Source organism: Pelobates fuscus, chromosome 5 (genome assembly GCF_036172605.1).
Source record: "Pelobates fuscus isolate aPelFus1 chromosome 5, aPelFus1.pri, whole genome shotgun sequence".
Taxonomy (NCBI): domain Eukaryota; kingdom Metazoa; phylum Chordata; class Amphibia; order Anura; family Pelobatidae; genus Pelobates; species Pelobates fuscus.
Genome location: NC_086321.1, coordinates 244,137,102 through 244,198,049, shown reverse-complemented (window position 1 = coordinate 244,198,049; position 60,948 = coordinate 244,137,102). Strand labels below are relative to the sequence as shown.

The 60,948-nt window shown below is 42.8% G+C and overlaps 1 protein-coding gene across 1 annotated transcript; it reads right to left on the bottom strand.

Moving 5' to 3' along the window:
• Positions 1-488: 488 nt before the first annotated feature.
• On the bottom strand, positions 489-45,187 carry C9orf72 (C9orf72-SMCR8 complex subunit). Its single transcript, XM_063457229.1, has 10 exons — positions 45,017-45,187; positions 40,124-40,603; positions 39,115-39,210; positions 35,049-35,113; positions 29,017-29,089; positions 15,613-15,729; positions 8,879-9,114; positions 6,011-6,068; positions 1,655-1,764; positions 489-1,275 (listed from the first exon to the last, which is right to left on the bottom strand). The coding sequence occupies exons 2-10, from the start codon at positions 40,565-40,567 to the stop codon at positions 1,089-1,091; spliced, it is 1,386 nt and encodes a 461-aa protein (XP_063313299.1). The 5' UTR covers positions 40,568-40,603; positions 45,017-45,187; the 3' UTR covers positions 489-1,088.
• Between the last annotated feature and the right edge of the window lie 15,761 nt (positions 45,188-60,948).

Below are 60,948 nucleotides of genomic sequence, written 5' to 3'. Positions count from 1 at the left end.
GGATTGGCTGACACTGACAAGGAGGCAGATCAGGGGCAAAGCCAGCATGATTCAAACACAGCCCTAGCCAATCAGCATATCCTCGTAGAGATGAATTGAATCAATGAATCTCTATGAGGAAAGTTCAGTGTCTGCATGCAGAGAGAGGAGATACTGAATGTTTGCACTCATTTTAGGCAGCCATGACCCAGGAAGGATATATAACAACCATCTGAGGAGTGGCCAGTGAAGTTATCACTAGGCTGTAATGTAAACACTGCATTTTCTCTGAAAAGACAGTGTTTACAGCAAAAAGCCTGAAGGTAATGATTCTACTCACTAGAACAAATTCAATAAGCTGTAGTTGTTCTGGTGACTATAGTGTCCCTTTAAGGGACAGACACTCGTTTGAAGCTATGTCCTTAAGGGGTTAAACATCAGCTTGCTCTTTCCAAGCACAGCAATTATTCTAAATAAATGCATACTGTTCTGAGCTAGGGACACAAAAATTAGGCACAAAGATCTTTATTCCAAGAACACAGCAATCATAAAGGTACTTATGCAAGCTGGCACAAAAATGTTACACAATGTAAAGATTTGTCTTAACACATACCTCAATATATACATGGATGACAATACCTCAAAAAATAAAAATAAAAAAAAATTGCTTTGTACACATTTTGATCATTTTTATAAATAAAATTTAAGAAACATAATACATTTTACTTCCAGAAGCTATACAAACCAGATACATTGTGAATTATATTGTGTAATTTCACATTTTTGTAAATATCTCTGGTTAAGTCTTCTGCCTAGATTCTCATTGATCTGTGTTCAGCACAAAAACATAAAAGATCAGCACATTCATATATACTCAGTCTACTAATAATCAGAATGGTCAGATCATACAGCAGACATGACAACATGCAAAGTGATTCCACGGTTTCAATATTTTCTGTATGTTAGAACAAATGAGGCACCTTCATAATAGGATGGAAAAAACCCCAATACCAGTGACTGTCTCTGTCCATGTGAATCCTGGCACTTTATAGAATGTCGGATATGTCCATACAGAAGCAGTATAACTTTCAGCATAATTGTGGAAATTTTTAAAATGTCATTAACATGTCTCTCTCTTGCACACTGATGTGATAAGGCCTTCCAAACATGAAGGAGTGAAGCCCTGGCTTAATCTTTTCAGCTAAAGCCATGATAATGTTTAGATCGCCCTCTACTGTCAGATCCAGGTCTGTTTTTAAGCTACGTAGTGATTTAAAGATTTTCTTGCCTTTTTGTCTGAAAGACATACAAACACAAATAATTTTAATCTTTAAAATGATCATGGGAAAAAATTCAAATACTACTATGATCCTAACAAATATATTCTTCTTTTATATGGGGAAAACAAAATTGATCACAAAAAGAATCCATAAGAGTTCCTCCAGGCATTGAGCCCCTTTTCAAATAACTTTGAATTGCATCTGTTGTTGGAACTAGTTTATAGGAACTTTAGTTTATTAACAGATGCATCATATTTGCATATTAATATCTAATATTACACACAATCAAATTAAATACATAAAAAATTAAATGATGATCAAAATGGATTGTTCTTAGGATCTTTAGAGATATTTATATATATAGTGTTTTAATGATGTAAAATCTATGAACTTACGTGTCATCCTCTATGTATTTAATCAGGGTCAGGGCCTTTCTGTGAAGTATTAGCAGAAATTGTGCCAGGAATGTGCTTCTTAGGGATAAGTTAGGTTTCAACTGGAAGACCTAATGCATAAAAAAAGGTGAATTATGCAAAAATAAAAAGGATGCAATTTGTTTGTGTAGAAATAGATATGTATATAAAAAAAACACTAAATACACATTCACTGTGTAGATAAGTTTAAAGACACATAAGGAGACAGATGAACAAAACCAGCCAGAACCTAAATGCTCAGAAACTGTTTATGATTATTGTACAGCTCAGTAAAAATTTTGAAGGGCTGAGTTTTAATCAACACATCACTTATGTTCTATTTGAACAAGGTGCCTCTGTGCAATTTCCATGTGTAATTTCTTCCGACAGAACAGATATTAAAACTTGCTAGGCTGTATAATGCAGACTGATCATATACAAATACGACAGTCGAGAGTAGGAAATTTCATTCCATCTATATACACTGTGCAAGTGGACTGGCCATATACAAATATGTTTGCTTAAGGTAGGGAATTAGAGAATTTTCCTAATGTAATGATAAGTCAACATTTTATTAAACTCACAGGCAAATATTATGTATATCTCTTTCTCTTTATATTTTCCTCAACCATAATGGAAGACATGCAAGTAAATTAACTTATTAAGGAAAAAAATATTATTAACAACCCCTTAATGCAGAACTGTCAGTGCTCTGAAAGTGTCAGTTTCACTTTCCTAGACATCAGTAAATGTTACTGAGGTGCTTATTGGGGTGATTAGTGCAGCACATGTAAGCATAAAACACACTTCATTCTGCAGCACTTGTGTGTCTAGGTTAAAGGGACACTATAGTCACCAAAACAACTTTAGCTTAATGAAGTAGCCTTGGCGTATAGATCATGCTTCTGCAGTCTCACTGATCAATTCACTTTTGTTTCTGTTCATGCAGCCCTAACCACACCTCCCTTGGCTGTGACTGACACAGCCTGCATGAAAACAAAATAGTTTTGTTTTCAATTCGATAACTTACTTTAGATGTTTTTATCTCCTGCTCTGTAAATTGAACTTTAATTCCATACAGGAGGATCCTGCAGGGTCTAACAAGCTATTAACTGAGCGAGATACGAAATTTTTAATTGAACAGAATTTGCAATAAAGGAAGTGCAAACATTAGATGACTCTTTACAGGAAGTGTTTAGGAAGGCTATGTAAGTCACATGCAGGTAGGTGTGACTAGAGTTGCATAAACAAAGTGATTTAACTCTTAAATGGCAAAGAAATGTCTAGACAGCAGGAACATGATCTGCACACCGAAATTGCTTCATTAAGCTAAAGTTGTTTTGGTGACTCTAGTGTCCCTTTAACCCCTTAAGGACACATGACATGTGTGACATGTCATTATTCCCTTTTATTCCAGAAGTTTGGTCCTTAAGGGGTTAAAGGGACTCTATAGTCACCATAACAACTACAGCTTAATGCAGTTGTTCTGGTGAGTAAAGTCAGTCCCTGCAGGCATTTTGCTGTGAACACTGCCTTTTTAGAGAAAAAAAGGTCTGCATGGTGACGCTGAACTTTCCCAATAGAGATGCATTGAGTTATTGCATCTGTATGAGGAGATGCTGATTTGCCAGGGCAACACTTGGCTCTGCCCCCACCCCCTGGACAGACATCATCAGAATTGAAGGTGAGTAGATTAAAGGTGAGCTTTTACAATTTCTAAGGGGAGCAAGAGGGCCAACTGCATTTTTTTTTTTTTTTTAAATTTGTATTTTATTGAATTTTCATGAGTAAGACATAACTTTGTAGTATTGCATATGGGTAACATAATCATGAGTAAAACACAACTGTGCCATTATATATTAAGATAGTAGTGGTTGATTTGAAAGTCTCTGATCACCGCTGTCGTGGGGTCTTATGAGTAGGCAATGCCGTAACGCTGCTGTAGCTGTAACTGCTGTAGCTCAGCGCCAGGATGTAGCCCCCTCTGATGGTTTGGCCAGTCTCTGAACCCGTCTCTCTACTGCCTGCTTTTTACTGAGTGGCGGGCATTCCTGTCCTTGTTGTGGGCTTGCTTCAAGGAGTTTGTACAGCTCTTCGGGGTCGTCTGCCGAGGTCAGTGTATAAGTCATGTCGCCAGCTGTCACCTCCAGGGCTCCTTCCACCCCCCAGCGGTATTTTATCGAGCGGTCCCGTAGTTTCCTTGCCACAGGTGCCAATTTGCGTTTTTCTGCCAGCACTGGGAACGGGATGTCGTTATAGATTGCCACTGGGATTCCTTCGTGGGTTATGTTCCCCTGCGTTCTGGAGAACGTCATGATCGCGTTCTTGGCTGTTATATCTCGTGTCACCGCTATGACGTCTCTGGAGGTTCCCTCTGGCGCCGCCGGGGATTTTCTGACTCTAAATACCGAGGAGATCAGTGGTGGGTTGGACCCCCCCTTGATTTCCAGTGAGTCTATGAGGGTCTGTGTATAACGTAATAGGTGCTCCGTGTCTATGTTTTCTGGTATCCCCCTTAGGCGTATATTTCTGCGCCTATGGCGCGATTCTAGTGTTGTCACCGTGCGGTGTAACTGCTGCACCTGAGATGCTAAGCCCTCCATCTGTGCCTTGGTCTCCTGCATCTGGGTGGTTCTGGCTGCCTCTTTTGCCTCTATAGCCCGGACTTTATTTTGGACCTCTCCCACCTCTTTCTGGACCTTCTGTAAGTCCTCCCTCCATACCTTTCTGAGGTCTAGCAGAAGCCTCTTTATGTCTCCCTTTGTAGCAGGGGCTGAGTCTTCATCCGACTCAGGTGTGTCGGATTCTCCGCCTGACTGTGGCGTGGAGATTACATCCTCCTCGTTGGAATCCTCCGACGTCCCCTGTTCAGTGCCGGCTTCCGGCGCCATCTTGTATTGCAGCCGCTGCACGGGTCTTTCAAAGGAGATCCTTATATCTTGGGATCGGTGTGCCTCCGGGCGCTGAGCCTTCTTATTTTTTCGCCCCATCGTGTCTGCTGTTGAGGGGTGCAGTGTGGTTGCTGGCAAGTTGTATATTTCGGCCAAAGGGCTTCGTTTTTATTTCTCAAGCACGGAGCCTTGCTAGGAGACGTCCGTTCAGTCTCTCAGTTGGCCACGCCCCCCGCCAACTGCATTTTAAACACTACAGGGTCAGGAATACACTTTCTATTCCTGACCCTATAGTGTTCCTTTAACAAAACTATACACTCTTACATTCACACATGCTTGGACACAAACACATGTTTTCTACACACCTGCATCCCTAAATGTTCATACTCATTAACCCTCCACAGAAATGTACCCACTATTCAGACATACCAACTCTCCAAACAAATATAACTCTGTATTCACACATTTACCGACGCTCCATGCAGTGTACAAACCTTGAAAGAAAAATTTTGCTTGCATTCGTTTGTGGTGGTAAATACATTTTAGGCCTATTTAGTATGTTAAACTTGAAGCTTTAAGATCTGGCAAATATATATATTTTTTATTTTATGATCCCCGCTCCCAATTTTTCTTAAAAGGAAGACTTTTCTTTGCCTGTTTAGTGGAGGAAGAACTAGACCTGAGAATCGGTCTTCTCCTTTCCCACGTGTCCCACTCTGCAGTACCTTAAAGGAACACTATAGTGTCAGGAATACCAACGTGTATTCTTGACACTATTGGTCTATTTAGCTGTTTAGCCCCCCTGCTCCTGTTGAATAAATATATTTATTCATAATGTTACAGTGTTACTATTATTTAAGTATATGCATGAGACGGTTCATTTAAAAATATATAAAACAATTGGACTAACATATGTATTCTTACTTGATGTTTTACCAAATATCACATGAGTGGGCTTTCAAAGCACTCACTAGCAGTAACATTTGTTTATTAACTAGATAATTTGTTTTGCCTACTCCATGACACACGACAACCAGGCAAATATGGCAAAATACTTCTAAAATTCCACAAACGTATTCTAAACGATAAAATGATAGTATTGTGTTAACAGGTATATAGACTAGCAGTTATTTGATAAAGTTAGCATTCAAAGTGAATTTCAAATTCAAGGACAGTAGTTTAACCAGTAGCATAGCTAAGGCCTACTTCTCAGTCTCAGTGGAGAGTGTTACAGACTTTGCTGGCTTAAGCTGGAGTGATACCTGCAGCCATAGGTGAGGCAAGGTTCCATTATTACTGGTTGGAAATCTTTGGAAACATTCTCCAAGTCATCGTGCATGTTTTTTAGTTTGGCTATTTATACCTTGAATTTGAAATTTACTTTGCAATGGTGAATCAGCGTGTAGATAGAAATGTCACACATTGTATTAAGATACAATAAAAATACCTGCTCCAAAAAGGACTTTACAAATGTGTCTCTGTGAAGAATATCTTGAAAAATATTCCTGAAAGAAAGACAACAAAGGAAAATAATTTATCAACCGAAGTCACCATTAATATCAACAGGAATTTTTGTAGATAAATCATTTAGAATTTTTTTCTAATAGTATTGAATGAATCCTTTGGAAAGAATAAATTGAGGCCATTGTGTCTAAACTCGCACTAACACCACATATTTTTGCACGGGTCTGTTCATAGCAATCTGATCTATGTTATAGCTTTATAAATAAATATTCAACTTGGCTTGTAGTTGGAACACTTAATATTAATTAATAAGGAAATACTTTCTGGTGTCCCTGAAAAAGAGGTTCTGAGCAGTAGATTTTAAAAGTTTCCTACAAGTCTGGCTGCAATCTGCAACATGGTACAACAAGCATATAAAACTTGCAATACATTTGCCGTGGGGCCGCTTTGTGCGGTGGCTGTGACCAGCCGCAAGACAGGAAAGATATTAGTTAGTTTATCCTTACTGACGAAAGACATTACACACATGCGCATAGCGTTTGGCTCCTTTTTTCCGTTCGTCTGTGCGCATGCGTTGTATGTCTATCTGTAAATTGCAATTTTCTCACGTCTACGTCATATGTCTCTTCCCTGAGTCGCACAGCATACACATCACTGTGTTCCACGGATGGAACACACGCCGACATGTGGATTGAATTAATGAAGATTACTAACAGTATAAGAAGCTTGTCCATAGAAGAAGCACTCCAGATCCCTGAGGAAGTCCCCCCATTGGACAAAACGCGTTGGACTACATTACTTGGACATTTTATGGACTTTTATGTTATCTGTTGTTTTTATTGTCTCCTGCTGGCTGTGTGAGAACTACCACGCTTCATCTAGTTCCACAGTGTTTGGATACATGCCCATATGGTCTACCTGCTTGTAAGTGCAATCTAAATAAATTTTTCTAAGTTTTAACTATACTTCACCATGTATGGCTCTCTTTCCTTCACTTATTAAAGGAATCAATGAGGATTGGAATCCAATAGCTTTCCTTATCATTTTAACCCCTGGTGGGGTGAGAAGCTCTTTTACACCTATGTTTGTGAGTGCGATTCCTATATAACACATATTTTTACTTAACTGTAACTGTATTACGCTATGTAATGTTCATTACCGTTACAGATCTACATACATAATTTATTTCATTTATCCTGGTCCATCTTCCCAGGTTGTATTCAATTTATTATATACTGGGTGTTTTCCCACTTTTTCCTTGTTCCCATATGTATTAAGGTGTTTGTGAGATACACCTGGGTAACACCTAGTTTATCACGTACCACTTGAGAATTTTTCACTAGTGTGTACTAATTCACTTTTACAGTAGTGTGTGTATATATACTTCTTTTTAGTCACTAAATATATTTTCTGTCTGATTCTGGTCTTCCCTCCCATGGCTGCAAGAGAGCAGAGTGGCTGTCTGTCTGCAGAGCAGGCCAGCCACTCCTCCTTCCTTCGTGATCGCAGTGCCAAAGGAGCGTCTGGCCTGCTTGAGCAGAGAAGAGCTGCAACTGGAGGACGACTCATCTTAAGGTAGGGGGATAGGGACTTGGGGGACCATCCTATGTACTGTTTTAAATTGGGGAGGCAGTGTATTAATTTAGGGGAGGGAGGGGGCAGTATATTAATGTGGATGAGGGAGCACTGTATTAATATGGGGGAAAGGGGCAGTATATTATTTGGGGAAGGTATTATATTAAATTGGGGGAGAAAGGGGCAGTGTATTAGGGTGGTGGGAAGGGGAGGCAGTGTGTTAAATTGGGGGAGTGCAATGTATTAATTTTGGGAAGGGAGAGTATATTAGAGTGGTGGTAGGGGGCAGTGTATTAGAGTGCTGGGAGTGTGTTAAATTTGTGGGAGGGCAATGTATTAATTTAGGGGAAGGAGGGGGCAACAGCATACATTCTCCATTTCAGTCCCAAACTTTTTTTTAAAATTCTTTATTTATGTTGTGACAGACATCAAAACACATCAATTATACATTGGTTCGGTTTACGCAGAAACCAACATTAACAGGAGATAGTTAGAAGGTGCTCTTTCAATGTCGGGGCTTACGCAGAAGCCAACATTCGTGGGTTTGTTTTCTGCCCTTTGCTGAGGTCGGTTCTTGTGTAGCAACACAGATGTGTTCTCCGTCCGCCACTTTTAAACTATTGAGTATCAATCAATAACAATCGAGTACATGTTACAGGTCACATGAACAAGTTAAAAAAAGGAAAGAACAATAAACCACAAGGGGTACATGAGAAAAAAGAGGGATGTAGTCCCAAACTTTTCTTAATATGTCAAGGTAGTTGGACTGAAACATTGGTTATATGTAAATACACATCTCTACGAGCGTGAGGACATCCAGTGTCAGTTACGCAACTTTTTATATATAAACCTATGTTTCTATAAAAACTGAAGTTTTGTTTTTTTTGCGGCCCACATCAACTTAAACCTTGTTTATTTGGCCCGTGTTAGCCTTTGAGTTTGACATGCTTGTAGTAAATATATTGTACAGGCAAGATTTGATCCTTAGTTTTGTAGTGTAATCTATATTTTGAGTCCACTGTAATTCTCCAGAATAAAAAAAAAAAAAGAAAGAAAGAAAATGTACTAAAACGTATTCAAGTTGAGTCAAATTTTCCTTATTTTGCCACTTAGCTTTTTGCCAACACACATTTTTCCGTCTCATATTTCTGGATCAGTCTACAACTACATGAAGATATTACATAAACATTATTTAAAAAAAATATTACAAAATGTGGGCTAGGAAGATTGTGGACAATGTCACAACTATTACTAAGCTGGACTGGTCTCTACTTACAGGTTAAGTTTGAAGTTTTCATCTGTATGTATAATGGAATTGGTTGCCATGTCCTCATCTGAAGTTGTCTTCCACAAAGCAGCCAGCTCTGACCTCATATACCTTCGCTGGTTGTAAATGTGTTCATGGCATGGGGGCATCTGCTTTACTGTGTTTACATCTACATCTATGTGAGTGGCAGGGTAGGGTGCACACATTACTTGTCGGAATGGTAACACAAAGCTTCCAGTAGAATCCTGTGACAAAGCAAAACTTCTTTGGTCAGATTCTATATTAAGGGAAGAATATCTTCAGAAATCTGCCTGTGGACAAACTAAAAATTACTCTGGTCTGTGTCAGTTATTGTTGTGTACAGGCCGACAAAAGATCAGAGTGGATGCGGTCTGTCAACATCAACATGTGTTCTAAATTAATTCATTAGTTAAAGTTCAGATGCTACATGTTTTTTTATTTTATTTTTTTTAGAAATAACCTCTCATTCAATATATTATCAAGGTACTCTGCACTTATTTAAAAAAGCATCATCACTTTAAAGGACCACTCTAGGCACCCAGACCACTTCAGCTTAATGAAGTGGTCTGGGTGCCAGGTCCAGCTAGGGTTAACCCATTTTTTTAATAAACATTGCAGTTTCAGAGAAACTGCTATGTTTATAAATGGGTTAAGCCTTCCCCCAATCACAGTGAAATCACAGTGAGAGCACGCAAGCGTCCATAGGAAAGCATTGATAATGCTTTCCTATGCGACCGGCTGAATGCGCGCGCAGCTCTTGTCGCGCGTGCGCATTCAGCCGACGGGGCGGAACGGAGGAGGATCGGAGGCAGAGAGCTCCCCGCCCAGCGCTGGAAAAAGGTAAGTTTTACCCCTTTTCCCCTTTCCAGAGCCGGGCGGGAGGGGGACCCTGAGGGTGGTGGCACCCTCAGGGCACTATAGTGCCAGGAAAACAAGTATGTTTTCCTGGCACTATAGTGGTCCTTTAATCAAAACTGAATAAAGAATTGAAACGAAAACAAAATCACCTATGACGTGCGTTAATCTTTTTTTTAAAATTTAGTTAGTAGCCTCACAATCAAGTTTAGTCCTGTCAATGTCAGGGCACATGCTGCACTGGAAGAAGAGGAACAGAAACAATGTTTCAGGATATAACTATATATGGTGTTATGGATTTGTAAATGTAATTTTACCACATGACAGGAGGCTTTGTATTTTGCATCTCTCTTTTTACTAACTCAATACAGCAGTAAAGAAACACATAGAAAAAAGAACCAATCACAGGAGAGCAGGATGTACACAAGACAATGTGACCTTATTTCCTCTTTCTTTACTGCTCCATCAAGCAGACAGGTCAGAGTATTACTCTCCTCCATTACTTTATGTTTACAGTGACTCTTTGAGGTTGTTTCTGTATTATATTTGTATATACTTTGCTGTATGTTCTTGCTGTGCTTCTGTACTATGTGCAGCTGTGTTTTTTCTATGTTATTTCATAGATATTATGTAGATTTAATGTTATCCTTATTTCATAACCTTTAGTTGTGATTAATATCACTTGCAATTTATTAGTTTTATAGGCATTTCATCCTTTGTTTTGATAAGTATTATATGTACTTTATATGTATTTAAAAGATGTCATATGTATTTAATGACATGGATTTAATAGGTGTTAGGTGTAAATTTTTTTATTGACTTAATGGGTTTTATGTATAGTTATGGTAGATGTACTTTATACCATATGTATCATGACTTTTCTGGCGATTTTCCTAGCCTTTGATACCTGGAGCATCTGGGGACCCTCTTTCCCCGCTTTCCTCCTTCCCCCAGGGTCTCATGGGGATTCTGGCTGGCTGGGGCTTAACCCCTTCCCTCCTGCGGTTCCCGTCGGCTCCCACTGGCTCCCGGGCATTAACCCCTTCTTCCGGCCTATCCGTTCGACCCCTTCCTCCTACAACCCTCAGGGGGACGGGCGGACTCACTGCCCTCGCTCTCTCAGGCTGCCCCATACCGTGCACCCGGTAATGTGCTGGATACTTTCCAACATCCACTACCTTGGTGCAGGGCAGTCTGTGGGGCGACCGAGCATGACGCTGCGGCCATCTTTGATCACGCGTCTACCGAGACCCCAGGGACCTTGGCGGCCATCTTTAATCTTGCGTCTCGCGAGATTATGGGCAGCCGTTTTGCTACTCTCCCCCACCACGATTTCGGCGCTCGAAAGTAACATATACCTGGGCTGTCAGTTAGCCTTGCTGCTCTCGTGGCTCACGTTTCTCTAACACAGACGTTGGACCCCAGGGTCCCAAGTTCGAATCCAGGCAAAGGTAAGTATTCTAACTGGCCTATTATTTACAGATTTGAGTCAAACTCATGTATAGTGGTTTCAGGTACTTGAACCTTTAAGGGATAACCCCCCCCCCGCCCCTAAAAAAATAAAAAAATCCTTAAAGGGAAAGCACCCTCAAATTCCTTAAAGATACCATTCTTGGACCCTTAGAGGGAACTCCTTAAAAGGATACCACTCTGGAACTACTTAAAAGGGATACCAAATCCTTAAAGGGATATCACCCTTCAATTCCTTAAAGGGATAGCACCCTTGGACACGGAGTATCAAGATGGTACTGTATAAATACATATCAGTGATGGGAGATTTGAAGGGATATCACCTGGATCAGGGTTCAGGAATCTACAGCAAGACTCTATGTCTGGTATTGGATGCTCAAAGGGATGACCCCTATCACTTAAGACTACCTGTCAGAACACGACGGAGCTTAGAGCTAGTGTTATATCCTATTATCCCTCAGAGGTCAGTCACTTTTGTCTCATTACTGCCATATTAGGCACTAAAGGGCTTATTACCCTGTGCCTGCCTGGGGTTCTGCCCCCTATTACCTGCTTTTTGGAGGTCGCCCTGTGGCCACCTCTGTGATCCTGAGTGAGGCCCAACTATACAAATCCCAATATTGTGGTTTGCCCTGCTGGGACAATTTGACAACACTAAGTGACAGATACAGAATACCCTGCCGGGGTTATTACACCTTACTGTCATTTATACAGACCCTGCTGGGGTCCACTGGCATTATTTACACTACAACAGATACCCTGCTGTGGTACCCCATATCACACACCCTGCTGGGGTTGTTTTGGTACTTTGAGACAATAAATTGCACACAGTAAATTGCACACTACTACACCCTGCTGGGGTCTGCATGGTGCATTGCACACAATCCAGTCTGTTTTATTTTGCCGCGACCCACGCTGGACGGGTACATTCCTCGCGCACCTGAGGTGATTTCGGACTAGGTAGAAGCCAATCTATTCGGAAAAAAGGGGACAAAGTCGCAAGCTTCAGCGCAGAATATCCCCCATGGCGGTGCATTAATTATTGACAGAGCTGTAGGACACTGATGGCCAGCCCTGATGGGTTCATACCCTGTGCAACTAGGGTGAGCCCCCTACTGCACTGCTGCTTCTACTCCTACCCCTCTCAAGAGCGAGCTAGAGGATTGAAAATCCGAACTTCGGATCTGGGACCAGCACTTCCAGGTTCAGACCCAATGCTCTTGGGGTGAGACATGAACAGAGGCATGCGGTTACAACCGCTGAACAGGAGTTCCGACCCGCCTACTTAATGATATATATTCCCCTTGAGGTGAATTTAATAATGGAAGAGGTGACTGACACTCTCTATCAGGGCGATGGCCAGCACTTAAGGCTTCATACACTACGTGCGCTGCACGGTGCTGCTGAGCGGAGGCAATGCTATGGCAACCTCTATGTACTGGGTGAGCCCCAGTCTGTTTTATTTGGCCATGATTCGGAATAATGTCATGGTAGACTGATCTGTTTGCCCTGCATCCTGTGCCTGAATACTGGTTTGTGCCTTACACAGGGGTATCCCTTACTACGATAAACCTACTTGACAACGTTATGCACTCGTGGCTTTGCAGCCTCTTGCTTAATGTCCATATCCGCTGTCGGACAAACCCATGCCCTTCCATGCCGGTCAGAACGGCTCAGACGACTATAGTGACCAATGGAGGAGGTCTTTCAGGATTCACGACCTTACCATGGGCAATGCTGGACGCCGCCAAACATCGTCCAGGAACGGGCATACAACTTGGGTATATGGACTAAAAAAACTGTTTCTGCTCCTCGCAGGAAACCCCAGTGTTGGCCTCTCCCATAGGATGCCCATAGCAGCACTCCTCCGCACTGATGGATGGTTGGCGGTACTGGGCGCCAAGATAGTCGGAACCCCAGGCACAAAGTTCCGAAGGGAACTTATTAGACACACAATGGTCCCACGGCTTTCATAAGGGCCCAAACCCCTAGGAAGGAGGTGTTATGCGATTACCTTTACAAGGGATTCTTTAGAACCGGTTGGCAACAAAGCCAGTCGTCGACCACTTCGGGACATCTGACCCGAGATCTGCTACCGCTAGCTCTATTACCCATATAGAGCAAGAGTCAACCAATGGTGCTCCAGACAGCGGACAGAGAACACGGTACACACAAATACCATCAATATACCTCCTACTACATCCACAGGGGATTTCACCACATCTAGGTGAAAGGCACTCAATCCTGGGAAAGACCACTTTCGCGTAGTCAACCGACTTGCCTTTAGGACCTAAAGACACGTCAGGATGGTCTTGTTGCTTCCCGCTCGACCACCTTACCCAGTTTTCAGGGGACATCCTCTCCTTCCCGATCCAGTAGCTTGGAGCCTGGTGGGCCCTGATAAACTACCGAAAGAAGTAATGAATACAGGCGGGGAAGACGAGAAACTCTCTTCTGGGAGAACCTCATTCAGATCACTCCAGGGAACTGAAAACTCGTCAACACCCACGTTCATCCGAGAACCAGCTGGAACCTCTTGTAGAAGACTATTCGCTCAGAGGATTCGTAAACTATTCCACAACTTGGGAATATTCGTACAACTCTCCGCGGCACCACCGTGACCCTGTACGTTGTATACCTAGACTTCTTGGTCCTATACTTCACAATACATGGATTGATAAAGAAGTACTAGATCGGCTGCACCCTACTGCAGGTAACCACAGATTAGGCGGTCAGGTTTCACATCCACCGGGATGGACCAACTCACGTTTATCAGAGAACATGTAGGCTCCTTCGATCCCCGTCTTCTTCACAGAAGATCAACCTGTCTCCCGGGGGAGACACATCTCATAGGGGCCGACTGATTTGGATATTACCACTCGTCACAGTATAAGTCGAGGCACAATGGTGATCGCGCTCAGTCCGACCTGACCTCCCCGGAGGACTTATGCTTCTCATGCTTACAAGGTCTACAGTAATTCTCGAGCGGTTTCTTGGCAGGTCAGCGGACGATCGCAGGCTGCTGGGGACCTCTTGGGAATCTGGGAACCCAGGGATGTGACGACCCTACCCCTACATCTGGACATTCCCAGCATGTCTGGTTCGGTCCTGCACCTTGATCCCTTATGTGACGATGGAGACGGAACTGCAGCCCGTATCACTACCTGAGGATGCCCAAGGGACTAGGATCCTCTAGGATACCAACTACCCAATGTCATACATCTCCAGCTTATGAGTTGTGGAGGTCATTCTCCTTTCACTCTATGGGACTAAACATCCTGCTGACAAACGGTCAGACTTGGTCTTGTAAAATTTCCCATTAGATGGTGTATACGTGGGCGCTCAACGGGGAAGACCTCCCCACAACGCCGAATACTGGGTGTCTCGGCACACCGTAGGACTCTTATTTAGTTCTATACTCTTCTCAGCGTTAAAAATGCAAAATACAAAGCCTCCTGTCATGTGGTAAAATTGAAGATTATGCTAGCTTTAGTGTACTAATAATGATGAGTATTTCCCCCCCCTGAGGCGAGTATTTCCCCCCCCTGCTTCGCTGCCCACCCTTTCTATTCGTTTGCTTTGCAGATATCAGGTGCTAAGGTAGGTTTGCCTCTCACATTGGTGCTTATATGATATGTTCGTACTTCCATTAATATGGAATCCTCATTAGAGTTCTCATTACAATTACTCAGTTATCAGATTATAGTTACTATATTCTCCAATGGGATGTTAGGTGGTACTTTAATTGGAGTTACATGTTCGTGACCATGTCTAAACCTGTCACACATTCTCTTTTCAGTATGATTCGTCTTTGAAGATAATTGGCAGTTCACGTGAAACTATTGGAGATTTTATCCTTCAGATTTGTCTCAATCCTGAACTCTTTTTCGTTGTTCGAATAGAATTCTTTGGAAGTTTGCTCCTTCGCACATGGGAACTTGGAGTTATTATTCGTTTTATTGTTTACCATATATTTACTTCTGCTTGTTGTCGCTTTATGAAAGAGGAAATGATAAGGTCACATTGCCTTGTGTACATCCCACTCACCTGTGATTGGCTCTTTTTTCAATGTGTTTCTTTACTGCTGTATGGAGTTAGTAAAGAGAGATATGCAAAATACTCGCCTCCTGTCATTATTAAAATTAAGATTATTAGTACACTAAAGCTAGCATAATCTTCAATTTTATTTTTGTTTTATTCAATTTATTTTAAAAAATAACTAAAAATAAAATAAACAACCGTGCTTAATAAACTAATATAATATTAAAGTCTCCTCTGAAATATAAAGATTCTAGGTTACAAAAGTCAGATGCAAATGGAAAACAGTTTAAGTATTAACTTGTACAAATAGAAATATAGCAGACCAGTTAATAATATTTATCTATATACCCATCTACCTTTAGCAGCCCTTGTACAAACAATCCAGACTCGTACTTGAAAGAAGATTCTGATCTGCATAGTCTGGAGCATTTTCGTTCTGTCGTAGACAGGAAAAGGCACAGTGTCCTCACCATCTGCAGGTGAATAGATAAAAAGATAAAATGTTTTACCAATATCTATACATTAAAAGGTAATTCATGAAGTCACCCACCCCTGAACTATCCAAGGAAAGGAGACAATTTCCCTTGAAGGGAAAAACAACAACTCTAATATGTAGTGTGTATATATTATATATAAAATCAACTTCCGCAGTGCAAAATACAGCGAATAATATTAAAAAATAAAATATGTAAAAAATATGGAAGTCATGTCAAATCCAAATACAGAGAAGCATAGTTAGAGGACTTGAGTCTCAAGTGAAGATAGGAGAACTGTTGTTATAGTTCAAACCATGACACATAGTTCATGACACTTTAACCCCTTAAGGACCAAACTTCTGGAATAAAAGGGAATCATGACATGTCACACATGTCATGTGTCCTTAAGGGGGTATACTCCAATGGAATTTTTCGACAAATATTTTATTAGATAAAGCCTAAAGAAAACAAGCCTGCATTTATTGATGCATTATTTTTATTGGGGGTAGATCTAAAAATAGCAGCTGTCTGCAGAAAATGCGAGCCTTCCCCCTTTACTCAGCACAGATATTCTGTTGCTGTCTAATTCCAGACTTCCAAATGCAGCTGAATGAGAAGTCTTTGCAAGGCAGGTGCTCTGAGCAAATGCTGTCTCTTGAGTTTAGCTCCACTGAGCAAACTAAACCAGGAAGTAACAGGACCGGTTGTCTGCATTAGTGTTTATTTTGGCAGCAAATTTCAATTTAGTTGTAGTCATAGTCTTTTAACTAAAACGTAATTTAAGTTTTAGTGGTATTTTAGTCATCTGAATTGGTTTAGTTTTAGTCGACTAAATCTAAAAAAATGTTAGTCTACTAAAATCTTACTAAAATTGTTAGTCGACAAAATTAACACTGGTCTGCATGACAGGCAGAAGATGTAACCACGCAATTTTATAAACGTGCCAATTTCTATTGAAATCTTCACTGTTGGGAATTTAGAAAAAAATAAATGCATTGATAATGAAAAGGGGCTCAAAAGGGCAAACATAAAGCGTGTGGAGTGTTCCTTCAAAAGACAGTGATAATTTGAGAGCGCTGGTGGTACGTAGTTCTGGAGATATGTGGTAGTATTAAAGGGAATTAACTTTTTTACATTTTATTTATTTATTTTTACTGTGACTGAAAAGAAAATATTTCATGTCATATAACCAAGTTGTGTATTATTGTGAAATTAAGATATATAAGTCAGTTTGTTTTTTGTGCATTACTTGCCTTAAAAAAGACAAGAAACAGGTAGCAAGGAACAGACTGAGTAACTGGACCCAACCGGGACAGTCACAGTCTGGCCACGCTAACCTGTGTACCGCAAGGAGACTCCAGGGGTCTCCAGGGGCTTAACCCCTAAACTAAGTCGATGCAAACCAAGAAAAGAAAGATGCTAAAGGGTCTCAAACTAGAGCAAGTTGTGAGACCCCGTGCATCCCCTGGAATGGGATGACCCCGTGCATCCCCTGGAACATAACATAAAGGAATGGGACCTAAACATATCCACCAACCTAAAAATCGATGGTATAATATAGGTCCCTAACCCCCCTTCAGGTGTACAGGAGTCCTATAGAGAGTCTCTCTATAGGACTCCTGTACACCTGAAGGGGGGTTAGGGACCTATATAATACCATCGATTTTTAGGTCATCATTTAGTAGGTTAGGGACCTATATTATACCATCGATTTTTAGGTTGGTGGATATGTTTAGGTCCCATTCCTTTATATGCAATAGAGGACTGTATGGCTTTGGGGTTACTAGGGGTATGGATACTTTCATTTAGTAGTTTTCATTAAAGGAATTTTTATTTTTTGGATTTCTTGTATCCTATATATACCTCTGCACTTTGACTACAGTGCATGTGTTCCCTCCAGTTTTGCCACATAGTAGGGATTAGGTTTTTTGTATATACTTTGTTTAATTGTAGTATTTACTTTAGCCTCACCTTTTCTGTTTTGGGCCATTGAGCCAATCATCAGTTATATCTTAATTTTCCAGTTGGCTATACCGATATCCAGGGGATGCACGGGGTCTCACAACTTGCTCTAGTTTGAGACCCTTTAGCATCTTTCTTTTCTTGGTTTGCATTACTTGCCTTATCCTTGCTCCAGGGGCATTAATATTTAGAATTATATTGTCAGAAATACCACATATTCGCTAGGCCCATGCACAATTTGAACGTCTAAAACAGTCCCAGAGTTAATTTTTGAGATATGCATGATGTCCATATTTGTAAATGCATGTTAGCTGCACAGTTTTTGGTCGAATATGTGATGCTTCTGATCATAGGACTTACAGATGGCTCCTCTAAAGAGGAAAAATAAGCTATGTAATGAGATAGTCTAAAGCGGTAATTACTCATATGTATGCATTACAGAACAAGGTTAGAATACATGTAATAAATGTATTAAACAAAAATTCTAATGATCAAACTTTTACTTTGGATGAGAAGTGAATGTTATAATGGAGGGTCTTGGATCATATCAAAACAAAAGGCCAATTTCGGACATACTTAGGGATAGGATCAAATATGTAAGAGGATGAAAAGATAAATGTCAAGATCAGAAGTTAAATGCACTTCTTAAAGACATGGAGAAGAAACTACAAAGTAAAACAGCTGAACAAGATTGTGAGTGAGAAAGAAGAAACATGAAGCAACATGGACTGAAGACAACAGCAATATTACAAAAGCCCACTAAAGATTGTGTTATGGACAAGTTGGCAAAATGTACAATGTTGAAAGTAGAGGAGGTATAATCAGGTGATCTTCAAATCCTAATGCTTGCTCTTATGAGATTAATCCACTTACTTGGGAAATACGTCCTTCTTGGACTCTCTGCAAGTCAAGGCTAAATAGGGACCTGGGATGAGGCACCTGTGAAAGGGAGGGGTGCAAAACCAAAGAGTTGGCCTGGACTCCCAAATATATAAACTAGAAAATGGTCAGAGTTGTAGCAACTGACATTTAATGTGGATACGAGCAAGATAATGCACCTTGGACGTAAAAACCCAAGGGCAGAGTATAGAATATTTGATACACTACTAACCTCAACATCTGAGGAAAGGGATTTAGGAGTAATTATTTCAGATGACTTAAAGGTAGGAAGACAATGTAATAGAGCAGCTGGAAATGCTAGCAGAGTGCTTGGTTGTATAGGGAGAGGTATTAGCAGTAGAAAGAGAGAAGTGCTCATGCCATTGTACAGAACACTGGTGAGACCTCACTTGGAGTATTGTATGCAGTACTGGAGACCGTATCTTCCAAAGGATATTGATACTCTAGAACATGAATAGGCCACCTTCGGCACTCCAGATGTTGTGCACTACATCCCCCATAATGCTCTTACACCCATAATGCTGACAAAGCATCATGGGAGGTGTAGTCCAAAACATCTGGAATGCCAAAGGTTGCCTATGTCTGCTCAAGAAAGATTTCAGAGAAGGGCTACTAAGCTGGTTCATGGATTGCAGGATAAAACTTACCAGGGAAGGTTAAAGAATATTAACATGTGTAGCATGGAGGAAAGATGAGACAGGGGGGGAAATGATAGAAACATTTAAATACATGAAGGAAATCAACACAGTAAAGGAGGAGACTATATTTAAAAGAAGAAAAACTACCACAACAAGAGGACATAGTCTTAAATTAAGGGGGAAAGGTTTAATGATAATATCAGGAAGTATTACTTTACTGAGAGGGTAGTGGATGCATGGAATAGCCTTCCAGCTGAAATGGTAGAGGTTAACACAGTGAGGAAGTTTAAGCATGCATGGGATAGGCATAAGCCTAACCTAGACTTAAGATAAGGCCAGGGACTAATTAAAAGTATTTAGAAATATTGGGCAGACTAGATGGGCCGAATGGTTCTTATCTGCCGTCACATTCTATGTTTCTATGGCAGGGACCAGGTCATTGTATATTTTGGACAAGTCTTGTTATTTATTCTAAAAGGAACTCTATAGCACTAGGAGTACAAACTTGCATTCCTAACGCTATAGTGCCCCTGTCCCTACCAAATGTGTATGAGCAGCGCTTGTCACGCACACATTAAAGCTCCCCTATTCAATCAATGCTTTTCTATGAGGAATTTGAAGATGTTACACATCCTCATGCAAAGTGTGAGGATGTCCAACATCATTTAACAGTAAAACCAGGAAGTCAGCCACTAGAGGTGGCGTTTACTCTGCAATGTAATCACTGCAGTTTCTCATAAACTGCAATATTTTACATTGCAGTATTATACATACAGGGGAATTGCACCCAGGTCACTTCAATGAGATTATTTGGACGCCACAGTGTTCCTTTAACTATACCATTTATTTATTTTTAATACATGGGAATACAAGTTTTATGCTTTCCAATTTGAACTATATGTGCACAAAAGCAAAAAAATTGTAATAAAAAAAGTAAACATTTTTCTCGTGGTGTGATTCTAAAGACAACAATGAGTTCTGGGAAACAAACCATTAAGAGGGCAGACCTGGAATCACTGAACAATTTAAAGCAAAAAATCAAAGGGACTGCATGCATGGGAGTTACAAGGACTAGTTACAGTGGAACATTTTTCTGTGATCAATAAGTACACACAATCATACCATACTGCAGTAAAGTCTATTACACTGCCGGTTCATTGAACATGCATAGAATTTTGTGTGAAGCCATAGGAAGGTTAATAGATTTTTTTGATGGTGAAGTTTTCATATTTTAGGAAGCTACAAAAAAAAAAAAGTAAAACTCAAACAAAAACCAGCAACACAGACGAGCACTTGGATCGTCGTTTTCAAATAAAGCAGATCAGTTTATCAAACTTGTCAATTATGTCAAGTTTAACTCAAATGGCAATAACTAGATTCACTCTGTACTATTCAGTTCAACGGAGGAGTCCGACCATGGGCGTAGGAACCGGGGGGGGGGGGATGCATCCCCCCAGCAAATCATGCGGGGGGGACAGGTTATGGGGAAATCCCCCCCCCCCCCCAGCTCCGCCGGCCCCCCTCATGCTGCTGCCGCCCGAGCGCTCTGTAGAGAGCCTCAGGCGGCTGCTGCTTTGCCCGGGCTGGTGTGTCCATGAGGGCGCACCACCCGGGCGCAGCATGAGGAGAGGGGCTGACAGGAGGTAAGCGCTCAGCGCTCCCTCCTGTCACTCCCTCACTGTAGCGTGGCCGAGCCCTGTATGGTCCGCGGGTACAGGGAGCATCTGTCTGAGTGTCTGAGTGTGCACTTCCTTTTAGTCCGGACGGGTACTTCCTTTTAGTCCGGCCGGGTACAGAAAACAAAAGCTCCCTGTACCCGCGGACCATACAGGGCTCGGCCACGCTACAACAGGGGTAGGGGAGGGGGGAGGAAGAGAGTAGGGAGGGAGGGAGGGAGGGAGGGAAGGGGGGGGAGAAAAAAAAAGAGTGACAAGGGAGGGAGGGGGAAAAAGAGAGTGACAAGGGGGGACGGAGGGGGAGAAAGAGAGTGACAAGGGGGGGACGGAGGGGGAGAAAGAGAGTGACAAGGGGGGGGACGGAGGGGGAGAAAGAGAGTGACGAGGGAGGGACGGAGGGGGAAAAATAGAGTGACAAGGGAGGGAGGGAGAAAGGGGGAGAAAGAGAGTGACAAGGGAGGGAGGGAGGGGGAGAAAGAGAGTGACAAGGGAGGGGGGGAGAAAGAGAGTGACAAGGGAGGGAGGGGGAGAAAGAGAGTGGGGAGGGGGAGAAAGAGTGACAAGGGAGGGAGGGGGAGAAAGAGAGTGACAAGGGAGGGAGGGGGGGGAGAAAGAGAGTGACAAGGGAGGGGGAGAAAGAGAGTGACAAGGAGGGAGGGACGGAGGGGGGAAAATAGAGTGACAAGGGAGGGAGGGACGGAGGGGGAGAAAGAGAGTGACAAGGGAGGGAGGGAGGGAGAAAGAGAGTGACAAGGGAGGGGGGGAGAAAGAGAGTGACAAGGGAGGGAGGGGGAGAAAGAGAGTGGGGAGGGGGAGAAAGAGAGTGACAAGGGAGGGAGGGGGAGAAAGAGAGTGACAAGGGAGGGGGGGGAGAAAGAGAGTGACAAGGGAGGGGGAGAAAGAGAGTGACAAGGGAGGGAGAGGGAGAAAGAGTGACAAGGGAGGGAGGGGGAGAAAGAGAGTGACAGGGGGGACGGAGGGGGAGAAAGAGAGTGACAAGGGAGGGAGGGGGAGAAAGCGTGACAAGGGAGGGAGGGAGGGAGGGAAAGAGTGACAAGGGAGGGAGGGAGGGGGAGAAAGAGAGTGACAAGGGAGGGAGAGAGATTGACATCCATCACACACACACACACACACACACAATCATGCAACCCTTACACACACAGAAACACACAATGCATTCCTTACACACACTCAATGCACCCCGTGCGCGCGCACACACACACAAGGGAGGGAGAAAGAGAGTGACAAGGGAGGGAGGGAGGGGGAGAAAGAGAGTGACAAGGGAGGGAGGGAGGGGGAGAAAGAGAGTGACAAGGGAGGGAGGGGGAGAAAGAGAGTGACAAGGGAGGGAGGGGGAGAAAGAGAGTGACAAGGAAGGGAGGGGGAGAAAGAGAGTGACAAGGGAGGGGGAGAAAGAGAGTGACAAGGGAGGGGGAGAAAGAGAGTGACAAGGGAGGGGGGAGGGGGAGAAAGAGAGTGACAATGGAGGGAGGGAGGGGGAGAAAGAGAGTGACAAGGGAGGGAGGGGGAGAAAGAGTGACAAGGGAGGGAGGGGGAGAAAGAGAGTGACAAGGGAGGGGGAGAAAGAGAGTGACAAGGGAGGGGGGAGGGGGAGAAAGAGAGTGACAATGGAGGGAGGGAGGGGGAGAAAGAGTGACAAGGGAGGGAGGGGAAGAAAGAGAGTGACAAGGGAGGGAGGGGGAGAAAGAGAGTGACAAGGGAGGGAGGGGGAGAAAGAGAGTGACAAGGGAGGGACGGGGAGAAAGGGAGTGACAAGGGAGGGGGAGAAGAGAGTTACAGGGGGGGACGGAGGGGGAGAAAGAGAGTGACAAGGGAGGGAGGGGAAGAAAGAGAGTGACAAGGGAGGGGGAGAAAGAGAGTGACAAGGGAGGGACGGGGAGAAAGAGAGTGACAAGGGAGGGTGAGAAAGAGTTACAGGGGGAGACGGAGGGGGAGAAAGAGAGTGACAAGGGAGGGAGGGGGAGAAAGAAAGTGACAAGGGAGGGGGAGAAAGAGTGACAAGGGAGGGAGGGAGGGAGGGGGAGAAAGAGTGACAAGGGAGGGAGGCAGGGGGAGAAAGAGAGTGACAAGGGAGGGAGGGAGGGGAGAAAGAGAGTGACAAGGGAGGGAGGGAGGGGGAGAAAGAAAGTGACAAGGGAGGGAGGGAGGGGGAGAAAGAAAGTGACAAGGGAGGGAGGGAGGGGGAGAAAGAAAGTGACAAGGGAGGGAGGGAGGGGGAGAAAGAAAGTGACAAGGGAGGGAGGGAGGGGGAGAAAGAAAGTGACAAGGGAGGGAGGGGGAGAAACAAAGTGACAAGGGAGGGAGGGAGGGAGGGGGAGAAAGAAAGTGACAAGGGAGGGAGGGGGAGAAAGAGAGTGACAAGGGAGGGAGGGAGGGAGAGGGAGAAAGAGAGTGACAAGGGAGGGAAAGAGATTGACATCCATCACACACACACAATCACACAATCATGCAACCCTTACACACACAGAGACACACAATGCATTCCTTACACACACTCAATGCACCCCTTACAGACGCACACACTGCATCCCGTACATACACAGAAACACACCTTGCAGCCCTTACACATACAAACACAGATTCACACAATGCATTCCTTACACACATATCAGGACATCCCCTACACACTCCATCCCCTGTGAACAAACTCATTGGTGGAACATGAAGGTGGACCCTGGGACCCAGACCTGGAGCTGTGTAAAGGGCACCCAAAAAATGGAGCTACTTCCCGTTCTCCCAGAACATTGATTTTTGTGACCACAGTTACAAACAGCCTCCAGAGAGCCTGTTCTACACCAGACCAGTGGAGCCAGACTGCAGCTAGAGCCCATCAGCATATTATTCGTGGCACTAATCTCTAATTTACCTCACATTAAAGAAACACTATAGTCCCCAGAACCACTGCAGCTTAATGCAGTGGTTCTGGTGTCTATAGCCTGTCCCTGCAGGCCTTTTAATGTAAACACGGCACTCCAGCACTGGCGTTAGTTAACATGGCAGAAAAATAATTGGAAAGGGTTAGGGGGACTACTAATAAGGATAGGGGGAGAGGGGTAGGTCGAAAAATAATTGGAAGGGTTTAGGGGGGCTACTAATATGGATGGGAGGAGGGGGAGGTAGAAAAATTATTGGAAGGGGTTAGGGGAGTACTAATATAAATGGAAGGGGTAGGGTGGGTTCTAATATGCATGGAAGGGGTTAGGGGGGTACTAATATGCATGGAAGGGGTTAGGGGGGTACTAATATGCATGGAAGGGGTAGGGGGTTAATATGCGTGGAAGGGGTAGGTGGGGTTCTTTTGTGCATGGAAGGGGTAGGGGTGGTTCTAATATTCATGGGAAGGGTAGGGGTGGTTCTAATCAGGAGGATCCCGGCGCTGTATCCGGGTAAGTAAAACCCCTTCCCTTTAGTGACCCTTTAATGTTATTATTTAATCATTTATATAGCGACTGCAAATTCCGTAGCGCTATACAATGGGATAAACAACTCCTAGTTTACGGAATAAGAATATACCCGGCGAGTAAAAATGCTATTCCCCCCAGATTTTTTGGGGTTCCTCAGCCCATGAGTCTGACAAAAAATAAAAAACAAAACACTAGACATTTCAAAAATGTTTTGGCATCTTTGTGTGGCAGAACACAATGTTGTATGAAAAATAGGCAATGCAATGAGATCTCTGTTGACTAATTGAGACAGGATGTGGTGGGGAACACAACAGTGGAATGTTCTTCCAAAAGTCCTTTATAACTGGCAACAGTTTTTGTTGAACTGTATTAATTTATATATTTAGGAACTTTACCAGAAAGAGATTATACCAAATAGCTCATCATTCTGGTCTATGGGGTCTGATCTCATTCAATAAACCTTTTATTGGCAACAAAGTTATATTTTTATTTCAGGGTGGGGCTAATATACAGATAAGGAAGTGTTAGACAACTTCTGCCATCTATTTGCTGTGGACCAATACATGATGACAATGTAAGTCACTAGGACTGGGGTGTTAGATGTTATCTTTCTCTGTCAAAGCAGACTGCAACACTCTTCCTAAGACATGCTGCATTGCAACTTGTTGCAGTCCTCATTCTTTTGTTTTACCGATATTCACTACACTGCCTGAGCAACAATGTGAGGTGCTTGCAGCATAGTGTATACTGGTATTTTCTTTTTGATACTGCAGTAACCTTATCCTCATATTTTCCAGTACCTGTATATTATGGTAATATCAGTCCATGTTCTGTTATTACAAATCTTATTTTTGTCTTAAATGACATCTATCCTCATAAAAATCTTAATAAAAATTGTTTAACCCCTTAAGGACACATGACATGTGTGACATGTCATGATTCCCTTTTATTCCAGAAGTTTGGTCCTTAAGGGGTTAAACAAATACTAAGCATAATAGGTGCTTCACTGCAGGCAGCGGAAGTGTTATAGAGTTCCTGTTTACTGACACTTCATCTTCTGTAGACATTGAATGAAGAGTGTTGCACATATATCAGCTGAATTAACAGGATACCTGCAGTGTATGGTACTCTATATACTATGAACAGCTTTCATATTCAAGGTTTTCTTTTTTTTTCCCATTCAATTTTTCTGGCTTTCTTAAGAGGGTATTATGCACTACAACTCCCATCTTGTTGCATGAGTGGGCATGATAAATGTTGACTCTAGTATGGGGGATTCATCAACCCCCATCCAACTTGATTGCTTTGCACGGTACATAAATTACGTTTTTTTTTGTTTTAAGTGCACCACTCTCCAACAAACCAAAGGGGAAGATGGTTTTAGAACTTAACATACCTTGAATTATCTGCCTGCGTATCCCTGCAAAAAATATTTTGTTTTTCATTTTGATCAAAAATAACTCCGGCATGAGAATTCTTCAATTATTTTGCAGTAGTATTACTTTAAAGCAGAACTCTGGCGCCCCATTATTCGTTGGGTGTATTCATGCATTTACAGAGAAATGCTGTACGACTGTGTATGGGCCTTCCCTTAACAGTGCCATATTTGAACAGAGGTTAAATTACATACCATGCCCAGCTTGTGAGAAAACTAACATTTTTGTGACAGGTCTTTTTTTAAGGATGCCTCACTCCACTTTTAAATTACTTGTGTTTAAATTTCATTGAAATTCCAACAAAATAAAAAGATATCATAATATCATCACACAAAGTAGGTTGTACATAAGTACATAGTATCAAAGCATTTACGTATTTTCCTTTTTGCAAATTATGAAAAGACCCCACTTTAATAGAGTGGTTATGATATATACGGTAGGTCATGTCCCCTGTGTCTAAATGCTCAACTCTCTGCCATTTTAGGAGTTAAATCACTTTGTTTATGCAGCTATTGCCACACTTCCCCTGCATATGACCTACACATTTCCTGTAAAGTCTAAACATCCTTTATTGCACATTCTGTTTTATTTAGAATTTCGGATTACCAGTTCTGCAGGTGCCTATGGTGTGTAATTAAAGTTCAGATAACTGGGCAGGAGATAAAAATTCTAAAACTAAACACACACTGCTGTCACATCTGATTAATATATTTTTTCATGATGACTGTGCGAGTCACAGATAGGGGAGGTGTAGTTAGGGCTGCAAACCAAAGCCATTAATAGGTCTGAAAGTTTACACAGACCACCCAGAAACACTTCCACAGCCCCAGGCATAACTAGATTTATAGGCATGTATGACAATCTCTGGGACTTGGCACAACGGGTTTTTAATAACAACTGGACAGTTTTATAATATGATTCATGCCTTAAAAACACTATTAAAAGCCAACCATCAATGACCTATAGAAGAGCAAGAAACCTGGCGGGTCATCTAACCCATAGCCACTTGAAACCGGCACAAACAGCACCCACATGGCTTCAAGCCACAAAAGGTCTCTTCAAGTGTGGTCATTGTAAAGCCTGTGACTTTATTCTACCAACCAAAACATTTTTGAACAAGAGAACATCAAAGGAGATTACTATCAATGCCTTTGTCAACTGCAGCTCTACAAATGTTATCTACCTCATAACATGAGTGCGGTTTACAATATATTGGTAAAACCTACCAACAACTACGTCGCAGAGTGTTACAACATATCAATTCCATCACTAATTTACATGTTGACACCCCAGTGGCAAGACATGTAAGACAAAACCATGCATCTAAACCCAGTATACTTAAATTCCAAGTGATCCAACAGATAATTCAAAACCATCGGAAAGGAGATATAAATTTATCAATACTTAAGGCTGAATCACGTTGGATTTATCAATTTAAAACAATATACCCTAAAGGACTCAACAAGGAATTTAACTTTACTCAATTTATTTACTCATAAATAGATGTCCAATGAGCTACTCGAAACAAGAGGTATGGCCACTTGCTGTGGCTATAGCCCATGGCACTGGGCAACACACAAATACTCTTTCCCCTTCATAACACTTTTTTGGAAAATGACGTGTGCATCCAAACCCACCAATAAGAGATAGCAAGGTAACCGAGGTAATTATCTTATAAGGCTAATCCCAGATATATATACTTTTGAACAACATGCACATATAGAGTTATGGTGTTCAATATGACTAGAGATTACATTACTAAATATCTCTCAGAAGATGCTTTATCAATAAAATCTAAAACAAGCAATAATAACAAAATCTTCTAGCCAATGAAAAATATACATTTACACACAGTGGTTATGGTTTATAACATCACCTTAAACTTATTTAATTTCTACATTGGTTACCATCTACACAGTGGATTATATTGACTAAAATTGAGGTTTATCAACTTTAGCACTTATCATGCTATCCATTTATAATCATTTTCATTATTCCATCTGTAAATATGGCTTTAAATAAAATTTAGAATGTGACTACAGTCAAATGAAAAATCACCCCCTCACCAATATATCATGGGGGTCCTTTTGACTTTTCTCTCGTTTTTAAAACGGTTTCAAGTTACATACATTGATTACTAATGTGAAGCCTTATTATTGTTATTAGTTTTTCACTGGGAAACTTGAAAATTATGATCTAGATAAAATTTGATATTAACAACTACCATCAATTTATGATTGTTACTGTCTAACCTCATCTTTCTCCGGCTGGGTAAACCTCAATATGAGGACTTAAAAATCACTTGACAGGAATAATTACAGCTACTGTTGACTGTTAACATATTGAATGAACAGCTACAGTAGCAAATTCTTGCTACAAGAGGCTGTATATAAGTATGGGTGTATTCATGACTCTGAGACCGAATGTTAATTCTACTCGGCACTTATTGACATTTAACATACAGAAGGGACTTAACCTAACGTTATGTTTAACCTCGGCTGACCTACACATTTCCTGTAAAGAGAGATCTAAAGTTTAAGCATCCGTTATTCACATTCTGTTTTATTTAGAATTTCGTCTTACCAGCTCTGTCAACAGCCTGCAAGCTTCTGCAGGAGCCTCTGGTGTGTAATTAAAGTTCAGTTAACTGGGCAGAGATAAAAATTCTAAAACTAAACACACTCTGCTGTCACATCTGATTAATAGATTTTTTCATTATGACTGTGCGAGTCACAGATAGGTGAGGTGTAGTTAGGGCTGCAAAAACAGAAACAAAAAGGATATGACGCTTGAATAGCTGAGAATTGAGGCTGAGGGGCAAAACTGCTTCATTAAGCTAAAGTTGCTTTGGTGTTTATAGTATCCCTTTAACAAGTGCTCATCCAGAATACTATCTAGTCAAACCTCATCTGCAAACAGTATATCATGAGGAATTAGATATTCTTGTTGCGGTGACTAAGCAAAGAGATTACTGAGAAAGTATAAAAAATGTATGTGATCTTCAGCCTTATTTCTGATTTCTCACATCTAATATTCTTAGATTAGATTCCCAGATGGAAAAAAAAAAACTTTAAAATAATTTTTAACATGCATTTGATATCTGATTGAATCTTAACACATTTATATATATGTAAAATAAGCACATTTATAAATCAGTGATATCATAATCTAATATTTCAGAATACATTTAACTAAAAAGCAAAAGCCCATGGCTAAAACGAAATACAATCCTTTTCAGATTCTTTACCTTGTTAATTTTCTCAGCGCTGCTACCCATCACCACGGAGCATCCACAGGTCTGTAAGTGTGAGCTGATAGCACTGTGTAGAAAGGAAAATTAAATACTTTAGAGTAGCAACAAGCATGCTGCAAGATACACCTCTCCTGCATATCCCTGTGTGCGTAGCACTGACCTTCCTATAACAGGTTAAAAGTCCCCAACACTTTATTGTTTTCTTTATAGAATGTAAATAAAAAGTATCTATGCTCTTTCTCCATTCTCAGAACCTGTCCACAGGTGCTGCAATACATTATTATGTTTCTCTCTCCTGCTCCTACTGGTGCTGCTTTCACACCAAGCCTATCCTTCCTTCCTACCTATCCTTTCGACTGAATTAAAGATTGACAGACACCCAGAAGAGGGTGTTTCTGATAAGAGACATGCAGAGCACAGCCTCGTATCTCTGTTTGACTGAACTGACTGAGAGGTGGGGGGATAGGGCTGTTTGTTTTAGATTTTACAGAAATCTAAACACTTGCAAGCAACTTGACATTTTGGTTCTGGACTGCCATTGTGGGTGGGATCAGTCAGAAATGGAATGGAATAGGTTCACTCTTTGATTGCACAAGTGAGCAAATACTATGTTGAGACGAGCAGGGATTTACCGAAGGGAAGCTATTGAGTTTCTCTAAGCTTCTGTCTGTTCCAAGAGTTTTCAAATTCTCTGTTTTTCAAGCAGAAACACTGCACATTATAGACTTTACCTACATGGCCCTTGTGGCTGTTGTAACCCTTTAACTGAGGTGCAATATTAAAGGGAAACTCCAGTGCCAGGAAAACAATCCATTTTCCTGGCACTGCAGGTCCCCCTCTCCCTTCCCCATAGGATTGGCTGAGACTGACAAGGAAGCAGATCAGGGGCAGAGCCAGCATGATTCAAACACAGCCCTGGCCAATCAGCATCTTCTCATAGAGATGAATTGAATCAATGAATCTCTATGAGGAAAGTTCAGTGTCTGCATGCAGTGGAAGGAGATACTGAATCACAGGATGCTCGTGCACAGCAGATTTGAGTGAATGGAGGCATATTATGGTTCACTCTGAGTGACTGCAACTGGAGGTGTTCCTAGCTTTCAATGTAAACACTGTATTTTCTCAGAAAATACAGTGTTTACATAAGAAAGGCTGCAGGGAGCTATAGTTCTCACCTGAACAACCTCATTAAGCTGAAGTTATTCAGGTGACTATAGTGTCCCTTTAACTATCAAACACTTTTTGTGACTAAAAATTTTTTTTCTTACATACTGTGGGTGTGACAAAAACATAAATAAACAAGGCTAATTAACCTAGGTATTTGTATGAACCCTGATGGCATTACTCACATTTTACTAGAAATGGAAACAGAATGTAAAACAAATGTCTGCATTTGAGCATAATGCCCATAAATTACAGTTAAATGAAAATAAATAAAAATGTGCATATATATATATATAAAAGAAACCGAGAGGGCTGCACTCACCTAAACATGCATACATTATAGGGTGCTGCTGGGGCCAAAATATACAAAATACAGAATCCAGCGCACTCGCTTATTAACTAAACAGTGATTTAAAATCTCACAGTTTGTAATAGTTTTATTTAAAAACACCTCACCTAGGCAAAAAATGATGGGGGTTTAGTTACATTATATGATCATACATTGTTAGTTACATTATATGATCAGTCCCAGGCCAGCTCCTCGGTTTTGCAACCCTCCCTGTTACAGGTGCCTCATTCCAGGACCATATTTAGCTTTGACTTGCAGAGAGTCCCAGTAAGGAAGTATTTCCCAAGTAAGTGGATTAGTCTCATTAGAGCAAGCATTAGGCTGCTATTAGGATAGGACCTGCTGAATATGGGGTACTTTGACGTAGTTGGCAGGCTTATGCAATGTATGATCATACACTGTGTGCAGAATTATTAGGCAAATTAGTATTTTGACCACATCATCCTCTTTATGCATGTTGTCTTACTCCAAGCTGTATAGGCTCGAAAGCCTACTACCAATTAAGCATATTAGGTGATGTGCATCTCTGTAATGAGAAGGGGTGTGGTCTAATGACATCAACACCCTATATCAGGTGTGCATAATTATTAGGCAACTTCCTTTCCTTTGGCAAAATGGGTCAAAAGAAGGACTTGACAGGCTCAGAAAAGTCAAAAATAGTGAGATATCTTGCAGAGGGATGCAGCACTCTTAAAATTGCAAAGCTTCTGAAGCGTGATCATCGAACAACCAAGCGTTTCATTCAAAATAGTCAACAGGGTCGCAAGAAGCGTGTGGAGAAACCAAGGCGCAAAATAACTGCCCATGAACTGAGAAAAGTCAAGCGTGCAGCTGCCAAGATGCCACTTGCCACCAGTTTGGCCATATTTCAGAGCTGCAACATCACTGGAGTGCCCGAAAGCACAAGGTGTGCAATACTCAGAGACATGGCCAAGGTAAGAAAGGCTGAAAGACGACCACCACTGAACAAGACACACAAGCTGAAACGTCAAGACTGGGCCAAGAAATATCTCAAGACTGATATTTCTAAGGTTTTATGGACTGATGAAATGAGAGTGAGTCTTGATGGGCCAGATGGATGAATTGGTAAAGGGCAGAGAGCTCCAGTCCGACTCAGACGCCAGCAAGGTGGAGGTGGAGTACTGGTTTGGGCTGGTATCATCAAAGATGAGCTTGTGGGGCCTTTTCGGGTTGAGGATGGAGTCAAGCTCAACTCCCAGTTTCTGGAAGACACCTTCTTCAAGCAGTGGTACAGGAAGAAGTCTGCATCCTTCAAGAAAAACATGATTTTCATGCAGGACAATGCTCCATCACACGCGTCCAAGTACTCCACAGCGTGGCTGTCAAGAAAGGGTATAAAAGAAGAAAATCTAATGACATGGCCTCCTTGTTCACCTGATCTGAACCCCATTGAGAACCTGTGGTCCATCATCAAATGTGAGATTTACAAGGAGGGAAAACAGTACACCTCTCTGAACAGTGTCTGGGAGGCTGTGGTTGCTGCTGCACGCAATGTTGATGGTGAACAGATCAAAACACTGACATAATCCATGGATGGCAGGCTTCTGAGTGTCCTTGCAAAGAAAGGTGGCTATATTGGTCACTGATTTGTTTTTGTTATGTTTTTGAATGTCAGAAATGTATATTTGTGAATGTTGAGATGTTATATTGGTTTCACTGGTAAAAAGAAATAATTGAAATGGGTATATATTTGTTTTTTGTTAAGTTGCCTAATAATTATGCACAGTAATAGTCACCTGCACACACAGTTATCCCCCTAAAATAGCTATAACTAAAAACAAACTAAAAACTACTTCCAAAAATATTCAGCTTTGATATTAAAGAGTTTTTTGGGTTCATTGAGAACATGGTTGTTGTTCAATAATAAAATTAATCCTCAAAAATACAACTTGCCTAATAATTCTGCACTCCCTGTATAATGTAACTAAACCCCCATCATTTTTTGCCTAGGTGAGGTGTTTTTAAATAAAACTATTACAATCGCTAAGATTTGAAATCACTGTTTAGTTAATAAGTGAGTGCGCTGGATTCTGTATTTTGTATATTATATATAATACACACACACAAATTTAAAACAAAAGAAACAAAAAACAACTAAATATTTATTTCAGTCAACATTTCAGTTTGGAACAAATATACACCTATATATTTATTAATTCCAACTAGAATTGGAACATCTTCAGCTGCATTATAAACACTTTTCAGAGTGCGTGTTACTTTACAAGAGAATAAACTAAACTTTTTGGAGCCAGCTGTGCCCACCAACCCTAAAGTGCAACCATATAATTTTGATTGAACGTTCCAAGATTGTAGTTTTAGAAAATCAGTCATGCTGTGTGGAGCTTTCAAGGACCACTATTCATGCTGTGTAAGCCTCCTGATACACAGAGGGACATCAAAAAAGCTACAGCAGTGCAAAACATGCAGGAGAATTTCAGGATAAACAAGACAGACAGAAAATGATATGGGACATTCACAGGTTCATGGGGTCACTTCTACTTTTAGCGGCTTTTAAAAATCTATCATTAGGCATTGCTCAGTTCCTAAAATATGTGTTGCACAAGACTTCCAGGAACTATGAACTAAGGGCATAGGAAACAATAAGAAATACAAAGTAAACATTTATGAGAAGCAGGACATTTGGATCACTTGCAAATAAGAGTTTAGTTTGGACCTGGTAGAATAATAAATGCAATATTTGCAATGATATTCTCTAGAAGCAGATAGACTTTAGTAACTAGAGAATAAACTATGAAATCTACAATTATTTTTTTAAGGTATGTATCATAATTTGCGCTAGTTAAACTGTTACATATAGTAAAGCTCAGTTAGTGATCCTTAGTGATAATGTATCCCTTTGGTTTTGGCAGAACTATCCTTTACCTTGGGATCCACTAGACTTCTGATGACCATCTCTAAACTGCAGGCACAATTTGCAAACATTCAACATTTGATGACCATTCAGGAAAATGTCAAGCAGAGTGTGTGTGGGCATATTACTGTAATAAGTTTATGCTATGTGAATTGAAAATACCTGATCTACTGACAAATCACTACCTTCTGACACACTTTTTTTGTTTTGTCCTGTTCACCATTTTGTCTGTGTTTTCCTATATCCCCTGAAGAATTTACCATTAGCTAGTTTTCTTCTCATTTTTCATTCAACAACCTTTTTATTTACTTTTTTTATAACTGATCACGTTACATTTAATAACCCCTTTGTTTTTTGCAAACCTATTTACACCCACTGAACCACTTTTGAAACTTTAAGAGAACCTGTCACAACTTACCTGGCCCTCTACTCCTCTGCCGTGGTTGGTGTTACACTTCCTCTTCTCTAACACCTACCTCCGGCCTGCCTGTGCTCAGCATCGTCTTTTCACTGGTATGCACTGCATGGGGACATTTCCTCAAGCACAGCAATACCCCTTCAAGATGCTGACATGCTGTGGGTGGAATGGGTGGAAAACAGGACAGCCTGTGGGGGGGGGGTCTCTTCTGCTCTTTTTTATCAATCAATTCCTCAGCATACAGTCTATGCTAAAGAATTAATGACAGGTGGGAGAAATACGTACTTTTAAATATTTATTTTCCTTCCAGTCTAAATTTGCTAGAAAAACTGTTAGCACAATGTATAGATAGAATTTGATGATCCTTAAGAAGAGCAAAAATAGTTTTGGGCACGACAGGTACTCTTTAAGAAAACCACAAAACAAATTTACATTTGCTATGGTCTTTAGAGATGTTTACAAATTATACATAAAAAAACAACACAACATCATTGAACTATAACAAATGCTTAGTGTACATAGAAGATGACAGCCTTTCCTTTAAGTTCTCAAATAATTATATGAAACAACATTTCATTGAACTATAGCGATTATTCATGTACCCAATGATGACCCAGAGTCTCTTCTATTGAAATATGGCGTGCGGCCAAAAATCTAAAAAGTTAAGAAAATTAAATATTCTTAGTTATAGCTTGCCTAAAAAATATAACAAGGTGGTAGCTGTGCCTCATATTTTTCTCAGTTTCTGTATACTTGTGGGGATGGAGGGTCCCTCACCCATTTTTGGTTTTCTGCCCAGGGTGTACCACTTTTCTCTCAAAGCACTTCCCTATCTCCTTGTGAAATAACTTGCCTTGTCATTTATTTGGGACCAATATATAGAATTTCAAAGCAACTCGGGTCAAATTATCTCTACTAAAAAGGTATTATTTATTTATGTATGACAGTAATGAGAATGAAATCTATCAGGTATGTTTTCAAGACAAAAAAAATATATATAATTAGTTTTGTAGTTTACTCTAATGCTTTTTTTTCTCTAGAGAAAGCTATAGTATAGGTAAGTAAACACAACAGAGAAAATCACTTTGGGAAAACAGCAACATGACTGTCGAGGATATATATGCATGCATCTTAACAGGTTATCACAAGAATGAAATAACCAAAATACACAATAGCCACTTCAAAAAAACGGGGGAACTTACTTGCTGAGAAAGTCCTCATGGCAGCTGTCACCAATGTCATCATCATTAAGCACAGTGGACGTTATCTGTAGAATTCAATAGACAACATAGTGAGAATAGTCTCAGATCTGTAGGTCAGTTAACCCCTTAAGACCGCAGCCAAATGTACAAGTTGTGATCCCAAAAAAAACGTAAACAAAACCTGGCATTTGCGCTATATGTCTGTCCAACCGTAATTCACCTCTTTCAAATTAAATGCACCTACACTTATTATATATCATTTTATTCAGGGGAAACAGGGCTTTTGTTTAACAACAAATATTTAGGTATAGAACATAATTTAATATGAAAAAAATATTTTAAAAATGGGAGAAAATAAGATTTTTTTTTAATTTCTTTATTTCTACGTGACATTTTCACTGTGAATGTCAAAAAACTGTTTGCTTTTACTGCAATACAATACACATATTTCTATTCAGCGATGTCTCACGTGTAAAACAGTACCCCCTATGTACAGGTTTTATGGTGTTTTGGGAAGTTACAGGGTCAAATATAGCGTGTTACATATTTCAGTTTTTTCACATTGAAATTCGCCAGATTGGTTACGTTGCCTTTGAGACCATATGGTAGCCCAGGAATAAGAATTACCCCCATGATTTGCAAAAGTATACAACCCAAGGTATTGCAAATGGAGTATGTCCAGTCTTTTTTAGTAGCCACTTGGTCACAAACACTGGCCAAAGTTAGTGTTAAGATTTGAAAATGCAAAAAACTAATTTGAACGCAAATTTTGGTGTTTGTGACTAAGTGGCTCCTAAAAAAACTGAACATACCCTATTTGCAATACCCTGGGTTGTCTACTATTGCAAATGGTATGCCATCAGGGGGATAATTTAATTCCTGGGCTACCATACGGTCTCAAAGGCAACCTGGCGAATTTTAATGTGAAAAAACTGAAACGCAAACCTTATATTTGACTCTGTAACTTTTGAAAACACCATAAAACCTGTACATGAGGGGTACTGTTATACTCAGGAGACTTCCCTGAACACAAATATTAGTGTTTCAAAACAGTAAAACGTATCACAACAATTATATTGTCAGTGTAAGTGCCATTTGTGTGTGAAAAATGCAAAAAATGTCACTGACGATATCGTCGTTGTAATATATTTTACTGTTTTGAAACACTAATATTTGTATTCAGCGAAGTCTTCAGAGTAAAACAGTACCCCCCATGTACAGGTTTTATGGTGTCTTGGAAAGTTACAGGGTTAAATATAGTGCTAGCAAATTAAATTCCCTGGACTTTCGGCCTGGGCTGTCAGGCAGGTCCTGCAAATTGTAATTAATAAAATTACCTAATTATGTAAAATTATTACATAAATATATACGTAGAATTATTATATATATATATATATAAAAAAATTTTTTTTATTATTTTTATTTATATATAGGTATATATATATATAGTGATATATACGTATATACTTATGTATATAGATATATATATTATTTCGTTCTACATGTATTTTGATATCAATATATATATATTAATTTTAAAATACAGTTAGAACGAAATTACGCATGTTTATATATTTTTTATCTATTTTTTATTATTTTTTTAGTTTTATTTTTTAACGTATTTATATATTTATATATAAATATATATATATTTAATCAATATCATTGTACCTGTATTTTGATATTAATATATATATATATATAATTATGTATATATTAATATTAAAATACACGTAGACAGTGTATGTATATTTATGTGTATGTGTGTATATATATATATATATATATACTTAGATCATATATATAATAAGTATATATATGATCTAAGTATATATAATCTTATTTTTACACTGTTTTAACATTTTATTTTATTTTTTCGGACAGCAGGGGGAGTACCTGTCATTACAGGCACTCCCCCTGCTGGCATTGACATGGACGGCTATGCCGTCCATGTGATCGCGGGGTCCTCGCAAGGACCTCGCGATCACATGGCCCTGGGGGGGTCGAAGAGGACGGAGGGGGACTCCCTGGGCTCCCAGGTAAGTCCCCCATACCGCGATACATACCGGGTAAGTAGAAAAGATCGCAGGGCGTTCTATGCTGCCCTCCGGCGTTTAGAGCCACCAAAATGGGGACGGCATAGAACGCCCTGCGGTCTTAAGGGGTTAATTTCTCTAGTACGACATAGTAATCACAAACATGCTTTAATCATGTATTTTCATTTTTTTTGTGTATGTGTGCTAGCTCAATGCAGATTACTCCTTTAACAAAGCTAGAATGTGCAATTACATCCTAAAAGGTCTGGGCTTTAAAGAGACACCCTCCCGTCCACATTAAATATCAAAATTTAGTAGATATATCCCTTATGAAAATGTAATTATGCCTTGTATTTATTTATGTAAAAACAGCTTGCACAGGCTACAGATGTCTTGCCTGCAGTTCTTGTTCTTTCAACCCAGCCCAGACTTTCAGTGGTTGTCCCATCACAGATTTCCCAATGCAGCTCAATGAGAAGTCTTTGCACGGCAGGTCTTCTGGGCAATTGCTGCCACTTAAAGTGCCAGGAAAACCCCTTCAGTCACTTACCTGAATCCAGTGCCGGGTCAGGCTCTGCCCACACTCCTCCCCAACCGATGTCAGCAGGCAATGGTCGCGCTCGCATTAGGATTTCCCCATAGGAAAGCATTCATCAATGCTTTCCTATGGGAAAAGATAAGAAGCTGTAGGTCCTCATGCAGAGCAAAAGGTCTTTTTTTCGATTCTGGAAGCCATCTATTGGATGTCTGGTAGACAGCCACTGAGAGCAGACTTAGAGCTGTGATGTAAACATTGCAGTTCTCTGGAGCTGCAATGTTTTACATGGCAGAACGAAGTGCAAAAGGGACACCGCACCCAGACCACTTCAGTGAGCTGAAGTGGTCTGGGTGTCTACAGTGTCCCTTTAAGTTTAGCCCCTCCAAACCAGGAAGAAACAGGACTGGTTCCTGATTGACAGTCAGAGGGTGTAACAAGATTAGTTTAGAAAAGTGCCAATTTCCATTGAAACAAACAAATGATCAACAATAACCCGGGATTCAGGAGTTAGACAATAATATTCAATTAAGGATGCTGATAAAACTTGTCTCTTGGTTAAACCTGACGAATGTTTAGAGAAGTATTGCTCTTCATGGCTATTCCAAACACAATGGACTTTATTCCATTCCTTTATTTTAACAGCGAACTTTGGAGAATTGGAACTGGAATGACACAATTTTTTTCTAAAAACCGTCAAGCTAAAAAATATATATATATATATATATATATATTTTTTTTTTTTTACTATGTAATGTTTCTAATTAGTCTATTTTGGCTTAAAGGGATTTTATAGTGCCAGGAAAACAAAGCCATTTTCTTGGCACTATAGGCTCCTGTAGTGCCCCCTCCCTCGCGGCTGAAGGGGTTAAAACCCCCTCCAGTCACTTGCCTTAAACCAGCTCCAATGTCCCTTGGCCTTGGGTCAGGCTCTGCACACGCTCCTCCCCTGCCGACATCAGCCGGCGGGGGAGACCTAGAGGGCATGCATGGCAATTGCTGCGCTTGTATTAGGATTTCCCAATAGGAAAGCCTTAATCAATCCTTTCCTAGGAAAAAATTAATAAATCAGACGCTGGAGGTCCTTATGCAGAGTGTGAGGATGTCCAGCATCAGATAATGGACCAAAGGTCCGTTTCAATTCCAGAAGTTCCTCTAGTGGCTGTCACGGTTTTTTACCTCTTTGAAAGTATTCCTGTTAATCTTGGTCTCCTTGTATCCTGGCACTTGTAGTGCTTTCCACCTTTATTTTGCATTTACAGATCCCAAGCGCTTACACTTATTGCCTTGTGGCTGTAATGCTTACAAATAATATTTACAAATACATGCTGCAATCAACCAGAACACATATATTACTTTATATTGAAAGTGTTCACATATTAAGGCAAAAAGAGAAGAGTAATGGTATGCATTAAAGCACTGTGAAGAAAGATGTGACAGCAGCAAGCAACATAGTAGGGATTTTAAGACTCATCTTGAGATTTAAAGCACTTACATCTATGTCTTCAGGAACACCATGTGACTTCATAGATGAAAGGAGCTCCATTATAGGGACAACTTCTCCTGTCAACATGTGAATTATGTTTTGGCCCTGCACAAGATAGGTAAAATGGAAATGTCAGGAAGAACTGTCTAACTCCATCTGATGACTAAACACAAATTTAAAAAAGGTTCAGTATAGTGCATCAATCAATAATTTACATTAAATAACAGAACAAAATATGACATACATAAGGAAATCCTCAAGAGATAATTATTATATATATATTATTACTATTAGTGCTTTATTAAGTTAAAATTCCTCTTTTTTAGTACTCATGAGGGAAAGTACCTGGCATGTTCAAGATTTGCATATGTGTTGATCATACAAAAGGAGTGGGAACCCATTAAGATTTTAAAAGACAAAAGAGACTTATAAAGGCTGCTTCAATCATTCCAATCTCTCAAAACGGATGCTGTAAATGCTAATGAATAGCTTCCTAATAAACCACAAGTGCCATGTTAATACTTGACTAAACTATGCAAAAATATAGCAAGTGGACTTTGCAGATTGCAGACGGATGCAAGGGAAGGTAGGTATACGTACCTTAAACTATCCCTTCAGTCCATCGTTTTCCTCTAGACACCAGGAAAACTGTCATACTCATATAGCATGGTAGAGTGATAGGTAAAAGGAGAATAACTGAATATTAATCGAGGGGACAAGCAGGAATGGAGAGAGCAATGAAAAAGGAGAAGGATAGGAACTGAAATGGAGGTTTAACATTATATGGTTAGGGCTAGAAATAAAGTCTAAAGCTAAATAAAATGCAAACCCTAATCCTAAATGTACTGAAAATTAAAGTTCAATCCTAAATTTTCACCCTGGCTCCTAGATACTTGGACAATGTATCAATATATAAATCTAAGAAACATACAACCGTTATTTTACATAAAAAGTGTAATTCATAAACAATCAAAATTTACAAAGCATTACAATCTACTTAGCTAGAGAGGGTTCATACTTTGTGCATCAGTATACGTCCTTTTCTTATGGAATGGGTAAGACGAGCTACACAGACATTGTGTAGAGGCAGGTAAAAGCACAGCTCTGTTTGTGGTAGAATAATGGAAAGGCCATATGTGCTGCGATCACCATTCCGTTTTCCATCAAATATCAGTGACACAATGATCACTCCTTTCTCTGCCAAGACAAAAAATTTTACATCGATGGCTCCACTCTCTGCACTACGCAGGATTTCGCCATTCAGAGTGTGGTTCGCCAGAAATGTAATCTCCCCATCACTCAGAACAACTTCATCAGTCTTAGGAGCCCAGATTTGCCTCACTCGAGGTCCAAGTATGTTGTCCCAGTAGGCAAAGGTAGCGGCCAACACAGGAGAGTATCCACTGGTGGTTACCAGAGTCTTGGCGACAGCTGGAGAAGGTGGAGGACAGGGAGCAGCCATATTCACAGTTCAGAGGTAACCAACAGAGAGGTCTTTCTACAAAAGTAAAATTTATAATCATTAAACTAAGCAAAGGATAAATGATTAGCATTGCAAAACTAAAGGTGTAAAATAGTACCATGTTTTAATGGAAACACCGATCTATCCAAGGGTAAAAACATAACTGAGTGTTTGTTTGAGCCATACAAAGTATATCTGAAAGAGTGTCAATATTCCGGTCCAAAACTGGTATAACTCGAGCCACAAGACCCATTTCAGACATGCTTCAGAAAATAAAATATATGTATTTTAGTTCCCTTTTTCAGAACAATATTTGTTCGAAGTATCAGATTTGGTAAATGCCATTCTTAATCCCAGAATTACCAGGTAGGGTTCAAAGCTAATTTTGTCAGTGCTGTGTTTGGAGGAGAAGTGCACCAACTGAGTGTGGCAAATGGAGGATGAAGGCATTTTGGGAAGAGGAATGCTATTATTGGAGCATTACAACTACACTGTAGAATGCTGGGTATTTGTAGTATGGAAATATAGTGTCTACTTTACAGTCTGCCACTAATCATACTCAATCATCTTGTTTTATAATTAACAGATATAACTTTTATTATAGGGATATTCAAGCAGTTAGTACTATAACATTAACTCTAATGAAATCTGACATAAAAGGAACCTGCAGCCACTTACCATGGCCTCGGCTCCCCCATCACAATCACATTAGCAAGGTTTACCCCTGCTCCTTCTACTCTGACGATCGCTGATTTGCCCTGCTTGAGGACACTTCCACAAGCAGTGCAAACCTCCTCACTAACACCAACATGCCGGCTTCATTGACAGTGTGCCCACACCTGAATGGAGTGACCTCACTCCACCCTGTTCCTATACCCCCTGGAAAAAAGCTTTAATTTTTACCTCCTCTGGAGAGTGGAGAGAGAAAGCTCATGAAAATATGCAACTCATAGTCCTGGAATTGAGAAATGCAATCAGAGAACTACATCTCTAGGATAAGTACTAACAGCTTAAGGTAATACACTTAGCAAGCAAGTTGTTCTTGGGGATACATAAGGCCTAAGGCCTTGATAGGTTCTATAATGGTTCATAAAAGGTACTAAGTATGCAGAGTTTCCGGTAGGCCATGTATTGAAAGGTTAATTCTCCATAACCAGTTACACATATCTTCGACCACTGCTTCTAGGTGAGTAAAAAAAAAAAAAAGCTGGGAGGTGCAAACAATACTATGGGTTATAACTAATGCTTCAGTGATTTCCGTTAGGAGACAGGTCACATCAGCTTCTGAGGGCAGATTAGCAAATGAGGCAGAACAGAAATACTGAAGGGGCAGAGTCCCTAAAGCAGGGGTCAAAAGCATATGGCACCTGTGTCATGCATGGCACCAGGGCTGGACTGGGAAGAAAATTCTGCCCGGGCATTTTTTAATTACAGCGGCCCACTAAAAAGGGGGCGGGCCAGATAGGGTGTGTTTTGTCATCACCAATGACAAGCACGCCCCATCACAAAGTGAGCATGTAGGTTCAATGCTCTTCCAGGGTAGACAATGCGTAGAGCTCTGCTGAAGAGCTCTGGCATGCGAAAAAGTTCTGCACAGCGCAAGCAAACTCAATAACATGCTTGCACTGTGTTTGCTTGAAATTTGTCTCTGCTGTCTCCATAGTTGGGATACCAGGAGAAAAAAATGCTAGGATAGCATATTGTGCAGTGTGTGTGAGGGTGCTGCGTGTGTGTGTGTGTGTGTGCGCGTAAGAGGTGTAGTGTGTGTGCAAGAGGGGTGCAGTGTGTGTGTGTGTGTGTGATGGGTGCTGTGTTTACGTGAGGGTGCTGTGTGTGTGTGCTGTGTGTGAGTGGGTGCTGTGTTTGCGTGAGGGTGCTATGTGCGTGTGAGGAAGCTGTGTGTGTGTGTGTGAGGGTGCTGAGTGTCAGGGGTGCAGTGTGTGTGAGTGAGGGTGCTGTGAGTGTCAGGGGTGCAGTGTCAGGGGTGCAGTGTGTGTGTGTTGTGAGTGTCAGGGGTGCAGTGTATGTGTGCTGTTAGTGTCAGGGATGCAGTGTGCATGTGTGTGAGGGTGCTGTAAGTGTCAGGGATGCAGTGTGTGTGAGTGAGGGTGCTGTGTCAGGGGTGCAGTGTGTGTGAGTGAGGGTGCTGTGTCAGGGGTGCAGTGTGGGAGAGAGGGTGCTGTGAGTGTTAGGGGTGCAGTGTGTGTGTGCTGTGAGTGTTAGGGGTGCAGTGTGTGTGTGTGTGCTGTGAGTGTTAGGGGTGCAGTGTGTGTATGTGTGTGCTGTGAGTGTCAGGGGTGCAGTGTGTGTATGTGTGTGCTGTGAGTGTCAGGGGTGCAGTGTGTGTGTGTGTGTGCTGTGAGTGTCAGGGGTGCAGTGTGTGTGTGTGTGTGTGCTGTGAGTGTCAGGGGTGCAGTGTGTGTGTGAGTGTGTGAGCGAGGGTGCTGTGAGTGTTAGGGGTGCAGTGTGTGTGTGTGTGTGTGCTGTGTGTGTGTGTGTGTGTGCTGTGAGTGTTAGGAGTGCTGTGTGTGCTGTGAGTGTTAGGGGTGCAGTGTGTGTGTGTGTGCTGTGAGTGTTAGGGGTGCAGTGTGTGTGTGTGTGTGCTGTGAGTGTCAGGGGTGCAGTGTGTGTGTGTGTGTGCTGTGAGTGTCAGGGGTGCAGTGTGTGTGTGTGTGTGCTGTGAGTGTTAGGAGTGCTGTGTGTGATAGGGGTGCAGTGTGTGTGTGTGTGTGAGGGTGCTGTGAGTGTTACGGGTGTCTGTGAGGCTGATGTGATGTGGGTGATTATTTCCCCCCTCCCTGCTTACCTTATGTCTGGGAGGGGGGATCCTGCTGCTGCCGCCAACCATCCCTAGTGGTCTTAGTGGTGAGTGACAATGGCAACGCTCTGAATCTCGCGAGAGGAAGCCGGCGGAGCTGCAAGTTCGAGCTCCGCCGTGTTCCTCTCCTGGCTCCCTCACTTTCTCCCTGCCGGCGGCTGGAATATACTCTATGTGGGCCGGTGTGGGAGATCTTTCATCTCCCCACCGGCCTGCCATGGACTACTGCAGGGCCGGCGCTCGGATAGTGCCGGCCCTGCAAAGACCGGCAGGGGAGATCCTGTGATCTCCCTGCCGGCCTCAGCCCATGGCCACCGCGGCCCACCAGGCATTCTGGCCTATCAGGAGTTTTTAGTGCAAAGTGAGTGGTGAGGTGCAAACCTCAATTTACACATCGCAGCACTTAGAGGAAGTAATCTCAGATCACTTCATCCCAGTACTTGTGAACAGGAATTCACACTAAAGAAGAGCATCACAATTCTGCTCTTGACCTGTATCTGGCCAGTCCGGTCCCCACTGGATCCCATTGAACTGGCTACTAACTTTTCTAACTGACTCCTAGACTCCAAACAAATTTGTCAAGCCCAGCGCATAAATGTATGTGGAGGTTGAGTTCTCCTCAGAGGTACCGATGAATAATAGTCAGTCTGGAAATGCTAAAATTAAAAGGGACACTATAGGCACACAGGCCACTTCATCTCAAGAGAGACCATCTGATTGGTGTAGCCCTGTGTATTGCCGCACATATGCTGTAGCCTCCAAATGCTTTTCCATGGGAAAGCATTGGATAGGCTGAAACCAGTGCTGCGAGAGTAAGTAAAACCTTTTTTTTCTCCCAGTAGGTAGGGGCTGGTCACCTAAATTGCCACCAGCTAACTATGGCGTTAGAAGGATGGGTGTGGATTATACTACTATGAGAACTCAGTGTGACCACTGTGTAAAGATCAGGCAGCTATCCAGACCCCATCCCCTTATTTATAATTTTAATTAATGAAAATGCATGTCATATATACAGCTCAGAGCAAGTGGTTATGGTCCCAGGAGTCCCCTGGCAGTTTGCCATGCCAGATGCAGGTTGTTTGACAAACCATTATTATTCAGTTTGACAGGGGACTCCTGCCACCATAACCACCACAGCTTGCTGCAGTAGTTATGGTGCATATACATATCTATTTGGAACATAAAGTTGAATTTTTGCGGTGATTAAAACATCCTTTTAATCTCAATTACCCTGAGGTTTTGTAACCTTTCATTGGATGAGTTTTATACACATTAGGCACTTGTGGGGCCGGGGAGGGGGGGGCACTTCCAGCGTGTTCTTCGATCAGTAATTTGGGGGTGAAGAGGGTTATACTAATAATACATAAATAAGAAGTTTTAAGACTAAACTAAATGTTGATATAAATGTGTAAATTGAGAAGTTATCCTATGAACCCACTCTGTCCGTGCGGCAAATTAAGACCAGAGTGAGGGGTTTATTGTAAACACAGATTTAGACCCCCCCCACCCCACGGTTTCCATGGTTACAGCTGCAGCAGCCATTTATAAAGCGAGCCACTGATCACATGACCAGATATCCGGAGTGCTCGGCAATGCGAGCGGCCTGCCAGCACCGGGTGAGAGACACTTACCGCCGCAGGTTAGCTCACACGCTGTCACCGTGCCCGGCTGCTCGTGATATCGTGTGAACGCCTTGTCAGCAGCCAGCGAGGACCCCACGGCCTCTGTACATCTCGCACAGCTTATCGGAACCGAAACGCGAACAACAACAGGAAGTGACGTCAGATGAGTTCCCAGCTCATTAGGTTGACCTTCCTTTTTTTTTTTCCCGAGTTGATAAAACCAATAACAATGGCGGTATAGATCGCGGCCCATAGCCGTTACACTGGCAGCATGGAGCCAGGCAATGCTGGCAGCACCGAGTTCTAAACCCAAGAGGAATCTTGCGGCCACATGCTATAGTCAGCCAGAGAAATGGCTTCTGCTTTGAATGCAAATCCACGTGGGTTTGGACAGATGGTGTCTAAGGTTTTTCTAGAGGAAGTGAGGCATTAAATGTTAGAGTAAATAATGCATGGAAGCAGTAACACCAGTAAAGGGACATACACTGACCCCAGAGAGCGGTAGTAGACCATCATCCAGTAGGCTTGTCGGTTGGTGCTGTCACACCATGTTGGCAGGCAGGCAGGCAGGCAGGCATTCGGCCCAGAATCTACCTATTTAAGTGTGACAGTATTTTCGGGCCATAATCCATCCGTTCTTCTTTTCTATTATAATGTCCCTATCATTCATGAGCTCTGTGACTGACCGCCTGGCACCCCGACTGGGTACTTCCATCGCTGCTTCCTAGTACTTGCGAGCTCCATAAGCACTGTACTGGAACACCATAACCACCATAAACCCCACAAACTGCCACAGCTTGGTTTGGGTCTTGCTGTCTTTCATCCACCCTGGACCCAAGACAAGGGTCCAGCTTCCAGTGGGTAGACGTCTCCTAGTCCAGAGAACGTAGCAGGAACAGCTCTTACAAGAGCTAGTGATTATATTCAGGGGGGAGTATTGTGATATAGCAATCCCCAGAGTGGATATAGTTCTCCAATCCCCCAAACATGAGCCAAGACTTCATGAAGGGGTAAAATAATCTCAGTTTAATGTGAGCCACAGTTCAATATGACAATCCTCATGCAAGGGTTATGCCCACATGGACCTGATGGTAGACTGATTTGCAACGTCACAGACCAATAACAATAAGGTTACAAGGCGGAACACTCCCACACACAGCACACAATCCCTCTCCTCTGCCTGGGAGATAATTGAGTTAGATACTTTTATTAACTCAATTATCTGCAGGCAGAAAAAACAAATTTCTATAAAACCTCAAAACATAATACCCCCACAAATGTTACATCCCCTGAAAGCCCTGATCTGGGTGAACAACATATCCAAAAATCACCCAGATCAGTTCAGGAATTATATGGAAGCCACATTTTGACCGACTGCACGCATGGTCCCATGCCCAAAACAGTTCCAGAGAATGTGGTCGGTCTATTTCGGGAATTCGAAATAAAGTCCAAAATATTGAACGCAGCCGTTCATGAGCAAAGTCTTCGTTTATGTCTCTCGTTCGTGAGTTTATTCTTACCGAACGCCGTTCGAATAGCCAAACATCCATTGAAGGTAAATAATTAGCGGTGTTCGTGCCGTCGAGTGTCCGATTTCAGTTCCATGAACCCAACGACCAAACACCGCTCGTTGTACTTGCGGCTTAAGATGGCCACTGCCATGTGTTCGAATGCCGCTTCGAAGCACTTTGACCGTTCGGGAGTTCGAATTGTTACTGCACCAGTCCAAAAAGGCACAAACAGTGGTTTCAACTAGGGTTTACCACAGGGGCCATAGTCACAGGGTAGGAGGCTGACAAACAGGCCCCTCCAAAAGCCAGTGACGTGGGTACTTTCGTCAACAGCTCCATATTGTTGGTGTCTGAGTGTACAACAGAGCTCCACAGCAGTAATACAATTATTTGTCTTTACACTACAATAAACGTGTTTAGAAATCAGTCTGTGTAATGACACTGTGCGAGTCACATTACACAAACGTATACGTATACTTAAATGTACCATGTAGGTACCTGGTCACGCAACTATATCCACCAAAGAGTAACACAACAACACACCAAACATGAATGAATCTTAAAAAGGTGGTATAGAGAAGAGGGCAAATCACAAGTCAGCATTAGTGAAAAAATGTGTTGGAAATATAACGGGACACAAGTTAGTGTTTGTTCAGAGTTAATTCAAAACTCCTTGATGGATGGTGACGAAGATATGACTTACAATGAATGTGCAGTGTCTATGGTTGTTTATTATATAACAATGTTCAAATGCATGACATGTTACTTGACTTCTGCACAAGCTAATATGCTAACGAGCTATCACTATGTCTACCAAGATGGAAAAAATAAAGAATTATAAAAAAAAAAAGAAATCAGTCTGTGTAAATAAATTTTTTTTTTTTTATTACTTTAACAACCATATCCATTGCAGCATCACTATGGGTATGCCCCAGCTCCTATTGGACAGATAATAAAGAAATAATAAATAAATAGGACCCTCCTTCCGATCCTTTTTTTTCTTCTCCCCCTGTCTACAAACTGGGGGCAGGTTGCATTCTGTATTTATTTTTAGCCTATCTAGTGCCTTTTGACACATGCCCAAGGGAGTTCAGCCTCTCTCCTTCCTGGAAGCATTATTATATGGCACCTGCAGGAAGTGTGATCCCCTTAGCGACGGGGTGGGTGTACAGTTGCATTGACCCTGTATGGCAGCAACGTCTGACTGGCATGATGCCCTCCTTCTCATTGGATGTTTTGACATTAAGGTAGTGACTTATTGATTTTGGTATTGTAGACATTGCTGCCTCTTCTTATTTTCACTTTTTTTTTTTTCCTGGCATTTTTATTCTGTGTTTGCGTTTCTTCGCAACTGCCATTTTGTTGGTGTCCGAATTTGTGTCAAATTTCAGATCGCAGTTCCAAAATGTATGGAGAAATATGTCCTGTTGGTTTGTGCATCTCCAGCAAGTATTTGATGTGCTAGGGTATATTTGTGCTAATCGGGCTAGAACCAGGGGTGCTATTTTATCGATGCATGCTGTTATCCACGCAGTTAGCGGCAGGTCAGGAGACAACAGATACAAGGAGGTTAATGTGTCAAAGTATAGGAGGGGCTGGGTGGCTAGTAAAATAGGTTCTGGGAAAGGGGGGGGGCGAGGGAACATTGCTTTGGTATCGATGTCCAGATCGAGACAGTTAGAGATCCCACCTATGAACAATCTACCTTTATCCACCGCTTGAATTTTAGAAAATGCTTGTTTCATGAATTGTGGTTGTCCCTTATTTGGAACATAGAGTGAAATTAATGTGGTCTGTTTGTTGTTAAGTAGATCTTCCAGAATTAACAGCAGACCCTTTTTAAGTCTTTGTATTGTCTGTGGAGTGTGAATGCCCAGTCACATTGAATAAGAATTGAGACCGCTTTTGACTTTGTCTTTGAATATGCATGGAATGCTTGGAGATAATCATGGGAAGACATTATTGGCGAGTTACGTCTACAAAAATTGGATTCATTGAATGCAAATGATGGCTATCTTGAGTGATTTAGCTTAATTAAGTTTTCGCCGTTTGAAGTGTTCAGACCCTTTGCATAAATGGAATATGAAAGGAAATCATGGGTTGTCATTTGGATGGATTACTGTTGCTTTTTGATATATGTTGGCAGGCAGTGTGTTTTGGTTAGGTCTTAATTTGCGATACGGCCACCTTGTGGGAGCGTGAACAATAGGCTGGTTTTCAGGGTGAGGATAGGGTAAGACATTAACTGGTGAAACATATACTTTGGAATACAGTATGTCATGAAACCATGTTCTCATGTAGTTCATACATGTTTGTATAGTAATAGTATGGTATTTTTGGCTGAGGTGTAGGCATAAATGCTGCATACTAGAACTTCTTTAAAATTATTTTTCGCTCATCTTGGTAGGGTAGAGGTATGTAATGATGGAGAATTAGGTCCTGGACAGAAGCATAGAATGTGACGGCAGGTAAAAATCATTCGGCCCATCTAGTATGCCGAATTTTCTAAATACTTTCATTAGTCCCTGCCCTTGACTTATAGCTAGGATAGCCTTATGCCTATCCAATACATGCTTAAACTCCTTTACTGTGTTAACCTCTACCACTAAAGCTGGAAGGGTATTCCATGCATCCACTACCCTCTCAGTAAAGTAATACTTCCTGATATTATTTTTTAAACCTTTGCCCCTCTTATTTAAGACTGTCCTCTTATTGTGGTAGTTTTTCTTCTTTTAAATATAGTCTCCTCCTTTACTGTGTTGATTCCCCTTATGTATTTAAATGTTTCGATCATATCCCCCCGTCTCGTCTTTCCTCCAAGCTATACATGTTAGGTTCCTTTAACCTTTCCTTGTAAGTTGTTGTGTTTTTTTTTTTGTTTTTTTTATCCTGCAATCCATGAACCAGTTTAGTAGCCCTTCTCTTAACTCTCTCCAAAGTATCAATATCCTTCTGGAGATATGGTCTGCGTACAATACTCCAAGTGAGGTCTCACCAGTGTTCTGTACAATGGCATGAACACATCCCTCTCTCTACTGCTAAAACCTCTCCCTATACAACCAAGCATTCTGCTAGCATGTCCTGCTGCTCTATTACATTGTCTGCCTACCTTTAAGTCATCTGAAAAAATTACTCCTAAATCCCTTTCCTCAGATGTTGAGGTTAGGACTCTATCAAATATTCTGTACTCTGCCCTTTGGTTTTTACGCCCAAGATGCATTATCTTGCACTTATCCACAATAAAGGAACACTATAGGCACCCAGACCACTTCAGCTCAATTAAGTGGTCTGGGTGCCAGGTCCATCTAGGGTTAACCCTGACTGCTGTAAACATAGCAGTTTCAGAGAAACTGCTATGTTTACATTAGGGTTAATCCAGCCTCTAGTGGCTGTCTCATTGACAGCTGCTAGAGGCGCTTCCGTGCTTCTCACTGTGATATTCACAGTGAGAAGACGCCAGCGTCCATAGGAAAGCATTGAGAATGCTTTCCTATGGACTGACTGCGCGCGCGGCTCTTGCCGCGCATGCGGTCGAAGAGGGAGGAGAGTCCCCAGCGCCAAGGGAACCCGGCGCTGGAGAAAGGTAAACCTTTAACCCCTTCCCCCACTGGAGTCCAGCGGGAGGGGGGCCATGAGGGTGGGGTGGGGACCTATTTTCCTGGCACTATAGTGGTCCTTTACATGTCAGTTGCCACAACTTGGACCATTTTTCTAGTTTAGCTAAATCATTTGCCATTTGACTTATCCCTCCTGGAACATCAACCCTGTTACATATCTTAGTATCATCAGCAAAAAGACATACCTTACCATCAAGACCTTCTGCAATATCACTAATAAAAATGTTAAAGAGAATGCATCCAAGTACAGATCCCTGAGGTACCCCACTGGTGACAAGACCATGCTTTGAAAATACTCCATTGACTACAACCCTCTGTTGCCTGTCACTCAGCCATTGCCTTACCTATTCAACAATATTGGAATCCAAACTTAAAGGGACACTATAGTCACCTGAACAACGTTAGCTTAATGAAGCAGTTTTGGTGTATATAACATGCCCCTGCAGCCTCACTGCTCAATCCTCTGCCATTTAGGAGTTAAATCCCTTTGTTTATGAACCCTAGTCACACCTCCTTGCATGTGACTTGCACAGCCTTCCATAAACACTTCCTGTAAAGAGAGCCCTATTTAGGTTTTTTTATTGCAAGTTCTGTTTAATTAAGATTTTCTTATCCCCTGCTATGTTAATAGCTTGCTAGACCCTGCAAGAGCCTCCTGTATGTGATTAAAGTTCAATTTAGAGTTTGAGATACAATTATTTAACCCCTTAAGACCGCAGCCAAATGTACAAGTTGTGAACAGAACAAAACGTAAACAAAACCTGGCATTTGCGCTATATGTCTGTCCAACCGTAATTCACCTCTTTCATATTAAATGCACCCCCCCTTATTATATATCATTTTATTTTGGGGAAACAGGGCTTTCATTTAACATCAAATATTTAGGTATGGAACATAATTTAATATAAAAAAAATATTAAAAAATGGGAGAAAATTAGAATTTTTAAAACTTTTTTAGTTCTACGTGACATTTTAACTGTGGATGTCAAAATACTGTTTGCTTTTACTGCAATACAATAGACATATTTGTATTCAGCGATGTCTCACGTGTAAAACAGTACCCCCTATGTACAGGTTTTATGGTGTTTTGGGAAGTCAAATAGTCAATATTGACAGGGTCAAATATAGCGTGTTACATTTGAAATTGAAATTCGCCAGATTGGTTACTGTTACGGTTACCCTTAGTCTCGCTGAGAGTTGGACCGCTTAGTAGTCTGGATTCCTATTGTTGAAGCGGGAGAGGGACTGGTTCCATAGCATTCCATACGAGTCCTGTAAATGTAGAACAATCCCACTAGCTATAGCACAGCTAGGATACCCTTTTACCCACAAAACGAGTCGAGGCTGCGATTTGAGGGTCAAAACAAGAACTGAGGACTGGAATACCCAGCCTGCTTTTTATTAGAATTCAGGGCAGAAAGAACACACCCAGGGGGAGGCATAAAATCACCAATCCAGTACAAGGTACAACCCACACATCTCCTCCCCTCAGATAACACATTATCACGATTAAATGTACATTATTTTACCCCGGTTCTGGATGTACCCCAAAACCAGGGGGTACAGTGGTAAATCTGGTACCCCTGGAGAGTCCTTGTTCCGGGGACCAACATACTTAAAAATCAGGCAATTCGGATGAAGGGTTCAGGAGGTACAAGGTTCCAAAGTTTTAACCGACCGCACAGACCAACTAGCCGAAAATAGTTCCATGAGTTTTGGCCTTGCGGTCGGTCTTCGTTCACACGATGAAAATACCCGAAAACCTTGTCATCTATTCGAATCCTTATGGTCGCCGGACTCCCCATGGTCCATTAAACCTTTCTACCGAACGGTGGGAGGTTCGGTAGTTGCTGTCCGAATTCCTGGGAGTCTGGAGGACTCAGCGGTGTTCGCCTGTTCGCGTATCCGTTTCTAGTTCCATGTGGTTACAGGCAAACACCGCTGGTCGTGTGCAAGATGGCCGCGAACACGTGCAAAGTCCCGAAATGGCGGCCACCTATTCCGAGCACAAAGGATTCGTAGGAAATCATCCAAATTACTGCATAGCCAAAACTGGTACTTGAAAGTGCACAATAAACTGAAGGCTTCTGTAACAGGGCTCCCTTTTTGTGGAACACTCTGGCAGACACCGTCTGACTCCTTTTCGGGGCAGACTAAGGCTGTCCAGACCGTTGGTTATGCTGGGCTGAGGTCTGTTTGTCTGGACAACCCGTCAGCGTTGCCATTCTGTTTCCCAGGTCTGTAGGTGATGGTGAAGTTGAAGGGTTGTAACGATAGACTCCACCGCAATAGCCTGCCGTTATCGCCTGAGACCCGGTTTAGCCACACCAACGGGTTATGGTCTGTAACCAGAGTGAACTCTTGTCCATATAAATAGGGAGTCAATTTCTTTAACGCCCACACCAAAGCCAAGCACTCTTTTTCGACCGCTGCATAACTGACTTCACGGGGCAGGAGCTTCCGGCTGATGTAGGCAACTGGATGCTCCCCTCCATCTTCGCCTACTTGGCTGAGGACGGCTCCCAGCCCGAACATGGAAGCGTCTGTATGGACGATAAAACGTTTGTTAAGGGCTGGGGCCGCCAGAACAGGAGCGTTAATAAGAGCAGTTTTAAGTGCCTGGAAGGCCGTTTCACAGTGAGGAGACCACAGGACCTGTCGGGGTAAGTTTTTCTTGGTCAAGTCAGTCAGGGGTTTGGCGAGTGTGCTGTAGTCCGGTACGAACCGTCTGTAGTACCCTGCCATGCCCAGGAAAGCTAGGACCTGAGTCTTCGTGCTGGGGGTAGGCCAATTGGCCACCGCTTCTATCTTGGCCGGCTCTGGTCGCTGTTTCCCACACCCCACCCCGTGACCCAGGTACTGTACCTCGGCCATCCCAAAGTGGCACTTTTCTGGCTTCAGCGTCAGGCCCGCAGCCCTGATCTGATCCAGAACCATTCCGACGTGAGCTAAGTGGTCCTCCCAGGACTCACTGTGGATCGCTATGTCGTCCAGGTATGCGCAGGCAAAACTCTGGAAGCCATCCAGGAGCCTATCGACCAAGCGCTGGAATGTAGCTGGGGCATTCTTCATCCCGAACGGCATTACCTTAAACTGGTATAAGCCGAATGGGGTGACGAATGCCGACTTGGGGATAGCCTCCGGGGTCAGGGGAATCTGCCAGTAACCCTTGCAGAGGTCAATGGTAGTCAGGTAATTTCCCCTGGCTATACGATCGAGTAGCTCGTCTACTCTGGGCATAGGGTAAGCGTCCGTCACGGTCTTTTCATTGAGCCTCCGATAGTCTACGCAGAACCGGGTTGGCCCATCTTTCTTGGGCACCAGGACAACCGGGGAGGCCCATGGACTATCGGAAGGTTCAATTACCCTGAGTTGGAGCATCTCATCGATCTCCTTCTTCATTCCTGTCCTAACTGCCTCGGGGATTCGGTACGGAGCCTGTCGTAAGGGGCTTTGTCCGGGAGTATCTACCTGGTGGGTGGTTAAGGTAGTGTACCCGGGCTTCTGGGAGAAAGTGAGGCTTTTAGACTGTAGGAGTTGGCTAAGCTGCTCCCTTTCAGTGGGGCTAAGTCGGTCTCCTATCTGTACCTGAGCCACTATATCCGTGGGGAAACTCTTTTCTAACAGGTCGGGGATGGGTAGGCTGTCGGGGTCTTCCTGAGGGGGGCAACATACGGCTGTCACGTTCTCTGGCCGCTCAAAATATTCCTTGAGCATGTTCACATGGAACAATTTTCTAAGATTGTTGTCGTGGCAGCTGGCGATTACATAAGTGGTGTCCCCCCTTTTCTCTACGATCTGATAGGGGCCCTGCCAGGACGCCTGCAATTTGTCTGTCTTAACAGGCTTAAGAACTAGTACCTTTTGTCCTACAGTGAAGATTCTCTTTCGGGCTCCCCGATCGTACCATACCCTCTGTCTTCTCTGGGCCGACTGGAGATTAGCCCGCACGGATTTGGCTAATTGCTCCATTCGGTCCCGGAGTTCCAGCACGTATGGCACGATGGGGACACCGTCAGTCTCTATCTCTCCCTCCCAGTGCTCCCGGATCAGGTTTAGGGGTCCCCGTACCTTTCTTCCGTAGAGCAACTCGAAGGGAGAGAAGCCTGTCGTTTCCTGGGGCACCTCCCGATAGGCAAATAGGAGGTGCGGCAGGAAGCGTTCCCAGTCCCGGTATTCCTGGGTGAACGTTTTGAGCATTTGCTTGAGGGTCCCATTGAACCTTTCGCAAAGTCCGTTCGTCTGGGGGTGGTATGGGGAGCTCAGGAGGGACTTAATTTTGCACACCTTCCAGAGTTGTTGGGTCAACTCGGCCGTAAATTGGGTACCTCGGTCGGATAGGATTTCTTTTGGAAATCCTACCCGGGAGAACACCTGCACTAGTGCATTCGCTACCGTATATGCTTGTATGTTGGATAGAGCGACAGCCTCGGGGTACCGAGTAGCGTAGTCCACTACGGTAAGAATGTAGCGCTTACCGGAGGGACTAGGGGTAGCCAACGGTCCCACTATGTCAGGCCCGGACTGGCCATCGGGCACACCGGGCAAATGCCCGGTGGGCCGCGGTGGCCATGGGCCGAGGCCGGCAGGGGAAGGTCCCAGGATCTCCCCTGCCGGTCTATGCAGGGCCGGCACTATCCGAGCGCCGGCCCCGCTGTTTTCAATGAAGGGCCGGTGAGGAGATCATAGATCTCCCTCACCGGCCCCCTTGGAGAGACCTGCGGCTGGGGAGGGAGGGAGAGGACCCGGCGGAGCTCTATCTTGCAGCTCCGCCGGGTTCCTCTCGCGAGATCCGGCGCGTTGCCATGGCAACGACCGGATCTCGCGAGAGTGAACTCTAGCCCTCAGGCTAGAGTTCACTCACCACTGGACCACCAGGGATGGTGTCGGAGTGCCGGTCCCCCCCACCCACTCACCAGCATGCCGGTCCCCCCCTCCCAGGCTAAAGGTAAGAAGGGAGGGGGGGACATAATGCATACTTTTTTTATTTATTTTACCCCCCCAACACTCAATCCCTTCTAACATTCACACACAGCACACACATCACTATCACACACAGCACTCTCACTCCCATCACACACAGCACACACATCACTATCACACACAGCACTCTCACTCCCATCACACACAGCACTCTCACTCCCATCACACACAGCACTCACTCCCATCACACACAGCACTCTCACTCCCATCACAGCACTTTCACACACAGCACTCACTCCCATCATACACAGCACTCTCACTCCCATCACACACAGCACTCTCACTCCCATCACACACAGCACTCTCACTCCCATCACAGCACTTTCACACACAGCACTCTCACTCCCATCACACACAGCACTCTCACTCCCATCACACACAGCACTCTCACTCCCATCACACACAGCACTCTCACTCCCATCACACACAGCACTCTCACTCCCATCACACACAGCACTCTCACTCCCATCACAGCACTTTCACACACAGCACTCTCACTCCCATCACACACAGCACTCTCACTCCCATCACACACAGCACTCTCACTCCCATCACACACAGCACTCTCACTCCCATCACACACAGCACTCTCACTCCCATCACAGCACTTTCACACACAGCACTCACACCCATCACTCTCACACCCATCACACACAGCAGTCTCACACCCATCACAGCACTTTCACACACAACACTCTCACACCCATCACAGCACTTTCACACACAGCACTCTCACACCCATCACACACAGAACTCTCACACACATCACACTCAGCACTCACACACATCATCCACAGCACTATCACACTCATCACATTTAGGACTCACACACACATCACACTCAGCACTATCACAAAACACATCATACACAGCACTCTCACACACATCACACTCAGCACTCACGCACATCATCCACAGCACTATCACACTCGGCACTCTCACACACAGCACTCTCACACACATCACACTCAGCACTCACACACATAATCCACAGCACTATCACACTCAGCACTCTCACACACATCACACTCAGGACTCACACACATCACACTCAGCACTATCACAAAACACATCACACACAGCACCCTCATACACAGCACCCTCACACACATCACACACAGCATCCATCATACACACATACTGCACCCCTCACATACACACCGAACCTCCCCAACACACACATACACAATACTTCCAAATATATATATATATATATATTATATATATATACACACACGCACACACACACTACATTCCTGACATACACACTCTGGATACCCTATACACACACTAGATTCCTTGTAAGCAAACACATACTACACCCCTAAACACACACTCTCTACAAACACTACATCACATATACACACACACACACACACACTATAGCCTGTATGCACACACTTGCTACATCCCCTATACACACATTCTTTACAGACCCTAGCCACATATGCATTACATTACACCACAAACACAACACGACTAAAACCGACCTTATTACACAATACCACACCACAATCAGCTCACTCTATACACACACACACACAATCCCACAAGCAGGCTCCAAACACAGCACGATACTCTTTCCTGGCATTTTTGTCTCCTGGTATCCATTTATAGAGACACCAGAGACAAGTTGCAAGGAAACACAGTGCAAGCATGTTATTAAATTTGCTTGCACTGTGCAGAACAAATACAGGGCTTTTTTCTCATGCTAGAGCTCTTTAGCAGAGCTCTGCGCATGGTCTGCCCTGGCCTGCACTTTGAGAAGGGGGCGTGTTTGTCGTTAGTGACGACAAAACACGCCCTCTCTGCACCGCCCCTTCTTAGTGGGCCGCTGTGATAAAAAAATGCCCGGGCCGAATTTTTATCCCAGTCCGGCCCTGCACTATGTCAATAGCAACCCTGCTGAAGGGTTCCTCTACAATGGGCATATTTACTAAATGGGCTTTAGGGTGGTCACCTCGCCTACCTACTCATTGACACACATCGCAGGTATTACAATAAGTCCTAACATCAGCGTGTACCCCTGGCCAAAAGAACGTGTGGGTAATGCGGTGTAGTGTACGGGTTACAGCTAGGTGGCCTGCCAAGGGGATGTCGTGTCCTATCTTGAGGATTTCTCGACGGTATTTGTGGGGCACTACCAGCTGTCGTCTACGTTGTCCCTTTTTCTCCGTCAAGCGGTATAGCTTCCCTTTTTCCCATAAAAACGTTTCGTTATCTGTCCCGCCCCCCCCGGTCTCTGCTCGTTCTCGGTACTTTTGTAGGGTCGGGTCAGTTTTAGACTCTGTCTCGAAAGCATCTGGGGTGTCCCAGGGTATGGGGCCTAACACGTCGGGCAATGTCGGGGTAGGTCTTACCTGGGTCTCCCGCACTGGTGAGAGTTCTCGCTCCATCCGGGCTTGGGCTCGGGTAGTCACTGGGTTCGCCTCATTGTTGTAGGCGGGAGCATAGGCAGAAGTCATGGGGCCCAAATCATTGCCCAGTAGCACTTCGGCAGGTAAATTATCCATTATGCCCACGTTTACAGCCCCCTTTCCCGCTCCCCAATCAAGGTGTACTTTAGCGGTTGGAATTTTGTACACATCCCCCCCGCCACTCTAACGGCCACAGTCTGTCCTGAGCGCTTGTGTTCCGGTACCAAATGACTCTGCACCAGCGTGATAGTAGCCCCTGTGTCTCTCAACCCCTCAGTAGATCGCCCCTCGAGCCATACCTTCTGCCGATGGTGCTGGCGGTTATCTGCAGCAGCATATACCGGGTCTGCTTCGTGAAGCGGCCCCAAATACTCCTCCATAGGGGTCTCCTGGTTAACACAGAGGGCCCGGGCAGGTCGAAATGACCCAGAGGGGTAATTGTAATTCCTGGGTGTCTGGTGCGTGTTAAGGGGGCAGTTAGCCATGAAATGCCCTGGTTGCTTGCATCGGTGGCAAGTCGGTCTGGGACGATCAGAGCTGTTATTGGGGGGTCCTGTGTGTCGGGCGGGCCCTGCGGGCACCGGGGCTCGGAATTCAGTACGAGGGGGTGCACGGAAAGCCTCTCTGGGCTCGACCCGGGCCGGAGCTCGGTAGTTCGTTGGTTCGTGTAGACGAGAGTCATAGTGTTCATCCGCCAACTTGGCTGCTTCTTCTAGGGTAGAGGGTCGCCTGTCTCGCAGCCATTCCTTCCCCTGCTGTTCCATACCATTATAAAAATGTTCTAAGAGAAACAATTGTAAAATTTCCTCACCAGTCACAGCTTTACTGCCGCTCATCCAGTGATTTGCCGCTCTCCGCATTCGGTGTGCCCATTCCATATGGGTATCGTTAGGCTTCTTCTTTGTGCCCCGGAACTGCCGGCGATACGTGTCTGGAGTTACAGCATACCGCCTTAACAGTGTCTCTTTCACCACCACATACTGTGTCACTTCCTCAGCACCCAGAGTACGGAAGGCTTCCAGGGCTCGTCCGGATAGTTTCCCGGACAATATCGTGGGCCATTCTCTGGAGGGAATCTGGTGCAGGGCGCATTGTCTTTCGAAGTCCGCCAAGTATTCATCTATTCCTGTCTCGCTCTCTAGGAAGGGTCGAAATGCTGCATAGGGTATCTTGGGCTTCCCTGCATTTTCGATAGGAACGATTACTTGCGGGGCTTCAGCATTGCGGTGTGCGTTCGCCAGGTTGAGCTCGTGGGCTCGAGCCTTTTGTATATCCTCGTCTGCCTCTGCCATCAACTGCTGCACCAGTTCAATGGAGGGGTTCGGCCCGTATAGTGAGAGCCTTTCCCGAACCATCCTGGTCTTTTCGTCGTTAGTGGTGGTTGGGGTTTCTGCCATTGTGAAGCTCTGATCTAGTTCGGTCAGTTCTGCGATCAGCTCTCTCCTTGGCCGGTTGCTGGCGTACCCCCCTCTGCTTTCAAGTAAATCTTTTAGGGTTGTACGCTTCAATTTTTCGTAAGCGCTCTCCATCCGTTCCGCACCTCTCCTAGGAAATCCAGGATAATCCCGCCGCTGCCACCAAATGTTACGGTTACCCTTAGTCTCGCTGAGAGTTGGACCGCTTAGTAGTCTGGATTCCTATTGTTGAAGCGGGAGAGGGACTGGTTCCATAGCATTCCATACGAGTCCTGTAAATGTAGAACAATCCCACTAGCTATAGCACAGCTAGGATACCCTTTTACCCACAAAACGAGTCGAGGCTGCGATTTGAGGGTCAAAACAAGAACTGAGGACTGGAATACCCAGCCTGCTTTTTATTAGAATTCAGGGCAGAAAGAACACACCCAGGGGGAGGCATAAAATCACCAATCCAGTACAAGGTACAACCCACACATCTCCTCCCCTCAGATAACACATTATCACGATTAAATGTACATTATTTTACCCCGGTTCTGGATGTACCCCAAAACCAGGGGGTACAGTGGTAAATCTGGTACCCCTGGAGAGTCCTTGTTCCGGGGACCAACATACTTAAAAATCAGGCAATTCGGATGAAGGGTTCAGGAGGTACAAGGTTCCAAAGTTTTAACCGACCGCACAGACCAACTAGCCGAAAATAGTTCCATGAGTTTTGGCCTTGCGGTCGGTCTTCGTTCACACGATGAAAATACCCGAAAACCTTGTCATCTATTCGAATCCTTATGGTCGCCGGACTCCCCATGGTCCATTAAACCTTTCTACCGAACGGTGGGAGGTTCGGTAGTTGCTGTCCGAATTCCTGGGAGTCTGGAGGACTCAGCGGTGTTCGCCTGTTCGCGTATCCGTTTCTAGTTCCATGTGGTTACAGGCAAACACCGCTGGTCGTGTGCAAGATGGCCGCGAACACGTGCAAAGTCCCGAAATGGCGGCCACCTATTCCGAGCACAAAGGATTCGTAGGAAATCATCCAAATTACTGCATAGCCAAAACTGGTACTTGAAAGTGCACAATAAACTGAAGGCTTCTGTAACAGTTACGTTGCCTTTGAGACTGTATAGTAGCCCAGGAATGAAATTTACACCCATAATGGCATACCATTTGCAATAGTAGACAACCCCAGGTATTGCAAATGGGGTATGTCCAGTCTTTTTTAGTATCCATTTGGTCACAAACACTGGCCAAAGTTAGCGTTCGTATTTGTTTGTGTGTGAAAAATGCAAAAACCGCCAATTTTGGCCAGTGTTTGTGACTAAGTGGCTACTAAAAAAGACTGGACATACCCCATTTGCAATACCTTGGGTTGTCTACTATTGCAAATAGTATGCCATCATAGGGGTAATTTTAATTCTTGGGCTAGCATAGGGTCATAAAGGCAACGTAAGCAATCTGGCGAATTTTAATGTGAAAAAAATGAAACACAAGCCTTATATTTGACGCTGTAATTTTTGAAAACACCATAAAACCTGTACATGAGGGGTACTGTTGTACTCGGGAGACTTCGCTGAACACAAATATTTGTGTTTCAAAACAGTAAAAAGTATTGCAGCAATAATATCGTCTGTGTAAGTGCTGTTTGTGTGTGAAAAATGCAATAAACGTCACTTTTACTGGCGATATCATCGTTGTAATACATTTTACTGTTTTAAAACACTAATATTTGTGTTCAGCGAAGTCTCCTGAGTAAAACAGTACCCCCATGTACAGGTTTTATGGTGTCTTGGAAAGTTATAGGGTTAAATATAGTGCTAGCAAATTAAATTCCCTATACTTTCGGTATGGGTTGTCAGGCAGGACCCGCTAATTGTAATTAATTAGGATACCTAATTATGTAAAAATATTACATAAATATATGTGTAGAATTAATATATGTGTGTATATATATATATATATATATATACATATGTGTATATATACGTATATGTGTGTATATATATA

Excerpts from the sequence above, each read along its gene's own strand:
- C9orf72 (XM_063457229.1), bottom strand. The coding sequence starts at position 40,567 with ATGGCTGCTCCCTGTCCTCCACCTTCTCCAGCTGTCGCCAAGACTCTG. Across the intron at positions 39,211-40,123 it reads GACGTATACTGATGCACAAA|GGCCAAAACATAATTCACAT; the intron begins GTATGAACCCTC and ends TATCTTGTGCAG. Across the intron at positions 1,276-1,654 it reads AAATACATAGAGGATGACAC|ACAAAAAGGCAAGAAAATCT; the intron begins GTAAGTTCATAG and ends TATGTCTTTCAG.